At 38.6% G+C, this 68,481-nt stretch overlaps 2 protein-coding genes across 9 annotated transcripts; both read left to right on the forward strand.

Annotated features, from left to right (window-relative positions):
• Window positions 1–1,028: 1,028 nt before the first annotated feature.
• Window positions 1,029–36,016, forward strand: fam135a (family with sequence similarity 135 member A). Of its 7 annotated transcripts, none has more exons than XM_057848442.1 (21): window positions 1,029–1,328; window positions 4,885–5,014; window positions 10,443–10,522; window positions 21,774–21,913; window positions 22,724–22,794; window positions 22,904–23,077; window positions 23,245–23,371; window positions 23,521–23,674; window positions 24,069–24,146; window positions 24,499–24,548; window positions 24,885–25,043; window positions 25,381–25,454; window positions 25,539–25,693; window positions 25,805–27,677; window positions 27,763–27,923; window positions 29,662–29,753; window positions 29,860–29,957; window positions 30,514–30,665; window positions 30,742–30,852; window positions 30,953–31,066; window positions 34,449–36,015. In XM_057848442.1, exons 2-21 carry the CDS (start codon window positions 4,938–4,940, stop codon window positions 34,652–34,654), a joined length of 4,146 nt encoding a protein of 1,381 aa, XP_057704425.1. In that variant the 5' UTR covers window positions 1,029–1,328; window positions 4,885–4,937; the 3' UTR covers window positions 34,655–36,015. The 7 variants fall into 7 exon arrangements, with proteins under 7 accessions (XP_057704425.1, XP_057704426.1, XP_057704431.1 ...); XM_057848443.1 differs by having other exon boundaries at window positions 4,904–5,014; XM_057848445.1 differs by lacking the exon at window positions 1,029–1,328 and adding an exon at window positions 1,427–1,450.
• A 1,316-nt stretch (window positions 36,017–37,332) lies between these two features.
• On the forward strand, window positions 37,333–59,027 carry zgc:172136 (uncharacterized protein LOC566376 homolog). Of its 2 annotated transcripts, none has more exons than XM_057849022.1 (14): window positions 37,333–37,525; window positions 41,076–41,232; window positions 41,340–41,430; window positions 44,484–44,563; window positions 48,096–48,172; window positions 48,319–48,514; window positions 49,905–50,060; window positions 50,587–50,652; window positions 55,024–55,092; window positions 55,195–55,369; window positions 55,446–55,685; window positions 56,527–56,649; window positions 56,740–56,804; window positions 57,720–59,027. In XM_057849022.1, exons 2-14 carry the CDS (start codon window positions 41,155–41,157, stop codon window positions 57,930–57,932), a joined length of 1,629 nt encoding a protein of 542 aa, XP_057705005.1. In that variant the 5' UTR covers window positions 37,333–37,525; window positions 41,076–41,154; the 3' UTR covers window positions 57,933–59,027. The 2 variants fall into 2 exon arrangements, with proteins under 2 accessions (XP_057705005.1, XP_057705004.1); XM_057849021.1 differs by having other exon boundaries at window positions 37,335–37,525; window positions 57,642–59,021.
• Window positions 59,028–68,481: the final 9,454 nt, after the last annotated feature.

Consider the following 68,481-nt stretch of genomic DNA (forward strand, 5'->3'; position numbering starts at 1 on the left):
GCTGTTCCAGAAAACATGCACATTTGAACCAGTCAGAGCTAACCATCTCTGCTGATCACATGTCAGTATGTCAGCCAATTGAACGGATAAATGAGTCCAGGCATTTTGCTTTGCTGCGTGCATTCGCACATTGACGTGACTCATCATCATCAGACTGCAGCAGCTGGGGAAACCTCCATGCCATCCATTGAACAAAAGAAATAATAAATATTGGTGGAAACGGATTACGCTACACAAGCACTTTCTTCTTGGAGATTAAATGCATGTGTGGCAGGTTAGCATTTTTTTTTTGCATAGCGTTTTGACAGTTGCCGTCATATTTTCGGAATCAAAGCACCGTGTACCGGAACAGCATTCCCGCCCTGAATCTTATACCGGAACTGCGTTCTGGCCCTGAATATTATACCGGAACTGCGTTCCTGACCGTTCCGGTCCAATTTCACCCCTGTATAAAAGTATCTTTTTTTGTTCATTTCATTCATTTTTGTTGTTTGTTTTTTTGCTTTACAACTTTTATATACAATTTTTACTGGAAAACTCTTAATTTTAAAATCATATATAGGAAAGTCAATTACATACAATGACACTTTTCGGCCACCAGGGGGGCCTGGCCCCTTTGGCCCCCCTGCAAACCCGGTTTATGATCAAAACGGCTTACCTCTTGTCCTCTGAAGGACCATGCCAACCCATCAAAATGTTTACCACATATGAAATGAGAATGGCTTCACTTTGCTGGCGATAAACGTCTGCGCAAGTTGATCCATTCTTTACACTTTTTCCTCCGAATTTTTTATTTCGGGAAACGTATGAAGAAAACATCCTTCATATGTCGTAATGTCTAGAGTCGTTTCTTCAAGTTCCATATAAGCAGTGCTTGATCGGGATGTTCGTTCTTGAAAGATTGCCGGAGAAAACTAGCAGAAATATAATGGTTTGTAAGCGAGGGCATGTCTATAATGTTCCTCTTCCGCTTTACGATGCGACGTCACGGTCTAAAAATAGCATTCGTGCAGAATGCTACTGATGTTGTTTTTTCTAAACCGGAAGTTTGGAGCAGTCATTCTTCAAAATGGCGCCGCCCGTATTTCGCTCAGGAAACTTGTCAATAGGTTTTTAGCGGGGCTACTGACAGCCTCTCAGATTGAGCTCGAACTACCCACATTCTGAAGCGTAAATGGCCAGTTTATCATATCTTGAGCGGCCATCGTCTGGCATTTTTCAAAAGGTGGACGAGTCACTGAACAACTAGGGAGATTTACCGTCCGGACCTGGAGGAGGAAAGAAATCTCGTACGGCAGGATTGCGTCGGTTAGTTTGCCAGTCCAATGGTGAGTTGTTCGCATTTTAGAAGCTAAGATCAGCCTGTTAGCCGTATAGCTACTTTCGGCACCTGGAGGAGGAAAGACATCTCGTACGGCAGGATTGCGTCGGTTGGTTTGCCAGTCCAATGGTGAATTGTTGGCATTTTAGAAGCTAAGATCAGCCTGTTAGCCGTATAGCTACTTTCTGCTACTTGTCAGTGCAAGAGCAAGCAATCGTCTTCCATGCTACACTACCGAGTGATGTTTAACGTTCTTGTACACTGTTTTGTGAACGTTTGTTTAGCCCACTTGATATGTCGTAGGCCTATAAACGATTTTTTTAGCAAGAGTCACTCCCCTCTTGAAACAGTCAGGACACCATTGCTGAGATTATTACTCTACTACTTCGTAAACCGTGTCATGTTAACAGTGCCAAATGCACTCACAATTTGTCATGGTTTTACTCCAGTGCTAAGGTTTCTTTTAAGATTAAGAAATTGGCTTCATCTGCGTTGGCCATTCTACATGCGTGTAACCAATTGTCAAGTTTACTTAGAGACGAGGGCTATTTTTGCTAACTGTCCTACTTTCGTTCTGGGTTGCCAAGGGTTATGTTAATAGTGGGATGTAAATTCGAAATACACAGGATAAGCAAATAAAAGCATGCATTTGATTACTGGTAGGAAACGTTCTGGATAGAAGTAGTTAATTATCGGTAAAAGCTAGTCAATTAGGTATTATTTTCACCACGTAAAGTAAACCATAGTCCACGGGTGGAGAAACCTATGTCATTTCAGTTTACATATATTTGAAACATGTACAAATTTAAGAAATTAAAGGTTTTTAGAGTGACCCAGCCAGACCCAAATCCATGGTGAAATCTATGAGCTGTCCTCACAAATAACATACAGTATTTAGGACTAGTATTTATTAAATTAGCAGATTTCACTGGGTAACATTATGTTGTTTTAGGTGTGAAAGTGCCAAATCGAACAGATGTTGTTTTTAACTTATTTCAGACTACAGAATCCCAGACTGATCTCATTTATCTCTATTGAGTCAACTTTTTTTTTTCTTCTTCCCACACCAGAGTTTACCTACTTACTCTGTTGTTACTACTAAAGATGCACCGATACTGGTATCGGCTGGGGGTGCCGATCCAGCCCGAAATGGTGGTATCGGTATCGGCGAGTACCAACAAAGACGGCACCGATACCATTTACCGGTCCATTATTATAACATTTGACCGCAGCCTTTTTTTCCTCCTGGCGCTTACTACACTGTCTCTGTGTTGTGTGATGACACGTGACCACCAAGCAGCTATCGCTATTGGCCTGCTCCAGACCAATGAGAGCGGGCCAATAGCCACTCCTAACCAATGACAAGGCCGCTTTTTCATATGGAGGAAATGCAAACCAGGAGAAATGGCGGCGGTTGGGAAGTATTTCAAAATAGAAATCCCGTCGATTAAAATCAATAGCTGCATACAAGATTTGCGGCCTGAAAGTTTCGAGATGTGGAGTTAAATCGGCCAATTTCAATACCTCGAACCTGATAAAACATTTGAAGACGAAATATAAACGAACACAACGAGTTTGAGCCTGCAAGAGCAGGACTGGTATCCAGAGGAAGGGCGTTGGACCGGAGCAACAATCTCTGGTCAGTTCTCTATGTCTACTTTACTTTTATTGTGTTTTACTGAAAGAAATGCTGCAGTAATTTGGGAACTGTTTCCAAAGTAGGGTTGCCACCTTTCAGAAATAGAAATAAGGGACTCACTCCCCCCCCCCCCCCCCCCCCCCGAAAAAAAGGAGGCTAACAGAGAGACGGGATGCTGTGGTCAATTATTATTACTTATGATTGTTGGCGTCCGCAAATACGGAAACAAGGTTGGAACTCGAAGCAGACAACAAGCGGGGGGTACGTACAAGGGTTTAATGATTGCAAACAAAAAATAACACGCGATCGCGGGATAGAAGAAATAACAAAAGGAGTCCGTGACAGCAGGTCGACGGAGCTCAATACTACAAACTCGAAGGTTAACTAAGACGATAGGCAGCGATCCAAAAAGCCAAATCAAAAACACTCAAATAGCTGCACAGGGTAGAGCTTACAAACGCGAGCAGCACACTAACAGGAAAAAACCCAATGCAGGGGCGTAACAAGCAAATGTAGCGAGACTATAGTGCGAGATGTCAAATGGCGATCAGCAAGGCAAATATCTTTGAGATCACCCGTGCATAAATGCTGCGCTGATGAGCCTGCATTGGATTCAGGTGCGACATCAGGAAAACCCCCACGACCAGCCCAGCAACAAGACACAATCTAACCAGCAGCAGAATGGGACAATAATTTCATGAAAGTTGCACTGTTTGGCCTTTGAGAGGTTTAAAAAGGTTTATTCAGTTCATTCTGAGTTTATTATTATGAATTTATTTTTACTTTCTTACTGTTGGGCTAGCAATATACATGTTTTATTAATTTCACAAATGTAGCACTATTTTGGCCTTTGAGAGCCAAAGGTTTATTCAACTATTGTCTACTAGGGTATAGTAGACTATTCACTTTGTACTAGTCTTTTTCCTATTTTGCAAAGGTAAGCAACCGCCTGACAAAGCCTTGATAGCAATGATTTCACATCCAATTATGTAGCTCTTTTGGGGAAAAAAAAAATGTATGTATATATATATATATATATATATATATATATATATATATATATATATATATATATATATATATATATATATATATATATATAGGGGTGGTATCGGTATGGTATTGGTATCGGCCAATACTGCACAGCCAGGTATCGTTATCGGAGCCAAAAAATGGTATCGGTGCAACACTAGTTACTACATGTACAAAATTAGACATATTTATTCTTTCTATGCCAATATTTACAATAGCATTTGTCAGACCTAAATTTCTGTTGAATTTCTAGTTACATCGAAATTTTCCATTACGTTTTAACTTGATTTACTGGTATAATAATTTGAAATCTGGAAAATCCTACAGCTTTTTTTAAGCATGTTCACTTATTTTATCTAGTTCTTTTAAATATTTAATTATATTGAAACATTGCATGAGTATTGTAATTAATTATTTGTACATGTATTAATTCACATTCCCCCGATTTGTACAATAAACAGTTGCACTTAATTACATGCAATAGTAATGAGCAATATTCAATGCCTTCACTGTCAAACTGCTTGCTGCCTACTTCGATTATTTGCACTGCCTGAACATAGGACTATCTTATGCACATTTTATATTTGTTTATTTAAATTTTATATTTTTATACTTGCAAGTCACTTTGAGATTTTAACCTATCCTGCACTGGAGAGGGAGATGCTTCACAATTTCATTGTACAACTGTATAGTTATAATGAAGGGGTTATTCTATTCTATTCTATTCTATTCTATTCTATTCTATTCTATTCTATTCTATTCTATTCTATTCTATTCTATTTCCTCAATAGTTTTCACTGTTTGTCAAACGATTGTTGTGGTTGCACAAGAGGACTCTTATACTTCCTTTACTTTATAATAAGCCCCAGGGGTTCTCTGTTTTCCTTATCAGGCTTTTGCTTGTGTCCCAGATGATGTGAAGCATCAGATCCTTTAGAGATCACGATGACTGAAGTTCAGGCCACGGTGGAGTTCTCGGTGGAGCTCCATAAATTTTACAATGTTGACCTGTTCCAAAGAGGGTGAGTTTGTTATTGTAACAACAATTGTGTATTTGCATTTGTTTTAGACAGTAGAAATTCACTTCTGTTTTCGGATTTCAATTTTGTGCAATTAACCTGTAAAATTAGTGACATACTATCAAACAAATTAAAACATTAGAATTAAGGGTGTAACAGTACATGTATTTGTATTTAACCGTTTCGGTACGTGGTGCTCGGTTCGGAACGGAGGCGTACCGAACGAGTTTCTGACGTAATGTAACCCTTACTTTTCGAGGCTGTGAGTCGATCGGGTTACAGTTTCTTTGTGTAGATTATATTTACTCCGTCTTCTCTACTATAATCAGGACCAACACGGTAGGACAGTATAACCCAGAAATGTCAACAGCGCGACAACGTGGCCGCCGCGAGAACGCAGTGAAACGCGGGAGTTAAAGTCAATCAGCCAATGCACACCAGTTGCAGTGCGGCCGCGTGTTACACACATCCCAGAAGCAGCTCAACACGACGCATGCGAAAAGAAAGGCAGAGTTTATCATTTGACGCAATACCGGGCAGACCGGAAGTCACATGTGTAAAAATAAGGTGGATCCAGTCGATTTTCAAACTAAAATGCAATCATAACCCACTTTTTGAGTCCATCAGGTCTCTTGAGTGGTAGATCGGGGCACAGTTGACTTGTCTTTGTTGATTTTCTGCTGTCTTCTCTGCTATAATAATAGCAAGCAACACGGCCCCGTGTTCAATACAAACCCCAAAACAAAACAAGTAGGAACTAATATTCACATAGGAACTAAAGTTATACAACATAAAATATACAATACAAATGAATACTACATCACATTTGTAAAACATAAACACATAATAAAATAAATAATAGCCCATTTAAATAAAATAAATTGAAATGAGTTAAAACACCTGTAATTAAATAATAACAATAATACACAGATCGTGTTTACACAATTAACCTTTTAACACCTAAGCCTGGCCGAATTTGCATGCCTTTGATGTTGCCTTTATATTTCAAAGAAAAAACTGTTCACAATGGCCAAGTTGGGTCCCTTTTTTCAGGACACCTTTAACTTCATGTCCAAACTGTTGTTTTCTTCACTGACCAATTTTAATCCACATTTGGACCCAAAAAGACAAAAAAAATCCCAAAATCTTTTTTCAAAATTTGTAATGTTGATGTCCCAATGACAACCAACCATGCTCGATCAACTGTTTTGAAGAAATTTTTACTCACTCAGGTTGACACCTGAAAATCCCAATTAAATATTTGTTTGGATTTGGTTAGTGCCTCACACCAGAGACTCTTCGAGAGGAAACAGTCTTTTTTTGACCGCCATACAATTAATTTTGTGCAATGGCCAGTTCTGAGTTGGCATCGTCCCTTTTAAAAACTTTTTCCATCGCTGTTACCGTTATAGTTTCGCTAGCTAGCCACTAGCCCCAATGTACGGTGGCCGAGAGGTGTCATGCGAAATGCAAAGTCCAAACATTTTGCAAATAGAAAAAGCACGAACCCCAATTGCAAACGCTTTGCAAAAGATAAAAAGCACGAATGCAAACTGACACAACACGATCCCCAATTCCTAGAGCGCGATCGCATATTGGCAAAAGCACGAACCCCAATTTCCACAACACGGCAGCAAATGGGTCGCAGCACGAATTCAAATTGCCACAACACAATCCCCAATTCCTAAAGCGCGATTGCAAATTGGCAAAAGCACGAACGCCAATTGCCACAACACGACAGCAAATGGCTCGCAGCACGACCGCAAAAGGCTCGCAAGACAATTGCAAAGACGATGACCCAGAAGTTTAAAAAAAATAAAATAAAAAAGACACTTTGTATAGTGCTATATGTGTTTTGTGACCATCTCTACTGGCCTCCGTAAAGTTGCTTAAGCTTTTTTATCGATGCGACTGACAATGACATTCTCCTGTTTCAACAAGCTATCCTTTACCTTCAGCCCTGTCTTTCTTATATATCCTCTGGTTGTCCTACGTCTCTTACCGTTCTTGGGGGTAATTTACTTAGCTTTGTGTAGCGATCGCAAATGCTACTCAGTGACAGGCAACGAACACTTTTCATTTTTTCATTGATAACACATCTTAATTCTATGATTTATTTACACTTCCCCCTTACTAAAGTTGATTTTATATATATATACAGTGGTACCTCTACATACGAATTTAATTCGTTCCAGGACCTTGTTTGTAAGTCGAAATGGTCGTATGTCGAGCAGGATTTTCCCATAGGAATACATTATAATTCCATTAATTCGTTCCAAAGCCTAAAAACATACACTAAATTCTTAATAAATACTGCTGGCACTGTTACAAATGGCAATTAAACATAGAAAAACAAATAAGTTATAAATAAATAAGTCAGAATAATATAATAATAAGAAGAAGAATTAATAATTATTCCTGTAAATAATGTAACGAATTGGATTCTAATATGGCGGACACTTTTTACTGTCCCTGAACGCACCGCGAAGCTGACGTCACGGTGAGATAGGTCGGTGCGGTAGAGATAATACTTTCGTTTTCTTGAGAGCAGTCAACTGCTTAAGACAATGGGCGTTTTGTGTTGGATAAGTTCTTAAATAAATGATAAAAACGTGACGAAGCTGGCGATTTCCTTGGCAATGTTACCACAATAATAATTGTCACCTTAACTTATAAATAGTGGCGAACGGTGGTCGGAAGAGGACCATGGAGCTGTATTGTTGAGCCAGTTCAGGGACGCGCACACCAAGCTCATATTTTTCTATAACTTGCATCTTCATTTCAAAGGTAAGCATCACTTTTTTCCTTGTTTCTCCAACTGTATCAACTTTTTTTGAAAACTGTGTTGATTTCTCACACAAGAAAATCCACCGTGCGTTCGTTTGCAGTGCTGTCATGTCGTCGTATTTCGAGCAACTCGTCGGATGTAGAAACAAATGGCGGCTCAAATTTTACGTCGGATGTCGAAAAGATCGTGTGTCGAAGTGATCGTATGTAGAGGTACCACTGTATATATATATATATATATATATATATATATAATTAGGGCTGTCAAACGATTAAAATTTTTAATCGAGTTAATTACAGCTTAAAAATGAATTAATCGTAATTAATCGCAATTAATCGCAATTCAAACCATCTATAAAATATGCCATATTTTTCTGTAAATTATTGTTGGAATGGAAAGAGAAGACAAGATGGATATATACATTCAACATACGGTACATAAGGACTGTATTTGTTTATTATAACAATAAATCAACAAGATGGCATTAACATTATTAACATTCTGTTAAAGCGATCCATGGATAGAAAGACTTGTAGTTCTTAAAAGATGAATATTAGTACAAGTTATAGAAATGTTATATTAAAACGCCTCTTAATGTTTTCGTTTTAATAAAATTTGTAAAATTTTCAATCAAAAAATAAACTAGTAGCCCTATTCTGTCCTCAATGTGTGTGAGTACACAAATTGAAAGATAGCAAACATAAATTCAAAAAAGAAATCAGACGGTGTGGCAAAGTTGCATAGGCTTTACTGAAGTCATCTCTTTTTGACAGAAGCACGTTTCTTGTATTTTTGTAAAACTGAAAATAACAAGGCAATGTGTCAATAACTTGCATAAATCACAAAATAACATAAAATGTACACACACGTGTCCATATGAGCAGTAGCAGTAGCCAATTAGCTCACAAGCATCTAACAATGTAACTGCATTTCACCATATATGTGAACAAATTCAAATACACATCATCAATAACTATCTAATGCTCATGAATATAAACAAAGGAGGAATATAACTCACAAGCGATGCATGTATTAGACACAAACAGTGTGATGGGGCTATGAGAACTGCCACTGAATACTGGATGCGGACGTTAGCTGGTCTGAATAGCACTGTCTATTAGTGTGAGTTCGCGTCGACATATAATCACGTCAGAAAAGGGCGCCGAATCCCAAATAATCAGCTGCACTGAATCGCCAGCAGAGGGCGACATTACGCCACATAACATATGCAAGTCACACCCAAGCGCCAGCAGAGGGCGGAAAAACTCCATAAAACACAATTACCAAGTTGGCCTTTCACTGTACTGACATTTAAATCTGTCTGACCGGGCCTAGTGCGTTAATTGCGTCAAATATTTTAACGTGATTAATTTAAAAAATTAATTAACGCCCGTTAACGCGATAATTTTGACAGCCCTAATATATATGTATATATATATGTATATAGCAGAAACGGTAACAGTGGCAGTCAGATACCATTGTAATTCTTTTCAGGTCATTCATTTTAAGACAGAAGCAGTACGGCACAACGTTACGCAAAAAAAAAAAAAAGTTAAAAATATAAAAATGGCTTACCTCTTTGTCCTCTGAAAGACCATGCCAGCCCAACATAATGTTTAATGCATATGAAATGTGAATGGATTCACCGAGCTGGTGTTAAAGTCCGCGCAAGTTTATTCAGTCTTCACATTTTTTCCTCCCGAGTTTTTGGTTTCCAGAAAAGTATGAAGAAAACATCCTTCATGTGTCGTAATGTCTAGAGTCGTTTCTACAAGTTCCAAAAAAGCAATGCGTGATCGGCAAGTTCGTTTTTGAAAGATTACCGGAGAAAAGTAGCACAAATTACGTTGTGTCTACGCGAGGGCGGATCTATAATGTCCCACTTCAGCTTTACTTCCGCTTTATGATGCTACGTCACGGTCTAAAAATAGCCTGCGTGCAGTATGCCATCGGGGTTTGTGCTTTTTCTATTTGCAAAGTGTTTGGACTTTGCATTTCGCTTGACACCTCTCGGCCACCGTACCAATGCCACTCTTACCTCATACACATTACTAAACAAACTAATTAGCTACCCATTGACACCTACTGATATGGAAGGGTACTGCATGATTACACACTATTGGACAGCACAGAATCGGCAACGGCACATTTGCGAATTTGTTTTTAAAAAAAAAACATTTTTACATCAATTAGCTGAAAGTGGATGATGTTCCACAGCACACCAGAAAGTACGCCACGGCACAGAAGTTTGAAAACACTGTACTAGAAAATAGAATCTGTTTAACTCATTGGCTTCCATGTACGGTGATTGACGTCCAATTCATTTGATTAGTTTGTACTGGGCTGGCAGCAATTATTCTGCCAGCCCTCCTGATCAAAATGGATTGGCTTCGGTTGCAGTGTTTCGTTGTTGTGAAACAACGAAACATTACCTCAGCTCATTATTACTTCAAGAGCTCAGCTTTACTACCTGAGTGACTACGAAAAGAAAGTGCTCTTCATTTATTCAGGAAGGGTTTAGTGTCATTTTACAAATGAAGCCACAGGAAGCTGGAGGTAGTTTATTCTTGTACGAGTGATGCTAGATATCATACAAGCATCTCATATCCCTGTCTACTTTGTTTAAACTGTTTTATTTTTCAGGTTCTACCAGATTCGTGCCAGTATGAAGATTCCACCCCGGGTGCCACACAAAATTGAAGCCAGTCTTCTTCATCCAAGCGGTAAATCATTTGTTGAAAATGTTTGATTAAACATAGTTTTATATATTTATGTCATGGTTTACACTGCTGGCCAAAAGTGTTGGCACCCCTGCAATTCTGTCAGGTAATGCTCAATTTTTCCCAGAAAATATTTGCAATTACAAATACTTTGGTAGGAATATCTTCATTTATTTTGCTTGCAATGAAAAAACACAATAGAATTGAAAAAAAATTAAAACATTATCATTTTACACTAAACTCCAAAAATGGGCCGGACAAAAGTATTGCCACCCCCAGCCTAATACTTGGTAGCACAACCTTTAGACAAAATATAGCGAACAACCACTTTCGGTATCCATCGAGGAGTTTCTTACAATGCTCTGCTGGAATTTTAGATCATTCTTCTTTGGCCAACTGCTCCAGGTCTCTGAGATTTGAAGGGTGCCTTCTCCAAACTGCCATTTTCAGATCTCTCCACAGGTGTTCTATGAGATTCAGGTCTGGACTCATTGATGGCCACTTTAGAAGTCCCCAGTGCTTTCTCTTAAACCAATTTCTAGTGCTTTTTGAAGTGTGTTTTGGGTCATTGTCCTGCTCGAAGATCCATGACCTTTGAGGGAGACCCCACCTTTCTTACACTGGGCCCTGCGTTATGCTGCAAAATTTGTTGATAGTCTTCAGACTTCATAATGCCATGAACAAGGTCAAATTAAAAAGGGCGTATAGGCACGCTCTGGCTCTGCAATGACCATACAGCGCCTTCGTTTTTTTTATCCAAATTATTTATTTTATAACAAATATTCCTTAGTTTATCATTCATACATCGTTAATATATAGTTATTTTAAAAAGTTAGCGAGAAAGAACCCTGGCCCCGCCCGAGGGAATAATTGAAATTTTAATTTTGGTCATGTTTTCAGTTTAATTTAGCTGTTTCCAGCTTGCTATGTTTATAATTGCGATGTTTGTTTACCGCTTTTCGTCTTACTGCGAAGAGTGAGGAAGTTACATCGGCCGCCGCTATATTTAAGTCATCAGCCATCTACTGTGACCTGGGAATTTAACGCCTCCTTTCACGCACACTGCTTCCCATGTCAGTCGACACGGGAAATTGTTTTCGCACACAACTGCTGCACGGTTAAGTCCCGCGATATTCCCGTTGTTTTGGAGTATGTGATAGGGGCTCAAGTTACGTCCAGATACTTAAGGTTGCAGTTTATGGGTCATGCGAAGGTAGTGGACCTGCTTAAACATTTCGGTTTGCCTTTCGAATGAATGTAAATTTCGCCGTTTTAACTCAAGAGTTAGCCATGTTCCCTGGGGTCTTGGCAAGTGCACGAGCGGCTAGCCTGTTACAAAAGATGGCTGGTCTGAGTCCTGTCCTCCTCTTTTGGTCCATACTTATTGTGTGCGTGTGTGTGTTTAAAAAAATCTGACAGACTTTATGTTACTTTAAATGTGTTTAATCATCAATATATGTGCATTCTTTTGTCAAACACACTTAGTAATTGAGGTTAAATTTGATGTTCAGTGCTTTATTTATTTACTATGATTCAATATGATCTAAATACAGTGGGGAGAACAAGTATTTGATACACTGCTGATTTTGCTGGTTTTCCCACTTGCAAAGCATGTCGAGGTCTGTAATTTGTATCATAAGTTCTCTTCAACTGTGAGGGACGGAATCTAATACAAAAATCCAGAAAATCACGTTGTATGATTTTTAAATAATAAATTTGCATTTAATTGCACGAAATAAGTATTTGATACATCACAAAAATCGAACTTAATATTTGGTACAGAAACCTTTGTTTGCTATTACAGATACCAAACGTTTCCTGTAGTCCTTGATAGGCCTGAACGATATTGGAAAAAACTATTGTTGCGATTTTTTTGAGGTGTGCAATATATTGCGATATTATATTGCGATAGTAAAAAAAAATATATATATATATATATATATACAATTTTTTTTTTTTTTAAAGAAATTTTCACTAGATGACTTGAATAGCTGTTTGGAAATACTTTGCATGACACACCGTGACCACAGTGTATTCATATAATACCGTTTCATTTGTGAATGATTAAGATTGCTGTATTATTATGAAGGGATCCAGGAAGCAATGTCTGCAAAAAATAGATAATTTATTGAACACAATATTTGACACTTCAACAGCAGCAAATACATTAAATGACAAATAAAAGAGCAGGTGCATTCGTCCCCTAAGTTTTTGACAAAATATAACAATAAATAAAAACTTCTGTAAAATAACAACAACGTTGTAAACATAGTTGAACAAAAATATTAAATATGACAAATAAGAGTTGTTCACAAACTATAACAATAAATAAAAACCTCAGTAAAACAATAAAGTTGTCAACATATTTGAACTTAAATATTAAATCTGTCAAATAAAAGTGCAAGTGCATTAGTCCCCTGAGTTGTTTACACAAAATATAACAATATAAAACTGCAAAACTGCAACAAAGTTGTAAAAATATTTAAAAAATATTAAGTATCAAAACTTTATGTGCAGCTGTACTATAGTTATTTGAAAAATACGATTTACAATTAATTTAAATATAAAAGAAACAGAAACTCAATTGAACTTGTAAATAAGTGAACTGAATAACAGCAAATAACTGATGAATAACAGAACCATTTTAACTCCCAAATTTCCTGCCTTCCTGATAGCTGTCACATGAATAAAAAGAAAAGACATTCCTGCAGCTGTGTTATGTATTTGTCTGCATATCGTCCACCTTCCTTGCTCAGCAATTCTCAACTGGGTCTCATAGGTTTTTGGCCAAGACTACTAGTTTATCCACCATTGCAGGCTTGAGACAACAACGTTGGCACGTAACAATGTTCCCACCTGTACTAAAAAGCCTCTGATGGGAAGCTCGTAGCAGGAATGCATAGATACCTGCGTTTTAAATGGTCCCACATGTTCGACGGATTACTTCTTGTTGAGGCAACCATGGCGAGGCACTGTCAACAGGGCTGTTTTTTGTTCCTTATATTCTTGTCGATAGCCAAAATACTTCCAAAACTCCTTTTGGAGACAGTCTTCCCTATTCAACGTGTTGCTTGCTTTCACTTTGAAAACGGCCCCTCCTCCCTCCACTCCGCTGTAGCAGGGGAGGGGGAGGAGCCGATGACTGCGAGTTGGAGGGAATGAGATGAGAGGCTGTGCGCTCTCCTTCGCGCTCCTTCCTCAAAACAAACGTTTGTGGATTTAAAAAAATGAAATGAAAAAACTATCACACGTCCTTGCGATGGGACTATTGCGCATGCGCACATCGCGATGGCGATGTTTAAACGATATATCGTTCAGGCCTAGTCCTTGACAAGGTTTGCACACACTGCAGCAGGGATTTTGGCCCACTCCTCCATGCATATCTTCTCCAGAGCTTTCAGGTTTCGGGGCTGCTGCCGGGCAACACGGACTTCATAGATTTTCTATCGGGTTCAGATCTGGTGACTGGCTAGGCCACTCCAGGACCTTAAGATGCTTCTTACGGAGCCACTCTTTAGTTGCCTTGGCTGTGTGCTTTGGGTCGTTGTCATGCTGGAAGACCCAGCCACGACCCATCTTCAGGGCTCTCACTGAAGGAAGGAGGTTGTCAGCCAAGATCTGGCGATACATAGCCCCATCCATCCTCCCCTCAATACGGTGCAGTCGTCCTGTACCCTTGGCAGAGAAGCAGCCCCAAAAAAATGTTTCCTTCTCCATGTTTCACGGTTGGGATGGTGTTCTTGGGGTTGTACTCATCCTTCTTTTTCCTCGAAACACGACGAGCCGAGTTTAGACTCAAAAGTTCAATTTTGGTCTCATCCGACCACATTACCTTCTACCATTGCTCCTCTGGATCATCCAGATGGTCAGAGGCAAACTTCAGACGTGTCTGCATATACACTGGCTTCAGCAGCGGGATCTTGCGTGCGCTGTAGTACTTTAATCCATGTAATTTAATCCATAATGTGTTTCCGATGGTTTTCTTCGAGACTGTGGTTCCAGCTCTCTTCAGGTCATTGACCAGGTCCTGCCGTGTAGTTCTGGGCTGATCCCTCACCTTCCTCATGATCAGCGATGCCCCACGAGGTGAGATCTTGCATGGAGCCCCAGAACAAGGCAGATTGACCGTCAACTTGAACTTCTTCTATTTTCTAATAATCGCTCCAACAGTTGTTACCTTCTCACCAAGCTGCTTGCTTATTTTCCTGTAGCCCAGCCCAGCCTTGTGCAGGTCTATTATTTTATCCCTGATGTCCTTACACAGCTCTTTGGTCTTGGCCATTGTGGAGTTTGTTTGTTTGAGCATGTGAACAGGTGTCTTTTATACAGGTAAAAAGTTCAAACAGGTGCAGTTACTTCTGGTAATGAGTGGAGAACAGGAGGGGTTCTTAAAAAAGAACTAAGAGCCGAAATATTTACTAGTTGGTAATGTATTAAATAGGCATGTGCCGGTATGAGATTTTCACGGTACGATAACCGTGAGCAAAAATACCGCGGTTTCACGGTATCACGGTATTGCAATTATAGCTCCAAAATTTTGAGATGTATGGGTTAAATTTTTTTTTTTTTTTTAAATCCATTGAACAGGATTTTTTTCAAACATATTTGCAAATTGGAACATGAATATAATGTGAAAATAAATAAATTAACAAAAAATAACAAATATTATATAAAATTAAAATAAATAGAACCTAGACTATACCCACAGCCACAGCTCAAGTTGCTCAATTTTAGAGTAAGAACAAAATAATTGCTATAAAAAGTAAAAACACTTCTAAATAAAATTAAAAATATATACTGTATGACTTTTTTTGAGGGGGTAAGCTCAAGTGAAGTTTCACCATTTTCAGCCACTGTGTCAACTCTAGTCTACATGATGCCATGCCTTTGTGTTAAAAAGAACAAAGAATTCATAAGTTAATAAGTTAGTTAAAAATGTATAAGTTAGTTTTATAAATTAGTTAAAATGTAAATATTGTTGAGGAAAGGTTTCATCTAAAAAATTTTAAAAAAGTGAGGAGTGAGACCTCTTCTCTCAATTAGCGATCTTTGACACGTTTCTTTTTCTTCCCCCCTGCATTCAAGCTTTTCTCTCACTCAGCGGCTGTGAGACTTAAAAGAAGCTGCTTTCCCAGTTTAGCCTAGGCTAACATTCGTCTTTGTAAGTTTTAGTTAGTTTGTATATTGAATTTGAAAGGAAAATGTGTGTTTTGTTTTTGGGGAACTTTTTAATGGAGCTACTGCTATCCGGTTGAACCTAATCACACGTGGAAAAATACAATTGTACAACGTTTTAAATGTATTTATTTGTATATTTCACCACGATTTGAGAGCTCAATAAATTGAAGAAAAGTACGCCTTGTGTTTGGAGGATTTGTTTTTGGGTTTGCTGGCTGTTTAGTGACACTCACGGCAACAAGCGGGAAGGGGTGAGCGGTGCTGCACCAAGCCACTTCGGCTGCATTTTGGCACATGAAAAATAGCGAATACGTACTAAGGTATGACGGAAAATTTTAGTGGTTTTGAAACCGCGACGTTTTCACACCACGGTAAACCGTGAAACCGGTAACCGGCACATGTCTAGTATCAAATACTTATTTCATGCAGTTAAATACAAATTTGTTATTTAAAAATTATACAATGTGATTTTCTGGATTTTTGTATTAGATTTCGTCCCTCACAGTTGAAGAGAATTTATGATACAAATTACAGACCTCTACATGGCTTGCAAGTGGGAAAACCAGCAAAATCGGCAGTGTATCAAATACTTGTTCTCCCCACTGTAATGGGTGCGAGAAAAGTATTCATTTTCAGTTGAAATGGCATTAAAAAAGGTCTTAAAAGTCTTGAATTTAGATTTATCAATCCTGGGGGGGACCCTGTTAAACTTGTTTGGATGTTAGTCGAGGTTCTTTATCCACCATCCGCACAATCTTTCGTTGAAATCTCTCGTCAATTATTCTTTTCCGTCCACATCAAGGGAGGTTAGCCACATTGCCATGGGCTTTACACTTATTGATGACACTGCGCGCGGTAGACACAGGAACATTCAGGTCTTTGGAGATGGACTTGTTGCCTTGAGATTGCCCGTGCTTCCTCACAATTTTACTTCTCAAGTCCTCAGACAGTTCTTTGGTCTCCTTTCTTTTCTCCTCAATGTGGTACACACAAAGACACAGGACAGAGGTTGAGTCAACTTTAATCCATTTTAACTGGATGCAATTGTGATTTAGTTATTGCCACCACCTGTTATGTGCCACAGGTAAGTGAAATCTGCTGTTAATTACACACATTGGAGCAGCATCACTTGATTTTTCAAAGGGTGCCAATACTTTTGTCCAGCCCATGTTTGGAGTTTTGTGTAAAATGATAATGATTTTATTTTTTTTTTTTTCCATTCTCTTTTGTGTTTTTTCATTGCAAGCAAAATAAAAAAGATATTACTACCACAGGGTACCCGCGGGTTATTAAAAGTATTAAAAAGGCATTGAATTTAGTTTTCCATTATTAAAGGTATTAAAAGTATTAGCTGTCGTAAGTCTGGAATTTTTTCACCGTGGTTTTAATTTTCAAGAACATCTCAGTGCAACCTAAATTATATCCGTGACGAAGTTTTTTTTTTTTTTAATCCATAACGAAGATGACGCGTAGAATTTTTACGATGCACTGCATCTCGTGCATGCGCGCCGTTAACATCAACATCACAACAGCAGGCAATCGCACAGTACCAGGCCCGGAGTGGCCAATCGGGAGAACCGGGACAGTTCCCGGTGGGCCGGCCTGACGTTTGGGCCGGTCGTAATACACATTTTTAGCGAAGCTTTCAGTTAAACTATTTACTAAAGGCATCACGCAACCCCGCTTTGCGCGATAAATTGTGGCCCTTCTAGCATTCCGTAGTTTGAAATTCGATACCCCGCAACAGGGTCCCTCTCATTCTCCAATGCCGCCAGCTCTGCCTCTGGGAAAGAGTATCATGATATCATCCTGTTGACTTGATTCTGGAAAAACTTAATTTTGGGTTTTAATGGCCGAAATTGGGCACGTTGAGGCAGCGTGATGAGCGTGAACCCGTCTGGCTGTTGGCGCGACCCATTATCGTTGTTTTTGAGCATGTTTGGATAAAAGTACAGCGATAAACCGTAAATGAACATGCAGAATGAAATATTTTTCATGAGAGCACCACTAAAACGTCCACCATGGAGGCTCCAGTTACTATTTTTGGGCACAAAGACGGAGGATTGGGGTGAAATCCACGTTCTCAGGCAAAACATAAGTTGGGCATTTTAACCCAAAACATTGCACTCTGAGGTGGACTGATGAGCGTGAACTACCCTGAAATACACAGGTGTCTGAACTGTATAAGTGCATTGGGAGACAGCCGTTTTGGTGAGTTCAATTATTTTTTCAATCAATCATTCAATCTTTCACATTTAATTGCGGTAATTTTATGTCATGAATAATATGAAAACACTCATAAGTAATGATATATTGCATTATTTTTTTATTTAAACTATATACACTACGCCCCCAAAATTTTGAATATCAAGTAAAAGTTGTTATATTTTGGTAGATTAAACCAACAAAATTGAGTATGTCAATTTGCATGTACCACAAACCGAAAAAAAAATGAATATGATGAAAAGCTTCAGTTTTGTACACACTTGCCACATGTGTAATTCAAAACACCTGCAAAAGGTTCCTCATTCTTTAAAAAGTCAGTCTAATATAAGATAAAATTATAGCTAGTACCCCAAAAATAAAATGGTAACTTCACACAGAACCTGCGCTTGAGCCCTTGATCTCAGAACTGTCAGTAGACATGCTCTTCCTCTGTGCCTCCCTTTTTACAAGTTATTTGGGGAAAATTCATATTTACAAGTGTAAAGGAAAACTCTTTTCTTGTTTCTAATCGGGCTTAAATTTGATGAACTCCTGTGCTAATAGGTGTATTTAGAAATTGAAATATATAATTTATGCATTTTAAAAAATCGCAAGTTTACTATTGACGGCATGCGGTTAGTCGCGATTTTAAAAAATTAATCGCTTGACAGCACGATTATTATTACAGTACAGTGGTACCTCTACATACAAATTTAATTCGTTCCAGGACCTTGTTTGTAAGTCGAAATGGTCGTATGTCGAGCAGGATTTTCCCATAGGAATACATTATAATTCCATTAATTCGTTCCAAAGCCTAAAAACATACACTAAATTCTTAATAAATACTGCTGGCACTGTTACAAATGGCAATTAAACATAGAAAAACAAATAAGTTATAAATAAATAATTCAGAATAATATAATAATAAGAAGAATAATTAATAATTATTCCTGTAAATAATGTAACGAATCGGATTCTAATATGGCGGACACTTTTTACTGTCCCTGAACGCACCGCGAAGGTAACGTCTCAGTGAGATAGGTCGGTGCGGTAGAGATAATACTTTCGATTTCTTGAGAGCGGTCAACTGCTTAAGACAATGGGCGTTTTGTGTTGGATAAGTTCTTAAATAAATGATAAAAACGTGACGAAGCTGGCGATTTCCTTGGCAATGTTACCACAATAATAATTGTCACCTTAACTTATAAATAGTGGCGAACGGTGGTCGGAAGAGGACCATGGAGCTGTATTGTTGAGCCAGTTCAGGGACGCGCACCCCAAGCTCATATTTTTCTATAACTTGCATCTTCATTTCAAAGGTAAGCATCACTTTTTTCCTTGTTTCTCCAACTGTATCAACTTTTTTTGAAAACTGTGTTGATTTCTCACACAAGAAAATCCACCGTGCGTTCGTTTGCAGTGCTGTCATGTCGTCGTATTTCGAGCAACTCGTCGGATGTAGAAACAAATGGCGGCTCAAATTTTACGTCGGATGTCGAAAAGATCGTGTGTCGAAGTGATCGTATGTAGAGGTACCACTGTATTTTAATAAGGTAGGTCATGACATAAAGAGGGCCGGTCTGTGGCACAAAACTTTTTGTTTTAATTGTATCTTCAATAAATGTGCATTCTTTTGTCAAACACACTTAGTAATTGAGGTTAAATTTGATGTTCAGTGCTTTATTTTTTTAATATGATTAAATATTATCTAAATAATGGGTTCGAGAAAAGTATTAATTTTCAGTTGAAATGGCATTAAAAAAGGTCTTAAAAGTCTTGAATTTAGATTTATCAGTCCTGGGGGGACCCTGTACCAAAACATTTGTAATTGCAATCATTTTCTGAGAGAAATTGAGCATTATATGACAGAATTGCAGGGGTGCCAATACTTTTGGCCAGCAGTGTAAAAAGAAAAGAAAATAATCGTAATTAGACCTGGGAATCTTTGGGCACCTAACGATTCGATTACGATTCAGAGGCTCCGATTCGATTATAAAACGATTATTGATGCTCCCCCCTCCTTTTTTTTTTTTTTTTTTTTTTTTTTTTTAAATATAAATGTTTTGTACATTAGTTCCAAAATTGTTCAAAAATCCTCTCAGGCTAAACCAAACTACTATTTCAGTATCAAGTTACATATAACAGTAAACAAATATACAAAAATAACAGTAAATAAAAATCTCCAGTCCCCATTCTGTATCAACAGCTTTAAACAACGTTCAATTAATTTAATGTGTTGAATCAACTGTTACAGTTGTTAAAATTGCTCCCGTTATTCCATAATTTCCCTTCTGTCTACTTTTGTCAAAGTTTTAAAACTATTTCATCAGTTAAAGATAGATTCAAGACTCAAGATTCTGCCGATTTAGGAGTATTTTAGATAAAAAGTTAATTAGGTTCGCTACAACCGAGCCTTCTAGAGAGGTCTACTGCTTTAAGATGGCGGCTGTTTACTTACGCCCAAAAGTCTTTCATTTCGTATCTCTGTTCAATAATACATGTTCTAACACAGACGTCGTCTGTCATTTTGCGTCTAGTTCTACATATATATTAGAGGTGTGCAAAATTTCCGATTCTTAGATTATTCACGATTCGGCCGTGGAAGATTCGAGAACGATTCACAAACATCCAAATTCCGATTATTGAAATATGCCAAGTAAAGCGGAAATACAACACACTCAGCGCGCCGCGCGGTCAATGAGCAACGAAGCGAGAGTAGCTAAACATCATGCTTCTCATTACCCGGCCCCTCGGGTAATGCCAATGCTCAACTCACGGCTCTAGCTCAACTCATGCCACGAGATAAAAAAACACAACAACATACCTGAAGCTGCTACAAAAGTACGTCATCCACATAATGTTACGGTAGATATCATTTATATAAGACTAGATGCACTACGGTAGCGGTAGCGTTTGCAACACATCTACAAAAAGCTAGATGCAGACGTAGTAAACGGCCGCCATCTTAAAGCAGTACACTTCTCTGCAAGGCTGTTGTAGCGAACCTTCCAAGCAAACCTAATTAACTTTTTATCTAAAATACTCCTAAATCGGTAAAATATTGACTTGAATCTATCTTTAAACTAGTTTTAAAACTTTCACATGTGGAAAGTTGACAAAAGGGAAATTATGGATTAACGGGAGCAATTTTAACAACTTTAACGGTTGATTCACAACATTAAATTAATTGAATGTAGTTTAAAGCTGCTGATACAGAATGGGGACTGGAGTTTTTTATTTACTGTTATTTTTGTATATTTGTTTACTGCTATATGTTAACTTGATACTGAAATAGTAGTTTGGTTTAGCCTGAGAGTATTTTTGAACAATTTTGGAACAAATGTACAAAACATTTAAAAAAAAAAAAAAAAAAAAAAAAAAGGGGGGGGGGGGTGCATCAATAATCGTTTTAGAATCGAATCGGACCATCTGAATCGTAATCGTAATCGAATCGTTAGGTGCCCAAAGATTCCCAGCTCTAATATATATGATATCTACTGTAGCCGTATGTTTGTAGCAACTAGCAACTGGGCGTTGTTTGTAGCGGCTGTTGGCCGCAGTCAGGTATGATTGTTTTTTTTATCTAGCAGCATGAATTGAACATGATATTTACTCTCGGTTCGTTCCTCATTGCGTCCCAAAGACCGCGCTGACTGTGTTTTACTTCTGCTTTACCTGGTATAATTCAATAATCGGAATTTGGATACGAATTTGTGAATCGTTCTCAGAACTTCCACTGCCGAATTGCGAATAAGAATCGGAAATTTCGCACGCCTCTAATCGTAATAATGTGCATCAATGGGTTCACACAGCTGTGTTTGTTCTCAATAGATTTATAACCCTCATATAAAGCATTTTCTTCTTTGTCTAGGTTCTGACCTTGCATTTCCTGCTTTAGTCCAAGACGATGTCATCTCCAGCAAAACGTTTCAGATTCTGTACAAGAACGAAGAGGTTGTTGTCAATGATGTACTCCTCTTCAAAGTCATGATGCTTCTGGATGAAAAAAAGGTGTTTTTTTTCTTCTCTTAACTGTTGCTTTACAACACCAGCATTTGTCTTTGTAGGTATATTCAATTCCCTCCATGGTCATTCAAAAGTGCCATAAAGTGGATTTGTTTACTTTTTTTTGTTTTTGTTTGGTTTTTTTAATGTCATGATCTTTCTAATGCAGGAAAATACAGTGATCCCTCGCTATATCATGCTTCAAACTTCGTGCCCTCAGTTTATTGCGGATTTTTTTTTTCAATTGAAAATCAAAATACAGTAATTTATTTTAAATGTGAAGGTATATTCATGTATACATGTACAAATCCGTTTTCTTTTATATATACAGTATATCTCATTTATATCATAATTATTACATTTGCAGTGCTTAAAAATCATTTATTAGGTTTTTTTACATGTCTAATACAGGATGTATCTCTTTACAATGCTGTGAAATCTGAATAAATACTGTACATTGAACATCCCCCCAAAAATATACGTATATATTATTTTGTAATTTAATTATGCTCTACCTCTACTTCGCAGATTTTCGCAAGGGGGGCCCCCCATTAACCGTGAAAAACGAGAGATCACTGTAGTGTATTTTAAATAACACACAATCTGGGGAACAAATGTATTTGGCATGGACTTTGACCAAATGGCTGTTGGGGGCAGCAAATACTTCTTCCGAAATTAATATTGACTAAGGAACTGCAGCTTGGGCACTAAACTCATGAATTCAGCAATATTCTTGAAAAATTATTTTCTACCAAGCAATCAACATCCTACAACCTTGTTTTTATACTTTGAACCAACTTCAAATTGTTCTCACAGGTGGAAGAGTCTGTCTCTAATATGGATTTCCAGCTCATCTTGGATCTGTATTTCACTGATGGTGATTACACGTAAGTGTTGCTAGGTTTCTCACCTTGTCATGGTATTAGCAAATTATTCTTTTTTTGGGTGTGATTAAGCTAATGAATTCTGCACTTTCCCTTTCTTTCATATCCATAGACCAGATGACCCAAGCTCTTTACAGAATATCAGCAGCCGCACACTTCGTTTGCACTTAAGCCTTCAGCGAGGCATCCACCAGCACATCAATGTCATGTTTGACTACTTCCACCTTTCTGTAATTTCTGTAGCTATTCATGCCTCCCTTGTGGCACTACATCAACCACTCATCAGGTATAACCAATATGTACCTCAACAAAGTGTATCAACACACTGATGATTATTTTGTCAAAACCACATTAGTGCTTTGTTTACAACACAAAACCCTTTACTACTTCACACTGCACATGTTCACATTTTAATATAACCTGTTTATTTTTTATGTGTACTCTGCTGCTTAGTTTTCCTCGGCCAGTAAAGAACACATGGCTTAATCGCAATGCTCCCGTACAAACCAAGGACTCAGTCATCCCACCTTTAGAGAATGTGGTGTTTGGCAGCAATTATGTCAAACAAGTGTCACCAGATGTAAGTTATTCCACTATACTAAAGATATTTAATTCAGAAAGTTATCACAAACAGAAGATGTTGATAAATCTTTTTAGATAGCAATGGTAATGTAAATACACAATGTTTAAGCGATTTTCTCATTAATGTTTCCCCTACTCATCCCTCAGGGCAGGTCATTTCTGGTATCTGACCACTGTGTGCAGCATGCCCTCAGCCTCCACTATAACATGTGTTCCAGTCTCCTACTTGCCTACCAGGGCCTGTTTGATTACTTCACCAATCTCACTAAGGACCTGCCATCCTCCCATCGTATGGAACTAGGTATACAGCTTCTATTTTGATCCTTCATTAATTGCAAACTGTACATGCAATGCAATGCATGCAATGCTTGATGTGTTCTATACATTTTAGTAATGCGGTGCTTACATTTTGCCATTTCTGTTTAGTGTCTTAAGCTTTTTTTTTTTTTTATGCATTACAGTTATTCCATGTTCACGTTTTGGGGATTTTTCTCGTCCATATGGATTAATTATTACGCAATCAATACATTTGTATCCCAGTTCACCAAATCCAAAACATTAAAATACCCAGCAACAAATCAACCTTATATTAATGGCTTACTAAAACTAATATGCACTAGTGGACAAATACTAACCAATCCAAAAGAACAAATTAATAAAACGGTTAAATATGCCTATATGTGCAATCTTACTAGCCAAGCCCAGCATGCAGGTCCTATATGAGCGAGTACTAAGAAGACCCTATCCTCGAAGTCAAAGGCACGTCTACATAGGTATGTCCTGAACCTTACCATAACTTCGAATCAGCCTGCCTTTCTTTCCTTTTTCCTTTTCACTCCAGTTATCTTGTACAAAAATGGCACACTCCCAGTGCTACTATGTACTGAGAAGATGCACCGCTGCCATATTTTTCCTACTGCCTCTGTACACTTCTATAACCTTGGTTTTAGCCACTTACTTCTTCTCTAAGAATCCTTCATATCGTCGAATCGGAGAACAATTATTTCCGTTTTCACGCTAGTGCTCACTAACATTGCACTCATGTTCAGTCTTGCTCAGGCGTATTCATAGTTGTTAAGTAAACTGCAAAAGTAAATCACAAGTAGAACCTTGTTCCCATTTCAGAAAAACTTGACTTGGAGGCCCGCCTTGCTGAGTTATGCGAACAAGTAAAGGTAAGACCTGTTGAAAAATATAGCAATACAAACTCTATCGGAAAGAAAGTACTGTAATTGGGTTTATTTAAAATACATTTTTATTTTGAATGGCTTTATGTGCTCCTCATAAAGAAGAACAACAAAAAGAAAAAATAAGCGAGAACTTGAGACCTCCCTCTGGGTGGTCCAAAATTATACAAATAACTGTATTGCTGGATTACTTAAAGAGTAAATGATAGTTACATGTAACAATGGTTGTTTTCCAAATCCATGCATATTTTCTGGTAACTACCTTAGTGGAAAATGTTGTGTCCTGTTACTAGATTGTTAACCTTTTTGGTTTTAATTGTGTAGCAAAAAGCAGAGTCACCTGATGAGTTGGCAGAACTGGTTAACATGAATCTGGCCCAGCTCTGCTCTCTGCTCATGGCTCTCTGGGGACAGTTTCTTGAGATCGTTTCCCTGCAGGAGCAAGTTGCTGCACTTCTAGCTGCGGAACACCACACACTAAGAGTGAGTTAAGAGGCCTTGAGACTAAGGATGTCCTGATCTGATACTCTGTACCAGTATCTGCACCAGATACAGCTATATTTGGAGTATCGGACAGTATCAGATTTGGTGACTAGATCGTATCCAATCCAGAAAAATAAGAAAAATATATAAACGGGTGTCGGATCGGTTTTGGATTAGTGTTGGAAAAACACATCTTGAAAAAAATCTGATCGGATTATGTCAGGACATCCCTGTTTGAGACCACGCAATCCTGAAAAAAAAAAATCTTTCTCATAAAACTACACTTAGTGGTGGAAGAAGGATACTTAATCTTATTTTATGACTGCTGTTACTTCAGGTGAGGCGGTTTGCTGAGGCTTTCTTCTGTCTCCAACATCCAAGACAGTCTGCTTTGGCATATCAGGAATTATAGTATGTTGCTGTCGACAGTGAAAATATAAATGCAGTTATAATCATGTGTTAATTGAGATGTTTCTATAATCCTTCCTCAAACAGTGCTCACAGTCACCAGCAAATGACAAATGCCATCAAAAGTTCCAGCTACTTTCTATCTCTGCCTCCACTTCCAGTGGAATGTGCGGATTTGGATGGTGACATCAGCTCTCTTCCTATCATTTTTGAAGATCAATACTTAGATTCTGTGACCGAAGGTCAGTATCAATTCATTCTGGTTTAGATTAAGTTTTCAGATGGTCACATAATAGTTTTAAGACATATTTGGTTTCTGTCTTTATACATGATTACCATGGTTGGATTTGAAGATCGTGATGGACCCTGGCTGGGCATGCACAACACACGATCTGGTTCAGTGCCAAGTAAATCCGATAAATCTAGTTCCAAGGACTATGTTGCAGTTACCAGTCTACCACCACCTGATTCTCAATGTGCTTCCGGGAATAAAACCTGGACAGACAGCTTTGAGCCACCCCCAAGATCAAAAGGAAAATCGGTCAAACTGAAGAAAAATTCAAAGATTGAGAATTCCAAGAAGCTGATTAGGCAAGGTTCCAAGGACTCAGTGGTTCTGGTAGGTTATAAAAACCTTAAAGCTCCTTTTGCTGATCAGAGCACCAAGTACAAGGAAGGCGAGGCACCCCTGAACTCAGAGGATCAGGACGTATTGCAGGTGGACTCCATTAGTTGTTTAAGGACTAATGATATTTCTTTCTCCGACCCTGATGCCTCATCATCAAACTTTGCAAGGAGTGTGCTTGATTCTGTTTCTGATGATAATAGAACTTCTACTGCTGCTACTCTTCAGAGAGGCACCGAAACTCTCTCTTTGTGCCATCAACAATTGAACAATGATGACCAAGTTGACAATTGTCATCAAAAACTAATGCAGTGTTCTGCTGGACCTAAGCAAATTGAAGTTAAACCAAGTCTCAAGAACCAAGGTGGCATCGTCACAGTTATTAGGCCATGTCAGACTGATGCGACTATGGATAGCAATATTCCAGAAATTGCCCAGGCTGAATGTTACTCTAATCTGTCTGAGGTGGAAACAACACAACAGTGCCAGCATTCCTGTCCGGTTTCGGTACAGGTAAAGAGTGATTGTATCAGGCTGCCCGATGGAGCAGCCCCGAGTGCCTCTTCCCGCCTCTCAGACTCTGGCATTGAGAGTGAGCCCAGTTCCTTTGCAGCTCAACTTGTTTCAGGGCCACAGATTGTTCAAGAACTCGCAGTTGAGTCAACTATGGCTGGCCTGCAGCCAGAGAAAACTACAGTCAGTTGTGCACTCAGACCTGTCCAGCAAAGTATAGTGCAAGAGCACTGTAAGTTAGCTGAAGTTCTTCACCAAGAAGATAATCGTGTTGCCAAAAGAGTTCAGTCATCGCTCACTTCTATCAACTCCTTGCCCTCAGACGATGAGGGTGAAGGTTCCTCTAGGGGATCAAGTGGAGCTGATGTATTCGGCAAAAGGTCTAGTGTTGTGGTACAGGAGCAGAGTGTTGTGTTTTCTGGAGAGGACACAAATAAACTTGCTGTTGATGTGGCCTGTCCCCCTGACTCTGAAACGGTAGATTCCCAGGTGGTAAAATCTGTTTTCCAATTGGAAGTAGAATCCAGCATTGTTGATAATTCTGATGTGAGACTGGAGGAGGCATCTTGCCTTGAGACCTCGAAAGGATCTCGTAGTGAACCCCAAACAGCATGCCCTTCAAGTAACTCTGCCACTAGTAGCACTGACCTGGTAAAACGAGGCATGGTAGAGAATTATTTCGGCTCAACTTCCAGCACAGATGCATCAGAGATCAGCCCTGTAGAAACTTCTGCGATCACTCTGGGAATCCAAACAGGACCTCAGATTGAGGAGGATGAGGACGAGAGTGAGCATGAAATGATAGAGAATGGCTACTACGAGGAAGGAGACGGCTATGCTTTTCTCAATGGTGTAGCTGATGAAGAGCCAGCCAGTATTGATGACATGGCTGGTCAGGAGACACAACTTCTGTTTGAGCAGCTTGGCATCGACAACATCCACGAAAAGCAGGATTCATCCAAAGCTCCTGTCCGCTGCGATGTCGCCTCTGGTAGTATTGGGCAGAGCGCAAGAAGGCGCTATCCATCTACCTCAATGTCTTGTAATCTAAAGTGGTATGAATGTGTTCCTACACCACTGGAGAAAGAGTGAGTTGTGATTTTACATCCCACATTAGGGTTTTGATTGCATTATAAACAAGAATTCACCTGTGAAATTCATTCAATCATATAGGTTCATCAAGGCTAAGGAAGAAATGAAGCAATTGAAACTACCAGGCATCTTGTACAGTGAAGTGCCAGAGTTGGCATCCACAGTACCCTACTTCAGTTTGGAAGAAGATGAAAGCTGTGACGAGGGCATTCATCTTATCATTTGCGTGCATGGCCTGGATGGTAAGGCACTGAAGAATTTCACTGTAAACCTTGGTGCTTTTATTGAGACTGTTGAGAAAAAAATATTTCAATTTCAGTGATCAGATGTGACATTTGATCACTGATCCAAACTATAGGATAGTTTGGAAGATAGTAAATAGAATCCAGTGTTGATCATTTTCAAGCCCTTTATGACACTCCAGTTGAGGTTAGCTGTAGAACTAAACTCACATTTGGAATATTACACATACTGTACATTACAATAAAAAGCACACTTTGCATTATTTTGTGAAAAACAAAAGAAAAACAAAACTAATCAGAATTAGACGGGTTGAAAAAACTACTGTTTTTGGGGCGGCAGATATCCCGAGCCTACTTCAGACCATGTTTATATTAAGGGTGTGCCAAAAAATCGATGATTAGATGCATCGTGATTCGACACATGACGATTCGATTACGATTCATAAATGTTCAAAAACGATGATTTTCCCAATTAACTTCGTGACAGCCGTTAGTAGCGGAACTGAATTTAAGACACATCTGCCGCCCGGACACCTTTAATGGATGCACGCACAACGTTATGATAGATGCAGCTGGTTACTGAGCGAGAGATTTACTCCTTTTCAAAACACTTGAAAATAAATTTGTGTATGAGACAGGCATGAACCCGGCCGCCGCACTTCTCTGCGCGGGTTATTTTTTTAGAGCGAGAGGGGAAGAGAGATAGTTCGTTGCTCCTTGCCTTTCAGTTGTCCAGCAGTAGGTTCAAGTCGTGTTAATTGGAAAATGTCCTGAGTATGTTGCTCAGTCCCGTGTGCGTCTAGGTATAATACGTGAGTACACAAACCCTCTTGTACTGTTTAGCCTTTATTGTTGTTTTTGAGATGTTACTAGTTAGTGCCGAGCGCTATGCTAATTAGCGACTTCGCTATCATGTACTGTATTTCCATGTCAAGTTGTGCGTTGTTTGGTGGTGTACAAAAGTTCCAGATGCAGAACGTTTAAAACCAGGATTAAGTACAGGGGCAACACTACAAACATGAGAAATAGTACAGAAATCTGTGAAAACAAAGTATATTGGTTATGGTGTTATAGTCTCTTTGTTTGTTTCCAGAAAATGTTAATTCATTCCACCAGTGTAAATTTTATTGTATTGCTGTGAGAATAAGTACTGCCTTTGAAACAGCTAATGTTTTTGCACCTTCATGTTTAAAAGAGCATTTCAAGGTCAGCTGTGTGTTGTATAGGCATGTTGAGGAATAAGTACTGCCTTTTAAACAGTTAATGTTATTGCACTTTCTTGTATAAAAAAAAAAAAAAAAAAAAAAAGCTGTTTAAGGGCAGCTTTTTGTTGTATGGGCAATGGGCATGTTTCTATCGTTCCTATTGAATCATTAGGATATTTTAAATAAATAATGGACATAAATTTGTTTGGCTACTTTATTAATAAGTCCTGTATAATGCATCGATAATCGTGATCATCGTCAATGCTGTGATCATCGTTCAATAATCGAATCGTAGCGCCCTGAATCGTAATCGAATCAAATCATGGGGTGCCTAAGATGGCACACCGCTGGTTTATATATGATCTTTATTCCGGAATCTCACAATGGGTTCATAGCACACACACCAACAAAAGAAAGAAAAGAACACCATTACTTTTATTACTGTGAATATTGTTTATTTTTTATGTATTTCAAATTTTATATTATAGTATTGTGCGTCACTTGTGATGATGTTGTTCCCCACTTTGCTCCAGGCAACAGTGCAGACCTCAGATTAGTGAAGACTTACTTGGAACTTGGGCTCCCTGGTGCTCGCATTGACTTCCTTATGTCAGAGCGAAACCAGGTACTTGAATAACCATGCTCAGCAGTTTTTGTTTTTGTTTTACTGTGTGGACAACCAGAATACATACAAGAATCTAAACTTCTCACTGCACTGTTATTCTCCCTAGAATGATACCTTTGCTGACTTTGAGTCAATGACAGACAGGCTGTTGGATGAAATAGTCCAGTATATTCAAATTTACAACCTCACTCTTTCAAAAATAAGGTAGGTGTAATAGATGACATTTTCAGGGAATCTATCATTGGAAGAGCGATGAAATTGTTACCATAGTAACTAGGTCCAGCCACAGACTTGTGTTATTGAAACATTTATATGAACAACACCAATATCAGGTTTTTCCCATGTCATGTTACCATTTGTAGGTATTGAAAATGCTGGACTACATGCCCCCCGCCACCTTTAACCCCAATTTTTTTTTTTTTTTTTTTGTAATTTTTTTTAATTTCCCAGGAACATTACAAACTCATCTGTTCCTTCCTGTTCTCCAAAATTGTATTCACTATTCATCAATTTTTAATAAGCTTTTTGTATTTCTCCTTATTCTAAGTGTTCCTCACACATTGGCTTGGTTTTCAGTACTGCGCTACCCAACCACACAATGCCATCATCAAGCAAAACCTTTTTGTGCTGAATTTAGTTTGGCATAACGGACGTTTTTTTTTTTTTTTTTTTTGCTTCTATGTTACTTTTTGAGGTTTCCATTCCTTCAATTGAATGACTTCCATGACATGTTAACTTCAGCCTCTCCTTGTTCTGACAGTTTTGTGGGTCACTCACTGGGGAACCTGATAGTCCGCTCTGTACTGACTAGGCCCAGGTTTAAATGTTACCTGAGCAGGTTACACACCTTTCTTTCCCTATCTGGACCTCATTTGGGTACATTGTACAACAGCTCAGCACTTGTCAACACGGGTAGGTTTCAGGCCATTTCAAAGATTCTGTTGATAGTGATAGTAAATAGTAGGCTGTAAAGTAACTTTTTTCCTAGGCCTTTGGTTCATGCAAAAGTGGAAGAAGTCAGGATCACTGCTACAGCTGACTTGTCGTGACCACTCAGATCCTCGACAAACATTTCTCTATCAGCTCAGCAAGAAATCTGGTTTGTCGTGACTTTATTTTTTGCTTTAGCGTCTGCTTATTTTGCTGTTAAAGTTGTGCATACCGGTGTAATAATTTCTCCACTGATCTGTTGTCTGCAGGTCTGCAGTTTTTCAAAAATGTGGTTCTGGTTGGATCGCTACAGGATCGCTACGTCCCCTATCATTCAGCACGGATAGAGATGTGCAAAACTGCAGTAAAGGATAAACAAACTGGTAGGATATCTTTTGATTAAACTTTGTTGATTAAATTTATTTTGAACACGTTTTTATGTAATTATTAATTGCATGTCGTGTCTAGCCATATTGATGTTTCTTTCATAAATGGCATCCTTTTTTGTATACTGTATTATTCGGGCTTTAAGTCGCAGCTGAGTATATGTCGCACCAGCCATAAAATGCCCAACGAAGAGGAAAAAAAACATATATAAGTCGCACCGGAGTATAAGTCGCATTTTTGGGGGAAATTTACTTGATAAAATCCAACACATAGAACAGATATGTCATCTTGAAAGGCAATTTAAAATAAAAATACAATAGAGAAAAACCTGCTGAATAAGTGTACAGTATGATAATGTTACATGATGGATGAACAACGAAATGCGAAAGTGGCCAGTATGTTAACGTAACATAGCCATTAAGAGTTATTCAAATAGCTACAGCATAAAAGCATACTAACAAGTTTACCAAACCATTAGATTCACTCCAAAACACAAAAATAACATGTGCAATGATATACCAAATTGGCCCGAATATAAGACGGCCCTGATTATAAGACGACCCCCTCTTTTTCAAGACTCAAGTTTGAAAAAAGTCTTTTTGAACACCAAATTAATTTTTATACAGAAAATAATTACAGTACATCTGAAACAAATGATTATAATAATATATTTGAGAGAAAAAGCATGTTATTTTGCCTCATTCAAATCTTAATATCTGAACATTTAAATATGTAAACTAAAGTGCAATCACATTCGTAAATGAATGGCTTCCTGTTTTTAAAATGTAAATAAACCAATCTATTGTGATAAAACAACAAAATTGCAATAACTGCATTAACCATCAAAGTGAAGTCTAACTGTAACCGTAGTCTTGAAACAAATCTGAATAAGGAAAAACATTGCAATAAAATATTGCAAACTGGTTAAACTTGAGAGTAGCTGAGATCTATCATGACAGAACATCGTTTCAATAATATCTGGCGCCATCTTCTAGCGTTATGAATGGGTATAACGCAGTGCTTCCCAATTATTTTCTGTTAGCCCCCCACACGAAGATGTAAACGTTTCGTGCTCCCCCCCACCCCCACAACTCTCTGCTGCCACTGTAATTTGTATTATTTGCCTATAAATTATTAATATAAGTATACTTCTGCATAATATTGTGCCCTTTTTATTATTAAAGAAAAAATATATAGCTCAACTCACAATAAAGTATTTAAAAGACTTAAAGTGCATCACTTTGACTGAATTAAAAAAAAAAAAAAAAAAAAAAAGTCACATCCAATCTGTAAAAATACATTCACGGTACATTTTTTGACCATCTAGTAGTGAAAAATAAATTTTAATAAAATCAATCAATAAATACTAATAAATTCAAATAACCATTTAACCGTAAAAACAAAAAATAATCGAACAAAAACAACAGTGTCATTGGACAGTGGGACAATTTTTATTTTTGCTATTTTGTATTGAGCAACTTGGTATGCCACCTTATAGGATGCTAACAGTGCTCGGTGGTTTACTGATGTAACACTGTGAAACAAAGTGGGACGATTGTTGGCAATATTCGGCAAGTCTTGGCTGAAAAAAAAATAGCTTATCAATGTGAGTGGGGTCTAATGCTTATAAGTGACATCTTATTTGATGTGACTTCCTGTTGTCCATTGCAAACATTTTTAGACACAGACTGGTCTTTTCTCGTCTCCCACTGTATTAAAAGTCAAAGCCAAACGCTACATACGCTTAGTCATATTTCCTCGTCTTAGGTCGTCATATGTCCAGTGCTCTTTGCTGTGTGCTCGTGTTTTGTTAAAAAATACTGCGCACACTTTGAAAATGATACATTATTCTACTATGGTAAAAAAGTATGTTCCCCGAGGTCACATGCGCCACCCCTGGCATCACTCTGCGCCCCCCTAGGGGGGCCCGCCCCACTACTCTAGAAGTACTGGTATAACGTCTAGACCAGTGCTTCTCAATTATTTTCTGTTGCGCTCCCCCAAGGAAGATGTAAATGTTTCGCGCCCCCCCAAAACTCTCTGCCGCCACTGTAAATAGTATCATTTGTCTATAAAATTACTAATATAAATACGCATCTGCCTAACATTGTCCTTTTTTTCCTAATAAAGAAAAAAAGTAACATAGATCAACTTTTAATAAAGTATAACTTTATTAACATTGTTTTGTTTGTAACAGAGAAGACTTGACACGCATCAATTTGCCTGAATTAAAAAAAAAAAAAAAAAAGTCACATCCAAACTATAAAAATACACTCAAGGTACATTTTTGACCATTTGATACAGAAAAATAAAATGTAATAAAATCAGTCAATAATAACAAATTCAAATTGATTAGAAACATTCACTCATGAGGACAATATGCCAAAAATTTTGACCAAAAAAACCCCAAAACTGAATAGAAGAAAAAAAGTGTCTTTGGACAGAAGGAACGTTTTTATTTTCGCTGCTCACAGTGGTGATAATGTGGAGATTCACCACAGTGCTCACTGGTTTACTGATATAACACTGACAAAGCGGAACGATTGTGGCAATTGGCAATATTCGGCACGCTTTCGCTGAAAAACAATCAAGCGGCTTATCAATGAGATTGAGGTCTTTAAGTGGCGTCTTAATTGATTTGGCTTCAGACTCTCCGCTATAATAATTTTTAGACTCAGTAAACAGTGGTCGTTCCTCATTTCCCACTATATTAAAAGGCATACGGCCCGAAAAAAAGCGCATTCTCGGCGGCCGAGTAGGTGAGGGCGGTCGTCGTGACGATCCCAAGCCGAAAATGGCACTTCTCAGGCGGAGACGTGAGAACCGGAGAAGACAGTGGAAGCTGCGTGAGTGAGTCCGGTTGGAAAACGGCTTTCCTAAACGGCTGCGGCCCACTGCTCCTCATATTGGTTTTGTGCTGAGTGCTCTTCCTTAGTTCAAAAATACTGCGCGCACTCTGAAAATGAGAGCGTCACTGCCACCCACTGAGTGGATGTACAAGTACACTTTATTTCAGTACGGCAAAGAAAAAAAAAAAAAAAAAAAAAACATGTTCCCCGAGGTCACATGCGCCCCCCCTGGCATCGCTCTGCGCCCCCCCAGGGGGGCGCGCCCCACTATTTGAGAAATACTGGTCTAGACCGTGAATATAAAATGACCCCCACTTTTTCAGTCTTATTTCAATGCAAAAAACACTGTCTTATATTCAGGCCAATACGGTAATAATGTGTTAAAATTTCACACATAAGTCGCTCCAGAGTATAAGTCGCACCCCCAGCCAAACTATGAAAAAAAACTGCCGACTTATAGTCCGAAAAATACGGTATATAAATTTATTAAAAATAGTCTCCAAATATATTTCCTGCATGGCATCACTAGGTCCCGTATATGCTGAGATGATTGAAAATCTGCTGCTGCCAGTACTCCAGAGCAAAGACTGCAACCTCGTCCGATATGATGTCATCCATGCGCTTCCCAACACGGCCAATTCTCTCATCGGTCGGGCTGCCCACATCGCTGTCCTCGATTCCGAGATCTTTTTGGAGAAGTTCTTCCTTGTTGCCGCCCTCAAGTTCTTTCAGTAAATCTGAATGTGGGCAAGGGAATGTGGAGCTAATACCTCACTTCATCTGAATTTTTTTTTTACCCATGACCATCGTTGGACTACAGACTAATAGTATTTACTTTTTACTAAAATAAGACATGCATTATTATTTTCTTTCTCTTTCTCTTTGTTCAGATTTTATGGAGAATGTTTTTATTTTTCTACTGCCGGTGTTGTGTTAAAGTCTGGGGACGGGTAATGTTTTTCCCAAGTTTTTTTTTTTTCTTTTCATTGTTATTTATTTATGTTCCTCTATACATTATTCAATTTATATTACCTGTTGAAATGAAAATAGAGCTGCTATGATGTTAAAATGGCAAGGCTGCACATAATGTCAACATTTGGAAACCTTTCCCGCCAGTTTTTAAAGACTTTGCATCCATTTGCACCACAATTACATTTTGCTAGCTTTTGTACAGAAATGTCATTTGTACAGGTTGCTTTTGTATTGACTATTTTCCATCCTTTTTAAAAGAAAAGACTGGATTTTAAATAGTAATCTTGTGCTCAGAATTTGATGCTTGTGTTTGTTTTTAATCCTTTATGCAGCATTGTGCACACCAACACAGTGTTGGAGAAAATAAAGCTAGAGCATAACATGTTAAGTAATGTTCATTGAGCAAAAGCACATTTGGTTCGTATCACCTGTTTTATTGAAAGTATTTGGTGATATTGAGCGATTGAGTCAACTGGAAAGTATTGCTTGGATTTTAAAACATGTTTAATGGGTAAATGTTCAAATATTATTTTTACCATTAAAATTGATCATTTGAAACCTTACAGTATTTTGATTTAAGATTGTTTATTACGCACCGGATATAGACGGGAGAAAGTGGATTGGAAACCATTAGGCTGTCTGTCCAATAATACCTGTCTGCGGCCGATAGCCGTTACAAACAACGCCCACATAATGCTACGGTAGATATCACATGTATATAGAACCAGATGCGAAATGGCAGAGTCGGCGGCCTTAGAACATGTATGGAGAACTAGATGCAAAACGACAAGACTCGCCAGCGTTAGTAAACAGCCACCATCTTAAAGCAGTAGACTTCTCAGGAAGGCTCTGTTTTAGTGAACCTTCCTTGCGAACCTAAGAAACTTTATCTAAACTCCTAAATCGACAAAATCTTGACTTGAATCTAACTTTAAATGATGAAGCCGTTTTAAAACTTTCATATGTCTAAAGTAGACAGAAGGGAACTGATGCAATAACGGGAGCAATTGATTCACAACATTAAATGACTTCCAAACATTGCAAAGGTTAAAAAGTTGCAAAGGTTTCGGCTTGGACTCACTCGAGCAGAGTCCGATGGCTAACTGGGGCCCTGGTGGCCATTTTTCTACTTAAAAAAAAAAAAGTGCGTTCAAAACTTTTAGTACTTCAAATAAGAAATTGGTTCAAAACTTTTTGCTCTCCAAAAAAAGTGACACTTCAATAAAAAAAATATATATATATATATATATATATATTTTTTTTTTTTTTTTTTTTTTTAAATCAAAAAATATATCTTTTTAGGGAAGGGCAATTTTATTTTTGCAAATTATTTTTCTTTTTCTGGGATTGAATGATTCAGACACAAATGTCCTACCCATAATATGGCCCAAACACAAAAAGGATTGCTTCAATCAAAGAAAAGAGTTTCAATGAAAAATTAAGTGTTCAAATGCAAACTTCTGAGTCTCAATTTTTTTTTTTGCATTCAAAAACTTTTTTTCTATGATTGAAAATTTGTTATCTTTGAAATGATTTTTCTTTTGAAAATATTTTTGTTTTGTTTTGAAGCATCTTATTTTTGGATTAAATAATAAAGACACAAATGTCCTCGCCAAAATGTGGCCCAAATGCAACAACTACATTACTTCAATCAAAAAGGTTGTTTTGATTTAAAAAAAAAAGAAAAAAAAAAAAAAACGACTTCAATCGCCAAAAAAATCAAAGAAAAATAGTTTTCAAAAGCATTTTTTGGAGTTTGACATTTTTGCATTCAAACACTTTTTTTTTTAAGTGCCTTTTTTAATTGAAAATGTATGTTTTGATTGAAGCGAGTTTTTTTTTTTTTTTTTTTTTTTTTTACAAAAGCAACTTTTTCTTTGATTGAATAATAAACAAATCTACCGCCATAGGTTTGGAGGGGCGTAGTTTGAATGAGGCGTGGTTTGTATTGTGGCTGCGGCTCTGGCTATGGCTAATTCTCCAATGGATGGCAGTGTTTGTTAACCATGTGGGTAAAGGTTCTTTCAAAGCAATAAACTGATTTACGAAGGGAATACGCTGGCTCAAATTGACGAAAAGATGTAATTACACAGATGGTCACACTGCGGTTAGGGTGCTCTACGCCCCTTTTTTTTTTTTTTTTTTTTTTTTAATGAGCGCAGCGTCCGCTGTTAAAATGTATTTCGAAACTCTCGTAAAACATAAAAAAAGCAACATTTTTTTTAATGTAAAATACAATTTAAACGTACCCCATACCCAAATTTGGCTTTGCCATACATGCAATAAACGATTGGAGTGAAACAAAATATAATTTTGAATACACTATACTTTATCACATCTTTACTTCACTCAACGCTTGATGTCCACGTTCTTCAAATAACCTGTTCAGGGTATCAGTAAAGCGCCCCTTTACATTTTTTGCAATGGTACAGTCCAAATCTGCTCAATCGGCTGTCGTTTGGGTGGTTCGACAGAAGTGACACACGCTGAATTGGGAGGTACAGTTAGGAACCTACGAACATGTGTTTATATTTAAGTTCTGAAAAAAACCCTGACATATAGAAGAATGACTTTTATCCATCGTCGGACCAAGCTTTGATTGAAACTTGAAAACTCATCTGGAGGTGATGCACGGTGAGTTTCTGCTGGTTTAAGTCAAAAAGAGAGTTTATGGCACTTGTTGCGCTCAACTGGTAGCGTTTAATAGCTCGATGTAATGGTGAGTCGAACCTGCTTGATATATTTACGACTACATTACTTTTATTGATGATTTATAAGTTCTATATTCTATTTTGTAGTGAAATATAAAACAATTTCAATTTAATTCTCGATTCGACTCGTCAGTTTGTAATTGAAACTTTTAGACTTCCTGATTGATTACACTAATTTAGTATGTATTATCATGTACTCTTTTGAGCGGTGCACTGTTTTTTTCCTAAACTTTGTGTGTGTGATTTGGTTTTGAGCTTTCGTTGAAAACAAAACATTTTTTTCTAGCTTTAGAGATCATAACAGTCTTAAAAGGGTCTTGGATAAGTGTGCAGATGGCAACTGGTACATGTAAAGCCAGTTTTGATCCCGGTCCTCAACCAGCTGGAAGATGCCTCAGCCTACAATTCTGCACGAAGACTGTAACTTTAGAACTTCAGATGGCCACATGCGTCCAAACGTGATCTGGATGTAATTCATTGACTGCATCTATTTTATTAATTATTATCTATTTATTTTTTAAGTTGTTGACAGTTTATTATAACATTTAGTATTCGGTATTTTTTAAAGGGGGTCCACACCTTTTCTCGCCCCAGAAGAAACTAATTCTTCATCCTTTTCAGCAGAGGATGAAGTGGGTGGTTTCCCACTGGAGGAATGTTTCAAGCTGCCAAACAACTCTTTCAGCTCTTTTCTTCTTTTCTTATGCAGTAATGAAAGTTGATTTTTGTAACAGTATGCTTCTGGCCAAGCTCAAACTACAACAACAATAAAACGGTCAAATGGAAGGTGAAATTCTGCATCAATTCCGATTGGATCAAACGGTCCACCCATAAACATTTGGAGAGTGGGAAAGTTTTGACTCCAAAAAAACAAACACAGCATGGGTCTGAATTGATGTTTAAAATGGAGCCAAAATAATCTCGTTGGCCAGTTTGGAGCAATTGTAATGGAATTCCTGTGTTTTGGGGGGGGGAGGGGGGGGGGTTGTTTTATTTTTTGTCTTTGCTTTTTTTGTCCTCCGAACCCAATTTGAGCAATTTCCTGAGATGGGGGAAAAAGCCTTTAGTTTGAATGTGAGCGCTTAGTGAACTAATACTGCTTATTGATGAAATAACTCAGGTTTTCCTTTTTTTTTTTTTTTCTTTTCGGCATGGGTCTCATTGTTTTGAGAATTAATTAATTGCAAAAATACTCTCACAAACTTACTGACTCATTAGATGTGTGATGTGATAATAGTATATATCACACAGCGTTGAATGACGATGTGTCATGTGTGTCGCCTAATCATGACTTGATATTTCATTGTGTGACTTTTGATGTTACTGGAAGTTCAGGTTTATGGACGTCGGTTTGTCCTGACAGCTTGATGTGAGTGAGACCCTGTTTGAACATGTTCATAAGTCAAATTCAGTATGACTATTTCCGTATGGAACTATTGTGATAAGAGAACATTGTAAAACAAGGCTGGTTGCAACATCATTACATTTGATGTAGCTGCACAATGCTGGCCAAAAGTATTGGCACCCCTGCAATTCTGTCAGATAATGCTCAATTTCTCCCATAAAATGATTGCAATCTTGACGTATTTTACTTGCAATTAAAAAAAAAAAAAAAAAAAAAGAGAATGGAGGAAAAAAATTAAATCACTATCATTTTACACAAAACTCTAAAAATGGGCCGCACCAAAGTATTAACACCCTCAGCCTAATACTTGGTAGCACAACCTTTAGACAAAATAACTGCGAACATCAAAGAGTTTCTTACAATGCTCTGCTGGAATTTTAGATTCAGATTTAGAATATTTATTTTCATTGTGCAGTCCAGTGCCATAGGCAGCGAAGAAACCCCAAAACATCAGGGAACCACCGCCATGTTTGACTGTGGGGACAGTGTTTTTTTCTTTGAAGGCCTCATTTTTTTTCCCCCTGTAAACTCTATGTTGATGCCTTTCCCCAAAAACTAGAGAACATTCTTCCAAAATGTTTTTGGCTTTCTCAGGTAAGTTTTGGCAAACTCTTGGCTTTCTTATGTCTCTGGGTCAGAAGTGAGGTCCACAGTGCCATGGGCTTTACACTTATTGGTGACACTGTGCACGGTAGACACAGGAACATTCAGGTCTTTGAAGAAGGACTTGTAGCCTTGAGATTGCCCATGCTTCCTCACAATTTACTTCTCGAGTCCTCAGACAGTTTGGTCTTCTTTCTTTTGTCCATTCTCAATGTGGTACACAAAAGGACACAGGACAGACGATGAGTCAACTTGAATCGATTTTAACTAGCTGCAAGTGTGATTTAGTTATTGCCATCACCTGTTATGTGTCACATGTAAGTAACAGGTACTGTTAATTATAAAAATTAGAGAAGCATCACATGATTTTTCAAAGGGTGCCAATACTTTTGTCGGCCCATTTTGAGAGTTTTGTGTAAAATGATAATGATTTGATTTTTCCCCCCATTCTCTTTTCTGTTTTTTCATGCAAGCAAAATAAATGAAGATATTACTATCAAAGTAGTTGTAATTGCAATCCTTTTCTGGGAGCAACTGAGCATTATTTGACATCAAATGATCTGTTCCCGCTTGTTTTTTGTTTTTTGTTTTTTTTTCTTCTGGCTGGTTATTGTCCAGAGCAGGTTCTAAAGGGATCAGAGTCTGCACGGCAGTAATTAAACTGATTAATTCACCCTAAGTCTTTAATCAGATGAGCTTTGTACCAGTTGGGGCCTGAGTGTTAGCGTGACAGTGGGCCTAACTTCAGGTGAGACTACATGACAAACAGACTGCTTCCTTTATGCAGACCCTTTTCAAAAACTTCAAATTTAAAAAAACTTAAATATCATGAAAATGTTTTTTTTCGGGGGTGGAGCAGAAGATTCCTTAAGACAGTGAAACTTTCAAAGATGAATAGAATAGTTCTGACATGCACATACTGTATCTTTAACTCAATCACTGCCATTGACAGCTATTAAACGTTAAGTGTATTTAACTGGGATGGCTGGCATTAAATGATCATGTTTCAGTATCAAGAACGATGATCAATGTCCATTCCATTTGGGCTGGAGCCGCTTCAATGGCAGCCAATGAGTTAATTGTTTTATTTTGCCTTTGACTGTCTGTCGTGATGAACTCACTGATGAAACAATTTGCTATTTGTTTGGTTCACATTTTTTGCCCTTTTATGCATTTAATTGAATTAGTTTGCTTACAAGTGTGATCCATAAGCATTTGTACCAGAACCTTCAAATGGATATGATTGGATACGTAATGTTGAAGCCTTCTTTGAGGGCAAGATGGGTTGAGATAATCCTTGTGTTGGCATAACTACTGATGCATTTTTTCCTCTGACTTAACAGTAGATCAGTGAAATAACAGAGCAGAAGATGGTTACTTGGAAATTCTAGAAACATTATTAAAGGAGTGCTGCATGATCCGCTGTCCAGTTTTTTTCTCACTCTGTTGCTTTGCTGTTTTTAAGATTTGATATGGATGAAGTGTCGTGGATCAAAAAAGAACTTTTAACAAGGAAAGATTTGTGATCGACACAAAGTGCCACAATGACCTCTTTAGTGAAGCAGCAGAGAAACATTTGTGTTCTTCTTCCTAACAAACACCAGCTGGAGATCACGGTCGGGGTAAGATTGCCTCCAAGTTATAATTATCCCCCTGTTAAAACAGCATCTTTAGCCCTAAAATCTTGACGACATCATGTAAACTGTTCTCAATCGTTCTCTTGCTCCAGTTAAAGGCCACAGGGCTGGATGTTTTCAACCGGCTGGCAGAGCTTCTTGATATCAAAGAGATGCACTTGTTTGGCCTCACAGTAGTGCGAGGTAAGTCCACTCCTCACTGGTGGCTTCAAGTCATGCACTCATTTTATGAACTAGTGTACAGGTCATTCTCAAAAAAATTGCATATTGTGATAAAGTTAATCATTTTCTGTAATGTACTGCTAAACATTAGACTTTCAGATATTTTAGATTCATTACACACAACTGAAGTAGTTCAAGCCTTTTATTGTTTTAATATTGATGATTTGGGCAAAAAAGAAAACTCAAGAAAAGCCAACAATCCCTATCTCAAAAAATTTGCATATCATGAAATGGTACTCTAAAGAAGCTACTAACCTAATCATCTGAATCAACAAATTAACTCAAAACACCTGCGAAAGATTTCTGAGGCTTTTAAAAACTCCCAGCCTGGTTCATTACTCAAAACCGCAATCATGGGCAAGACTGCCGACCTGACTGCTGTCCAGAAGGCCATCATTGACAACCTCAAGCAAGAGGCGAAGACACAGAAAGAAATTTCTGAGCGAATAGGCTGTTCCCAGAGTGCTGTATCAAGGCACCTCAATAGGAAGTCTGTGGGAAGGAAAAAGTGTGGCAGGAAACTCTGCACAACCAGAAGAGGTGACCACACCCTGAGAAAGATTGTGGAGAAGGGACGATTCCAGACCTTGGGGGACCTGCAGAAACAGTGGACTGAGTCTGAAGTAGAAACATCCAGAGCCCCCGTGCACAGGCGTGTGCTGGAAATGGGCTACAGGTGCCGCATTTCCCAGGTCAAGCCACTTTTGAACCTGAAACAGCGGCAGAAGCGCCTGACCTGGGCTATAGAGAAGCAGCACTGGACTGTTGGTCAGTGATCCAAAGTACTTTTTTCAGATGGAAGCAAATTTTGCATGTCATTCGGAAATCAAGGTGGCAGAGTTTGGAGGAAGACTGGGGAGAAGGAAATGCCTGAAGTCCAGTGTCAAATACCCACAGTCAGTGATGGTCTGGGGTGCCATGTCAGCTGCTAGTGTTGGTCTACTGTGTTTTATCAAGGGCAGGGTCAATGCAGCTAGCTATCAGGAGATTTTGGAGCACTTAATGCTCCCATCTGCTGAAAAGCTTTTTGGAGATCAAGATTTCATTTTTTAGCACGACCTGGCACCTGCTCACAGTGCCAAAACCACTGATAAATTGTTTACTGACCATGGCATTACTGTGCTCACTTGGCCTGTCAACTCTCCTGACCTGAACCCCATAGAGAATCTGTGGGATATTATGAAGAGGAAGTTGAGAGACACCAGACCCAACACTGTGGATGAGCTGAAGGCCGCTATCAAAGCATCCTGGGCCTCCATAACACCTCAGCAGTGCTACAGGCTGATTGCCTCCATGCCACGCCGCATTGAAGCAGTCATTTCTGCAAAAGGATTCCCGACGTAGTATTGAATGCATAATTGATATAATTAATTGAAGGTTGACTTTTTTTGTATTTTGTATTGGTCGGATGAAATATGCTCATTTTTTGAGATGGGGATTTTTGTTTTTTCCTGACTTTTTTGCCAAAATCATCAATATTAAAACAATAAAAGGCTTGAACTACTTCCGTTGTGTGTAATGAATTTTTTTAAAAGGACCTGTATGCTGACTAATTTCTTTGGCTATTTTCTACTGAGCAGCGAAGACATGTACGGTACACCTTAATACAGGTCGACCGATTTGGGATTTTCAGATGGCTATACCAACACAGATATATATATATCTGCCGATATACAGTATTGTAGTATATTTTTTTCTAAGCACGTAGATAATGAAAGGCAATTTAAAAAAAAAAAAAATCCTTCAACAGCTTCAAATTTACAATGATGACTTGGGAATGTAAAGATTAATTTAGTCCAGTGCTACCAAACCAACGAACGCAGCACTTCTTTTTATGATTGAGCACACTCAGCAAGAGCAGGATTTTTAGCAGCCTTCCTTCAAGCTGCTGCTGTGCCCTTCTGGGGTCCTACCATCAGTCAGCAGCGGCCACAGTTGCCCACACAGATGCCTGATCAAAATCCTTTTTTATCGGCTTATCTTTTTTGAAAAAAGTCCATATATCGGCCCGATATATCGGTCGAGCTCAGTGCTGTAACACAACTGTACTACCATCATGTGATAATAAGTTCAATTTCGAGTTGTACACTATGATTGTCAGTAAACGTTTCTTTTTGCCATCATTGGTATCATCGTCTATCCCAGAAAAAAACAAGCAAAACAAATACCTGTTGTTCCTTGAGATACTTTCAAAATTCAAGTTCAATTTCTCACAGAAACCATGAACTTTTTTTTTTGTTTTTTTTTTGGCGTCTGCACAAGTAACTGTTGTAATCCTGTGTGGCCACTGGGCCATGCAATCTTGTATTCTTCCTTTCTTGCTGAAATACATCAAGATGCCTCAGAACGTCGTGTGGCTCACCTCCGTAACAAACAGTCTTTTGTTTTTGCGTTGTTGGTTCAGCGATCACTTGGCCCTGGATTCCAGCAATATTAACTTCATTAAGCCTGGAATGCACTCTTGCATTCTTTCCCTTCATGGAGGGGAGGGATGGATTGATGAGCAGGGTGGGAGTCTGAGGCAAAAGGGACAGAGTGGAGGAAGGGGGTGGTCTACTAATGACTCAACTCATAATCAAGAGCTTGCGCTGTGAATGAGTCAGAGTCGTCCGAAAACGTCTATGGATTGATGGATGTTGACAAGAACAAGTTGTGAAACAGCATAGAGAACATTGTTGAGCCTCGCAACAAAAGAGATAAGGTTGACTAATGCATAAGAAAATCCCGAAGTCTTGACTCATTGGACCAAGCTGAGACTGATGACATCACCACCTTCTCAGCACATAGTTTTCTCCCAAAAAAGAATTCAAACATCTTTCTCATGCTAAAATTGTACAAATGATCATAAGCCGGCTAGCTGCCTCCCTCGCTTACTCAGGAATAAAGGGCTTTGTTTTGTCTTTCACCCCAATTAAGCCCATTGTTGGTCACATTTTCTGCCTGGTTGCATTATTGTTTTGTTTGCCTGCTAACTGTCAGCTTGTTTCCTGCTCGTCTTTTTTTTTTCTTTCCAGACAATGAGCACATATTTTTAGACATGGAGGAGAAGTTGACCAAGTACTTACCCAAAGAATGGAAGCAAGACTCTGGGAAGGTGAGGAAGCTCACAAAGGTTTATAAACCATTTAACATATAAACAAAGCACCACTGTTCTTTTTTGGTACTATTTATCATATCACAAATAAATGGCTGGGAATGTAGAAGAATACAAAATCAATTTATTTATAGAATTTTACATTACATTTTGCTGAATTTGTCTTTTATTACATCCTTTACTTTTATAGAACTGCATCTCCAATACGTATAATACAAAGTCTCATAAATAATTGGTTACTGCCTGTTGTTATATGCACTTATAGTGGTACGAAAAGTATCTGAATCTTTTGCAATTTCTCGCATTTCTGCATATAATTGCCATCAAATGTGATCTGATCTTTGTCAAAATCACACAGATGAAAATACAGTGTCTGCTTTAACTAAAACCACCCAAACATTTACAGGTTTTCATATTTTAATGAGGAAAGCATGCAAACTATGACAGAAGGGGGAAAATAAGTAAGTGAACCCTCTGCCTAAGGAGACTTAAAGAGCAATTGAAACCATTTTTTACCAAACATTTTATGTCAGGTACAGTGGGGCGAACAAGTATTTGATACACTGCCAATTTTGCTGGTTTTCCCACTTGCAAGCCATGTAGAGGTCTAATTTGTATCATAAGTTCTCTTCAACTGTGAGGGACGGAATCTAATTAAAAAATCCAGAAAATCACATTGTTTAATTTTTAAATAATACATTTGTATTTAACTGCATGAAATAAGTATTTGATACATTACCAACTAGTAAATATTTTGGCTCTTAGTTCTTTTTTAAGAACCCCTCCTGTTCTCCACTCATTACCGGAAGTAGCTGCACCTGTTTGAACTTGTTACATGTATAAAGGACACCTGTTCACATGCTCAAACAAACAAACTCCAACCTCTCCACAATGGCCAAGACCAAAGAGCTGTGTAAGGACATCAGGGATAAAATAATAGACCTCCACAAGGCTGGGATGGGCTACAGGAAAATAAGCAATCAGCTTGGTGAGAAGGTAACAACTGTTTGAGCGATTATTAGAAAATGGAAGACGTTCAAGTTGACGGTCAATCTGCCTCGTTCTGGGGCTCCATGCAAGATCTCACCTCGTGGGGCATCACTGATCATGAGGAAGGTGAGGGATCAGCCCAGAACTACACGGCAGGACCTGGTCAATGACCTGAAGAGAGCTGGAACCACAGTCTCGAAGAAAACCATCGGAAACACATTACGCCGTCATGGATTAAAATCCTACAGCGCACGCAAGTTCCCGCTGCTGAAGCCAGTGCATGTCCAGACATGTCTGAAGTTTGCCACTGACCATCTGGATGATCCAGAGGAGCAATGGGAGAAGGTCATGTGGTCGGATGAGACCAAACTTTTTGGTCTAAGCTCGTCGTGTTTGGAGGAAAAAGAAGGATGAGTACAACCCCAAGAACACCATCCCAACCGTGAAACATGGAGGAGGAAACATCATTTTTTGGGGTTGCTTCCCTGCCAAGGGTACAGGACGACTGCACCGTATTGAGGGGAGGATGAATGCGGCTATGTATTGCCAGATCTTGGATGACAACCTCCTTCCTTCAGTGAGAGCCCTGAAGATGGGTCGTGGCTAGGTCTTCCAGCATGACAACGACCCAAAGCACACAGCCAAGGCAACTAAAGAGTGGCTCCGTAAGAAGCATCTTAAGGTCCTGGAGTGGCCTAGCCAGTCACCAGATCTGAACCCGATAGAAAATCTATGGAGGGAGCTGAAAGTCCATGTTGCCCGGCAGCAGCCCCGAAACCTGAAGGCTCTGGAGAAGATCTGCATGGAGGAGTGGGCCAAAATCCCTGCTGCAGTGTGTGCAAACCTTGTCAAGGATTACAGGAAACGTTTGGTATCTGTAATAGCAAACAAAGGTTTCTGTACCAAATATTAAGTTCGATTTTTGTGATGATATCAAATACTTATTTCATGCAATTAAATGCAAGTTTATTATTTAAAAATCATACAACGTAATTTTCTGTTTTTTTTGTATTAAATTCCGTCCCTCACCGTTGAAGAGAACTTATGATACAAATTACAGACCTCTACATGCTTTGCAAGTGGGAAAACCAGCAAAATCGGCAGGGTATCAAATACTTGTTCTCCCCACTGTATGTACCCAATCACTGATGAGTGGTTTAAAGCTGCCCTGCCCACTATAAAACGCACACCGGGTAAAATTTGATCTTGATGAGAAGCATTGTCTGATGTGCATCATGACTCGGTCAAAAGAGCTGACTGAAGACCTGCGATCAAGGATTGTTGATTTGTATAAAGCTGGGAAAGGATACAAAACCATCTCCAAAAGTCTAGATGTTCATCAATCGACAGCCAGAGAAGTTGTCTACAAATGGAGAGTGTTTGGCACTATTGCTTGTCTCCCAATGAGTGGCCGTCCACCAAAGATGACAGCAAGAGTTCAGCGCAGAATACTCAGAGAGGTGAAAAAGAACACTAGAGTGTCTGCTAAAGACTTACAGAAATCACTGGCACAGTCCAATAGCTCTGTTCACAGATCAACTATATGTAAAAAATGACCAAGAAGGGTGTTCATGGGAGGACTCCACGGAGAAGGCCACTGCTGTGTAAAAAAACGTTGTTGCTCGTTTAATGTTCGGAAAAAGGCACTTGGACACTGTATAGAAGTTTTGGCAAAATATATTGTGGACTGTTGAAACCAAAGTTGAATTGTTTGGGAGTTACACACAATGGCATGTGTGGGGGGAAAATGGAACAGCTCGCCCACATTAAGCATGGTGGAGGGGGCATCATGTTTTGGGGCTGTTTAGCAGCCTTGGGTCCTGGACAACTTGCAATCATTAATGGAAGAATGAATTCAAAAGTTTATCAGGATGTTTTGCAGGAAAACCTGAGGCTGTCTGTCAGACAGTTGAAGCTAAAAAGAGGATGGATGCTGCAACAAGACAATGATCTAAAACACAGAAGTAAATCAACTTCAGAATGTTTTCAGAAGAACAAAATACATGTTCTGGAGTGGCCAAGTCAAAGTACAGACTTGAACCCATTTATGCCAGTCATCACAGGAATCTGGCTGAACTACAGCAGTTTTGTCGAGAAGAATGGGCCAAGATCAGTCCTGATCGATGTGCCAGACTGATCTGCAGCTATAGGAAGCATCTGGTTGAAGTTATTGCTGCCAAAGGGGGGAGGGCACAAAATATTAAATGTGACGGTTCACTTATTTTCCCCCCTTCAGTCATTGTTTGCATACTGTCCTCAATAAAATATGAAAACCTATAAATGTTTAGGTGGTTTTAGTTAAAGCACTGTTTTTTATTTTATCTGTGTGATTTTGACAAAGATCAGATCACATTTGATGGTGATTTTATGCAGAAATGTGAAAATTCCAAAAGGTTCAGACACTTTTTCAAAGCACTGTAGGTAGTCCACAATCTATATTCCTACTTTTTTAATTGCCTCATCATGTTTTAGTTGTATATGTCTAAATTTTTCCAAAATGTGTTGATCGCAAAATGAATTTCATATGTATTTGTTCCCATAGGGTTTGGATAGGAGAGCCTTTCCTCTAGTTCTTTGCTTAAAAGTGCAGTACTATGTTGAGAATGGCAGACTCATAAGGTATGTACCCTCACTAATGTGTCTCTTTTTGACAGCCGTTCTTTCATGTGTTATGACCACTGTACACACTATCCATCTTTGTCCTCCTTACTGACACCTTGTGCAACCCTCCAGTCATGATTTCATGTCTCTGTGTTCGGTACCAGTGAACGCAAGGCACGGCATCTGTACTACTCTGACCTCCGTGAGCGCGTGTTGCGCTCCGAATGCCGTCAACGGGAGGAGGTGTACTTTCAGTTAGCAGGTTACGCCATGCAAGCGGACCTCGGTGACCACCAGCTGCCAAAAAAGGGGGAAGAGGTTGCCCCTTACTTCGAACCTAAGGAGTACTTTCCTCCATGGGTATTTACCAAGCATTTGTCCCAAATTTAATGTTACATTTAATTTTTTTTTTTACTTTTTAATAGCCAAATTTCTAGCAGACAAAGATGACTAACTAAAATTTGAACTGACAGTAATTGTGTGAAGTGCTCAACCCGAGCTAATTTTGGCTGCCATCACACCGAGAAAGTTTCCATAATCCATCCATGGTCATTTTATATTATGTTTCCTCTCCAGGGCCATGACAAAGGCTAATTTAGGGGATTAATCCTATCCCATATGTACAAAACTCATTTATGTGATTCACAGCATTTCTTTTAGGGCATGGTGCACAAAACAACCCAAACACAAATATACATTTTTAATGAGATTGAACGTATTCGAATAACGCAGACTAATTTTAACCACATCATTCAAAGAAAGATCCAAGTAGAGTGGCACCTTAACATACGAACTTAATTCGTTCTAGGACCTGGTTTGTAAGTCAAAATGGTCGTATGTCAATCGGGATTTTCGCATAAGAATTTACATTATAATTATTTCCACTGCCCAAAAACATATGCTAATCCTTAATAAATAATGCTGGTACAATTATAAATAACAATTACACATAGCAAAACAAATAAATTATAAATACAAATTGGAATAATAATAATGATAATGTAATAATTATTATGTAACGAATCGGGTTCTAATTTGGCAGCTGTGCTTTGCATGCTGTTCCTGAACGTACCGTTTGACTGACGACAGACTGCGGTGCGGAAGACTTTTTACTTTCTCTTCTCATGCTGCTGTTGGCGTCGGCTACAGCAGACAGTAGCCGTGTTGTGATGCAGAAGTACTGAAATAAATGATTAAAAACCTGATGAATCTGGCAACTTCCTTGCCGATGTTACAACAATAATAATTGTCACCGTAACTCATAAAGACTGGCGAACGGAGATCAGAGGAGAAGCGTTGAGATCATAAACATATTCCGGCCGTATTGTCAAGCCAGTTCACGGACGCGCACACCACGCTCATATTTTCTATCATTTCCATCTTAATTTCAATGCTAAGCATCACCTTTTTTCACCAATTGTATCAACCTTCTTGAGACCCACGTTGATTTCTCTGACAAGAACATCCGCTGTGCGTCCGCCTTGCAGGAGAACAATGAAATTGCAATGCTGTCATAAATTGTCGTATTTCAAGCATGTCGTCATATGTCGAGACAAAGGACGAGTCAAATTTTACGTCGGATGTTGAAAGGATCGTATGTTAATGCAATCGGACGAGGTACAACTGTGTCTTTAAAACACCGGTGTTCTAACTTCACTTCAAAAGCCAGTTTAGCCAGGTTGTCTTACAAAAGGTATTATGGGTACAATTATTGTAGAGTGATCTATGGATCTTTCTTCTATTTGTCTAGATAATAGCCAAGCGGGGATTGAACTATCTCCTCTGCCATGGTCCCAAAGTGCACCAGGAACTGTTGGGCATGTCAGCACGTGATGCCATCCTCCTCTTCATAAGAGAGTCATGTCGTCTGGAGGATGTACCAGTCACTTTTTACCGACTACAAAAGGTCATGAGTCAAGGACAAGCCTTTATAGAGGGTCTCTGCAGGGTTATACAAGCAAAATTTAAGACTCTAAAGACCATAACGGATACATTTTAAGACCCATTTCACATCTATTCCGGCAAAAAACGTACAAAAGATGTGAAGGAAAATTGGACGCCCGGAATTATTTGCGAAGTATATGAATTTATTCCCAGCTCTTTCACACTGTGATACAAACACTGTGTGCTTAACCTAACCTAACCTAACCTAACCAAAAACACTAGAGAAATCATTTTCTTTTGTGAACCACAAACTGCCTTTTATGAAGTTTTTTTGAGAATTTTTTTTAGTCATTTTAAGGCCTTAAATTCAAATTGCTGGATTTGACATTTTTATTTTTACCTCAAGACCCCGCGGATACCCTGTTATAACTGTTTCGAGCTGCCAGCCATCGTTTTGAAGCCAGCTAAAACGGAGGCTTAGCCAGACTCTCAGTCTTATCTGTTCTACTCAGATGCTTCACCTGACATATCATCATTCATGTGCTCAGGACAAGAAGGAAGAGAGAGGAATGGCGGTACTCGGCCTGACCCTGAGAGGAATGCAGGTTTATCAGGTGTGTGCACGTACCAATGGTTTGGTAATCCACAGCTTGTACATGACATGTGCAAAACAGAAAATCTTAGTTTACTCAAAGTTAGAGATCACCCCTTTGGATTGTGTTCTATTAAAGCCTTAGCAGAAGTGTAAGGAATGTGTGCGGTTGCCACCAGCAACCGTGCATCAGCAGATAGGAGGCGTCTGCCATATGCGTCACTTGTTTGATGTGTCCATCACGGACCATCTGGGGGGATTAGGGCGCTCGGGTCTAGCTGATTAAAGGTCCAACGGACCATGAGAGCACAAGACCCCCTCTGCCTTTACAGTTGTTTAAGAGGCCAAAACAAAATACTTGAGTAAGCTCTCATTTTAAAGAATAATTGCACGTAATAAAAACAATAAAATAATGTGATCGCGAAGATAGTTTTCCAAGGCTATTTGTTTGTTTGCATAAATTAATAGGTAACGGATACATACAGAATACATTTTGACTAACATTCTTAACATCACAAAGGGTTTATGCGGATCATTAAAAAGCATTAAATGTCATTAAGTGGATTTTGTTAAAATTCTGGCATTAAAAACATTAAAAAGCATAAACCAATGTTCTAAGTATTTTAAAATATATAAGCTTGATGGTTTAAAAAAAAACAAAAAAAAAAAAACATTTTTTTTACATAATTTGTTAGAGTTGTCCGATATTAGCGGGTAACAGATAACATCGGCCGATAAAGCATTTTACTGGTGCACTGGGTACCTTTGGTCGTTTTTCTCTGATTAGTCGATAGAAGGCTTCTGCCGTTGTACTCGAGTGGTCACAACTTAGCACAGCAGTTACTCTATTCTTCTTGAACATTAGATATCTCCAAACTAAAATGCTTGGGATTTGTTATGTGCAGTGTTGTTAATCTTACTGAAAAAAAGTAATTAATTATAGTTACAAATTACTTCTCCCAAAAAGTAATTGCGTTAGTAACTCAATTACCTGAATGTAAGAGTAATTAGTTACTTGGCAAAGTAATTGGTGATAATTACTTTTTTTTTTCCCCTCAAAAAAAAAAAAAAAAAAACATTGGCCACACTATGTGAAGTTTTTTGTGAAGGTTTTTGGTACAATTGGCCCGAGCCCAATTCTTTACCCTAATTTACCCTTTACCCTGAATCAGCTGTTAAAAGTTGTTAAAATTGCTCCCATTATTGCATTAGTTCCCTTCTCTCTACTTTCGACATATGAAAGTTTTAAAACTGTTTCATCATTTAAAAATAGATTCAATTCAAGATTTTGCCGATTTAGAAGTATTTTAGATAAAAAGTTACTTAGGTTCGCTAGGAAGGTTCTCTACAACAGAGCCGTCCTAAAAAGTCTACTGCTTTAAGATGGCGGCTGTTAACTAACGCATCTAGTGCCGTGTCTGTCATTTTGCATCTAGTTATATCTATATACAGTATATGTGATATCTACCATGTCTACCATATCTACCATAACATGCGGGCGTAGTTTGTAGGCTATCGGCTACAACATGTATTATTGGAGCTACCTAGCATCGCGTTTGCTCGGCGCCACAACTTTCTTGCCTCCTCCCCACTCCTGCTCTGCTCTGTCGTCTCGGTGAGTCCGTCTCCCTCAGACTTTTCGACCAATATAATAACGCATAGTAAAGCATGCCTTTCCGTCCTCAGTAACGGTGACGGCGTTGCCAAGATGAGAAAAGTAATTAATTAGATTACCCACTACTGAAAAAAATAACGCCGTTAGTAACGCCGTTATAATGTAACGCCGTTATTAACAACACTGGTTATGTGAGCAGACCAAGTGCATTCATATTGCAAAAATTAAATCAACAATGTACAGTGGGGCAAATAAGTATTTCGTCAACCACCAATTGTGCAAGTTACCTACTTGAAAAGATTAGAGAGGCCTGTAATTGTCAACATGGGTAAACCTCAACCATGAGAGACAGAATGTGGGGGGAAAAAAACTAAAAAAATCACATTGTTTGATTTTTTTTTAAGTATTTCCAAATTAGAGTGGAAAATAAGTATTTTGTCACCTACAAACAAGCAAGATTTCTGGCTGTCAGAGGTCTAACTTCTTCTAACGAGGTCTAATGAGGCTCCACTTGTTACCTGTATTAATGGAACCTGTTTCAACTCATTATCGGTATAAAAGACTGTCCGCAAACTCAGTCAGTCACACTCCAAACTCCACTATGGCCAAGACCAAAGAGCTGTCAAAGGACACCAGAGACAAAATTGTAGACCTGCACCAGGCTGGAAAGACTGAATCTGCAGTAGGTAAAACGTTTGGTGTTAAGAAATCATTTGTGGGAGCAATTATTAGAAAATGGAAGACATACAAGACCACTGATAATCTCCCTCGATCTGGGGCTCCATGCAAGATCTCACCCCGTGGTGTCAAAACGATAATAAGAACGGTGAGCAAAAATCCCAGAACCAAACAGGGGGACCTAGTGAACAACCTACAGAGAGCTGGGACCACAGTAACACAATGCGCCGCCATGGACTCAAATCCTGCTCTGCCAGACGTGTCCCCCTGCTGAAGAAAGTACACGTCCAGGCCCGTCTGCAGTTTGCGTGAGAGCATTTGGATGATCCAGAAGAGGATTGGGAGAATGTGTTATGGTTAGATGAAACCAAAATAGAACTTTTTGGTAGAAGCACAGGTTCTCGTATTTGGAGGAGAAAGAATACTGAATTGCATCCGAAGAACACCATACCCACTGTGAAGCATGGGGGTGGAAACGTTATGCTTTAGGGCTGTTTTTCTGCAAAGGGACCAGGACGACTGATCTGTGTAAAGGAAAGAATGAATGGGGCCATGTATCGAGAGATACTGAGTGAAAATCTCTTTCCATCAGCAAGGGCATTGAAGATGAGACGTGGCTGGGTCTTTGAGCACGACAATGATCCCAAACACACAGCCAGGGCAACAAAGGAGTGAATTCGTAAAAAGCATTTCATGGTCCTGGAGTGGCTTAGCCAGTCTCCAGATCTCAACCCCATACAAAATCTGTGGAGGGAGTTGAAAATCCGTGTTGCCCAACGACAGCCCCAAAACATCACTGCTCTAGAGGAGATCTGCATGGAGGAATGGGCCAAAATACCAGCAACAGTGTGTGAAAAGCTTGTGAAGAGTTACAGAAAACGTTTGGCCTCCGTTATTACCATCAAAGGGTACATAACAAAGTATTGAGATGAACGTTTGGTATTGACCAAATACTTATTTTCCACCATGATTAGCAAATAAATTATTTAAAAATCAAACAATGTGATTTTTTTTTTTCACATTCTGTCTCTCATGGTTGAGGTTTACCCATTTTGACAATTACAGGCCTCTCTAATATTTTCAAGTGCACTTGCACAATTCAACTTGCACAATTAGTGGTTGACTAAATACTTATTTGCCCCACTGTATGATTAATAAATAATTAAATTTAAGCTCATTACATACCTCATTTTTTGTACTGAAGCTGTGTGGCTTTGATGTTATTTTAAGCCAGAAGCACTGTGTGAGCCATATGTGATATGGCAGTTCCTTTTTGGTACTTTGCTCTTGATCCTAAAAACTGATGTTTGCACTATTTTGATTTCAACCATCTAGTTGTGGAATATAGACACATTTTCCATAACTTCAGTTAAAGTTGTTCTTATTTTTCACAGAATGTTTATTGGAATTCCTTGAAATTGTTACATTTATCATTATTAATGTATCCAGTGGGGCATCACAATACAATTGGCCATAATATGTTAAGTCCACGACCGCATATATCGGTATCTATTTGATAGCAGTATCTGATTTTTGGAGTTGGACAACATCGGGATATCGGTTAAAAAGTAATTATCAGACAACTCCACTTGCAATTTGTATGCAAAATCTGCAGTTGGGCATTGGCATTAAAAAGCATTTAATGAGATTTGCTGATGCCCATAGAAACCCTGTTACAGAGAGAGAGGTTTTGTCTGGTTTTCTCAGTGATAAAACCTACCCCACACCAAGTCAGGATAGTTTGAAGCACGCCACAGGCATAAACAGAGCCGAGAGACCTTACTTGGTGCGAAACATATGACAAAAAGCGAGACAGTTAAACATTCACAAAGGTTTATGTCAGATTATCTGTACACGTCCTCCGTAGTATACCTCAAGATCATTGGATGTTTCGTCCATGACCACTAAACACCCAGAATTAAGGAAGGCCCACTCGGATTGATACCACATTAATCTGACAAAAAGAAGGCGTATGCTGAGTATTTGTTATTTAGATGGGTGTTTATTAAAGGTTTTGTCCCGTAGCCACTGTTTCTTGTTTCATAAATTGTGCCAGAATATTCGATACTCTTTAGTATGTTGGATTGGTTGTGTCTCTAGGAGGTGAACAACATCAGACAGCTGCTATATGACTTCCCCTGGTCCATTGTGGGACGACTTACATTCCTGGTAATTCTTTTTGTGCTCTGTTTAAACATGGGATTATTAAATCGGCTTGACTGTTTATACTGTGTGTTTATTGTTTGTTTGGCTGTTTTTTTTTTTGCTTAGGGAAAAAAGTTTGAGATCCAACCGGATGGCTTGCCGTCAGCTAGGAAGCTTGTTTACTACACAGGGTCATCATTCCGTTCTCGACACCTGCTCTTGCACCTGAGCCGCAGCCATCGCATCTACCTCAGCCTCCAGCCTGCCCTTAAACACCTCCGCCAGCTGGAGGAGAGTGAAGGTGCAGGAGCCACAATTTGGATTAACACCCCCTAGTATTGGATTGCTTATAACCATAAAGTTTTTCTTTGTTTTAGAAAAAAAAAGTTACAGAGAGTCGTACATTAGTGATGATCTCGACTTGGACCCACCAGGCAGTGAGAGCAGCCCGGGGTTGTCCCGAGTCTCCACTAGTAGCTCGGGCATAGAAGCCGACAACCGCCAACACAGCATCTCCACAGAGATTATCTCCATGGAGGAGGAATCTAGTTCCTGTACGTCTGGCATCGGCAGCGGGAGGAAAGCTCACACAAAGGATGAGGAGTGGCAAGAGGAAGGTGTGAAATTGTATACGCACTCTCTAGATGCTACAACTTCATGAGATGCTGCTATTGCAATTGGTGATAGGGCCTATTGGATCTAGCATCGGGTCTCAATAGAAGTTTAATTCACGGATTTGGCCAACCTGTAAAAATGTGCGTGCTCCTCAGGGGCAGTTTTTATTTTTGCTGCAGGCAGTATCAGCTCCCTTGCTGTGGTGTTGAGTTATTTTGCACTGAGCAACTTGGTATGCCACCTTATATGATCCTAACAGTGCCCGCTGGTTTACTGATGTAACACTGACAAAGCAGTACGATTGTTGGCAATATTTGGCACGTTTTCGATTTTAAAAAAATCAAGCGGCTTATTAATGTGATTGGAGTCTATTGTCTTTAAGTGACGTCTTACTTGATTTGGCTTCCTTCTGTCCGCTGCAAACTTTTTTTAGACACGGTAAACAGACTGGTCTTTCCTCATCTCCCACTGTATGATAAGTCAAAGCCAAACGCTTTATACACTTCGTCATATTTCCTCATCTTAGCTCTTCATATATGCAGTGCCCTTTGCTGTGTGCTCTTGTTTGGTTCAAAAATACTCTGCACACTCTGAAAATGAGAGCGCCACTGCCACCCACTGAGTGGATGTGCAATTACACTTTATTCTAGTATGGCAAAAAATATGTTCCCCGAGGTCACATGCGCTACCCCCGTATTGCTTCCGCCCAGCCCCCCCTAGCCCCACTATTTGAGAAGTATTGTGCTAATGTTACACATGAAATAAGATATTTAAAAAGACATTTATTTAGGAGGGTCTTTCAAAACTCTATAATATTCCAATGTTTGTTTCTTTTTTTTCCAGAATTGAAGGCTGATTTTAGACAGAAAGATCTCTTGGAATATCCAGAGGAGATGTTCCAGCTGGCTGATCTTCTTGATGGTATGTCGGTGGATTGCACACTGTCCTCTGAGACAGAATCGCAAGGTAAGAATATTTCTAATGTGAGTGCATTCAGGAATGCATGTTCTATTCAATTGCCTGCATATCAGTAATGTGCCTTTTATTGCATTTTAGTAAACAAAGTGTGCATCCCAGAAAATGAGGAACTGCTCCAGAATGAAGATAACTCAAGTATACAAGTATGTCACTTTTTTTGGGACAAATTATCTTTTTTTTTCTTTCGTTTTTCATAGACTTGATAATATATTGACGGGGCGCGGGGCCGATTAATAGCGGGCGTATCTCCATCAAAGCTGACCGAGTGGAAACACAAAGAACTTCATACGTTGAAAATTCTTGTGAATAAATGCTTAAATCCCTGAATTCTTTATAGATATGGACAAAAACAGTCTCGATTCTTGGGTAAAAGCAAAAAAAAAAAAAAAAGAAAAAAAAGGGTAGTTAGCATTTATTTCACCTAAATATGTGAAATGTGCTGCTATTCTTCAAGCCACTGTGGTGCTGCCTTATCACCACAAAGACTTTTTTACGTTGAACATTTTTGTGAACAAATGCTTAAATCCCTGAATTTTTATGGAAATGGGCGTAAAGCAGTCTTGATTCTTAGTTAAAGGCAAAAAAACAGGCAGTTAGCATTTATTTTACGTAAATATTGCGAATTATGACGCCAATGCTGTAGCGGTTAATTTCTCCCATTGATTTTTTTCACAATGTTTCAAAATGCATGGATGGTACGAAAAATATATTAATTACCTCAAACAAATCACTCCTGAGATAATCCTTCCTGTTTGTATGCGGTACAGCTTTCATACTTTTTCCAACCTAAATCCGGCATTGGATCACTGAATGTGTTTGAGAATAACTGCGACCGACTGAAACGTAGTGTGGGACGGCCCCCTACTTGAAGGCGTGGTGCAGTGTCTGGGGAATGTGTCCCGTCAATATCATTATGAAGTCTATGATTTTTTACAGGCACATTGATCAGGTTTGCATTTAACATTGTGGGCTTTTTTTAGGTGTTGGAAACTAGGTCGCACGCTTGTGTGGACCGGCATAGCCACAGTCTTGACGATATTAGTTTGTTCCCACCTCAGACACCTCTGGGCACTGCACTGCCAGCAGATTCTTCACACAGCTACACCTTCGGCCTTTCAAACACCTCAGCGGACATGAAGATGCCCACGGATCACAACTATTTTCCTTTTTTGCACTACCAAGCCAAACCTTCCTTCTACGGTCGCAGGTCTACCAACTGTTTGTCACTAGACCTGCTAGCAGACGAACAATTCCTCGAGTTCATTCTGTGAACATACAGAAGTACATACGTTTGTTTCATTTGTGTGATGGTCGTCTAAGCTGAGTTCTTTTTGTAAGCGTCCTAGTGTGACAACAGTGGAAACCTCTTTTTTTGTCCATGTTTATTTTACTACAAAATTCTGTGAATGAGGTCACAGTTCTTTACCAGGAACATTTCTTTGTCTATGACATATTTATTGATATTCTGCTCTGTACATATCACTTGCACTTGCATTTTATGAAATTTCAAGTTTTTCATACAAAACCATGTCTATCAAGCTTAGATTGGGTGCCTGCAATAGGTTAATATTGAGCACAAAATTATATTTAAAAAAAAAAAAAAAAGTTATACTTTTTTATGTTCATGTGTAATCGCCGTAAATCTCATTAACTCGAGCTTTGTCAGAACATATAAAATGAGCTGTCACATGTTTAAAATATTCAGAAGCCACAGTGCCAATGATAATGCTCCTCAGTACCTTAATTTTCATTTTAAAACATTTTGATCTCCATTTTTGTGCAGTGCACCCGATCATTTCTATTATACTGCTTCAGCAAATGTATCTACAATTGTGTGGAAATGAAACTTCTATACAGCTTGAAAACCACTCATCCAAAGTCCCCACTTGCCTAAACTCTTCTACTGCCTCTATAATTACAACATTACCGTTTACAAATGCTATTTCTGTAACTGTTACATTTATAATGATTCTGCAGTATTTTTTTATGTAACCACCAAACAAAGAGCCTTTCTATCAAGTTATTTTTTCCCTCTGAGATAATTTCACCGTTTTTGTAAATGCTGATTAGTATGCAAAAGAACTTTAGCCAGCATGACCTCACTAGGAAGGAATGTCAGTAATTAAACACTCTGTATTCCTCTTTTGTATGACAAAGCTGTGAGTTGCTTCCAATGCTAAAGCATTTTTTTCTAAAGCACTGTTTTTATGAGCGCAAAAATAAATTTTACTCTGTCAAATTGTCTGTTTGAAATGTGAATTCTTTAATCTGATCAACATGGAGGTCGAGTAAAGAAGCATTTACATTCCTTTTACCAACCAGTAACCTTGTTCATGTTCGTAGTAAGTATATATTTTAACAGGAATTTTCTGAATTGGTCCCTGAGACCTGTTGACCCGACTGTGATACCATCCTTAAGTTATACATACACCATCCGGGACTGCTTTGGACATGTGACTGCTGTAATAATGGGAGAGGTTCGCCTAAAAGCTTTTCTTCCAGACGGTCTTCCTGGCAGAAAACCCCTAGCAGAGCTTTCCAGACAAGCATTAGTTGATCATTTACACAGTTAATTAGTTTTTTTTTTTTTTTTTTTTTTTTTTTTTTAGTACTGCAGCTGAATTACTTAGCCCCATATATACAGTACCTTAAACACCAGAAAATAACATTACACAAGATTACACAACATAATAACAACTTAATTTGACCTCTAAACTTTTGAATACAGATTTTAATTGTTGAATATTTTGTACTGCTTAAATAACTTAATCTACAGAAATATTCAAATAGTCCTCTTCATCATAATACTGGTACTTTTGAAATACTTTGTGTTGAAATGTGCCTTGCCAAAGAAAATTTAGAAAATTATCTTTCAAATTGATACCCCGACCCCCACCATCCTTTATTGGATGGGAATGGATTGGACGTTTAACGCTGTCAATGGCAGCCATTGAGTTACAGTAAATGAGTGCACTGTGTTCCTATAAAGAGTTAAGCGGGTACTACCAGAGGTGGGTAGAGTAGCCAAAAATTTTACTCAAGTAAGAGTAACGTTCCTTCAAAATAATATGACTCAAAAAAGTAAAAGTAGTCATGCAAAAAAAAAAAAATACTCATTACTCAAGTACAAGTAGAAAAGTATTTTGTCAGGATACTCAAGTAATGAGTAACACTGTGAGTACCTGCTTACACTGATTTTTTTTTTTTTTTCAATGGTATTTTTTTTTTCTCAGCACAAACTTGTCTACAGGGTGTTCCAAAATGGTCGACCCCATTCTAAATGACCATATCTCGAAAACTACTTGATGGATCTTAATGAAACTAAATACACTTTATGTTGAAGGGCATAATTTTTATTGGTTAAATTTACAAAGAAAAGTACAAACATTTGTTGGTATATTTTCATAAACGTTCAATGTGAGCGCTGCCTGTGACTCGGCACACGTCGAGTCAGTATTCAAGCTCGTGCCAAACTCGCTGCAGCATGTCTTCCGTAACAGTTTTCAGCGCAGTTGTAATTCTCTTGTTTTGTTGTTTAGTGGATGCTTTCTTTGCAAAATTTATGAAGAAGGCACGCTGCACTTTCTGCGGTGACTGAGTCCGAGCATACTCCAAAACGCAATTTAAATGCCTTTTCTTTTGAAGTGAACGACATTTCTTAACCTGAAAAGATAGAAATGCCAAAGATAGAAATGCCAAATGTTACACACAAAAACTTGAAACGTTTCTGCACAAACTGTGAAAATTTGAGGTCATTCCAACGAAAATTGTCCAAATATTGGTCTACGAAATGGGTTCAAACATTTTGGAACACCCTATATATCAAGCGTTCGTATTATAATGTACTATAACCTATTAAATGACCACGTTAAGCCAAAGACATATAAAAAAAAAAAAAAATCATTGAATTCTGGCGAGGAAAAAAAAATCTACAGAAATGAAGCATTATCCGTCCGTAAAGCATGAGGACCCTTTAGTGGAGAAAATATATTTCCTCTCCTGTTCTAAAACTAAAAGGATCATATCTCCGGTTTTCCGTGGTCAGTCGGTGCCAATTAAAAACTGGGAGAGAGATTAAAATCCGCACTTTTGAGTCATGTTGACGACGGCGCGCTGTGTCAGATACTTTACTTTTTACGCTGCTTTAAAGTCTCCATATGATTGAACAGGCCAGCGTGATCATAGAACAGTAAGTTTGAGTCTGTTTGGCACAATGAAGTTATGTGATTATTGTTGAGCCGTCTCATTAGTGAAACTGATAGAGCCACTGTTGGCGTATCCGGCAAGAAAAATAAAGCAAAAATCTAATATGTAGATTAAAGAGGAAAAATGTAACGACTAGTGAGGAGTAAGAGTAGCGGTTCTTCACAAATCTACTCAAGTAAAAGTAAAAAGTATAGCTTTGTAAAACTACTCTTAGAAGTACATTTTTCTCAAAAAAGTAAATGTAAATGTAACGGAGTAAATGTAACGCGTTACTACTAACCTCTGGGTGGTACTATGCAATTAGTGTTCACCTAACATAGGATGAAACAGCGATTTCAAACATATTTTGACGATAAAACATTCTACGAATAATAAGGCAATCAAAACTGTTTATGTTTGTACTATTTGGTATATTTCTGTGATTTTGTTTTTTTAACCCCTAGAGTTATGTTTGTTCATTTTGTATGTACGTATGTGTGAGTCTATGTATGCACTATATATATATGGCGGAAAACACTCAGGTGACTTGAAGTTCCGCTCTGAGACCTCCAATTTAGCCAACTTTCAAAATTGTCTGATATGCACGTGTGATACATCATTGGAAAGCTTAAAATCTCAATTTTCTGGGGGAAGAAAATTTTTGAAAAAAAAAAAATTCAAATAGCAAGACCCTATCTGGAGGTGAGAGCACGTGAGAGCAGAATTACAGACGCCATGACTTTAACGAGATATTATCGCGTACTTACCTTGTTTTGATCCAAAAGCTCCATGTAGCATGTATCACTGATTGTCAAGACACAGCTGTGAATGGCCACAGCTGGATTTTTTTTTTTAGATTTTATGGGTGAAACATGGTAATATAACAAGGATCGCGACGCAGGAATTGCAGACAACAAGGAGTGGTTGAGATTTTCTTTTTCATATAGTTACCCTTTTAAATGTTATTTTTTTCAATTTTTTTTGTTTGTCTAAAATTTAGACATCAATTAATGATTCTAAGGTAAAAATTATAGACATTTTGAATAATCAATATAATTACTTACCTTCTTTTTATGGCTAGGTCGAAACAAAAGCAGTTGCTTGGCGTCTGTAAACGGGGCTTTCAGGGTAAAACGGACAAATTAAAAATAGTTCGGAGCCTTAGTGCGCCATGAATCTGCTATGGCAGCATATAGACATATTGTTCTATCAAACACAACAGTTCTTTTGCCTTAAAATACAGCAGTTTATTTCAAAGAGGAGTCTGTGTTTTCCGCCATACTGTATGTATGTTGTGGTTTAGAGCCTGATTCTCCACTTTGGGTCATTATGAAAACTATTCCAGCGAGCCAATCTCTCTTGGTTCCCTATTATGTAGCTCTTTGCCACTAAGTAAAAATGATTGGACAAACAACAAAGTTGTACGTGGCTCCTTAAAAATCTGGTTTCAGTTTAGAAGATATTTCCGATTCAGGTGTGTCTTCTTTCAAAACACATTAATTCCAATGTCCACTTCGCACCATCACTTATTGATCCATCTTTTCAGCGATGGCAAAGGGGAGGTCTATCGCACATAGAAGATCTCTTTAGAAATGACAAACTTGTTGCTTTTAACCAGCCAGGAGAAGATTTCAGCCTGTCACAATCGGATTTCTTCAGATGTGTTCAAGTTCGCAGTTATGTGAAGAAAACATTCTCACTTACTTTGCCACTCAAAACATGGCTTGACGACTGTTTAGAATTGGACCCCTCCATCAAAGGTGTCGTTTCAGCTCTTTACGACAGGATTCAAAGTGCGGCATCGCCATCATTAAATCATTTGAAACACAAATGGGAGGAAGAGCTGGGCGAGCAGTTTACTGATGACACCTGGCAAGCTGCTATTAGGTCAATTCATTCATCTCCTATATGTATAAGACATTGAGTAACACAGTTCAAGATTCTTCATAAGTTACACTGGCCACCAAGTAAAACTCAAAACTGTATACAGGGGCTGATCCAGCATGTCCAAGATGTGGCCTCGCCCCAGCTAATTTGAGCCATATGTTTTGGTTGTGTCCCAAGCTTTATGCATTCTGGAGAGAGATCTTCAATGCACTGTCCTCCTTATGTTTACAAGGATATTGCACCAAACTGTACAACAGCGTTGTTTGGGATTGTCCCATCAAATATATTAGTTTCATCTCATCAGGGCAGTGAAATAGCTTTTATTACCTTACTTACTAGGCGCATGATTCTATTTAACTGGAAAAAAAACTGAGCCTCCATATTTTAAGAGCTTGATTGAAGACGTTATGTCCAATCTAAAATTAGAACACTTAAGACATGTTGCTAATGGCTCTCTCCAGACCAACCTTTTTGCAGACTGAATTTAAAACATAGCTCTAACGACCATCCCAGCTGTTACATCCTCGCTTCTACTTTATTTATTCTATGAGCCTCCTGCCCCTTTATCTTTAATTCCATTTTAATCAGATTCCTGTTTATTGTAGAGTGACCATACTTTGATTTCCAAAAAAGAGGACACTCAGCCCGGCCTCAAGATACTTGAATTTTACTCGAAGTTCACTCGAAGATGCCTATATCACTTTAATATATTTAAAGTGTGCCCCCTCACTCTGGATGGAAAAATGCAGTTTGAAAATAAATAAATAAATAATGACTGTAAAAAAAAAAAATAAAAAAAATAAATAAATAAATATATATATATATATATATATATATATATATATATATATATATATATATATATATATATATATATATATATATATATATATATTGAATTTGAATTTATTGTCATTGTCATTTGTCATCATCATCATCACATCAACATCATCATCATCAGCATTAAATCATGTAATAAGGGAAGAAAAGAAAGGAAGAAAAAGAAAGATAAAAAATATTTGTTTTCTCCAAGAAGATGAAAAGAGACATGACAAAGGGAACGGAAAAAAAGCCAAAGCTTATCGGGACCCGTCCCCCTTCCACCAAGGTCGCACAAGCAACAGCTCATGATCAGTCCAATGACAGTCTAGCGCCTATTGTTCAAAACGTCATTAATTAGCATGGCGATTTCACAATTTAATTTTTGTAACTTCAATCAGTCCATGTCCTTGATTGGTGAGTGGTGACAGCTAGGGGTGTTGTGGAGGCCCGCCTGAGTTGCGTCCACGTTGATTTGTTGTCAGCATCCCCTTAGGAGTTTAGTCATCGTCATCTCTGGCCCGGTTGGCACGAGCGAATCTCTCTTGATCACGCAGCTCCACGTCAATCTTTGCGGCCAGTCGTGTGGCAGCGTCGCTTAGCATCGCCTGTTCCTTCATTAACAGGGCCAACTGGTCGCCGTTGCGTCGAACAATCTCAGCTGCGTCGTGGAGTTGGTTTTTCATCCTGATCGAGAAGCGACGAACCCAGAGAGCAGCCAGTAGCATCAGGAAGGCAAGCGCCAGCAGTGTGCCAAAGATGTACACATCTTCAGCGTCTTCTATCAGGAGGGACGTTAGGCATAGCGGTCTCCATTTACCCCAAGCGTCCTCCACATATCCAGACGTGAAGGTGGTGACCGGGCAAGGTCTTTGTCCAGAGGAGGGTCGCATAGTAGAGAATATTCCATCCATTGAACTCAGGGCCCAGTTAACCAGTTCCATAATTTCCTCCGGAGGAAGCTCAACTTGTACGTTGCAGAAGCAGAGTCCGTAATGTGATTTAGATGCGGGGCGCGTACCAGATTGTTATATCATCACTAGTTGTCCCTGGCCTTAAGCCTGGTTTGGTGTGAGGACATTCTTATCTGTATAGTGTGTGCTGTTATTGTTATGTCTGGGCAATGTACTGGCTTATTTTGCTTTTCTTATACATTATTTTGAAGAAGTGTAATGAGTTTATATTCGTTAGTGCTGCATCACATGTATTCCATAGTCGAGCCCCAGTGTTTACAACGGAAAAAAGTTTTCATTTTAGTCCTAATGGACTGGTAGGAAAAAGTTCGGGATACTCTCAGATTGTAGGAGGATTCATTAATGCAGAATAAAGCTTGCAAATTTGCTGGAAGACTGTATGTGTTGGCTTTATACATCATTTGAGCGATTTTGTAGTCGACCAAGTCATGAAATTTCAGCGTTTTGGACTTGATAAAAAGCTCGTTGGTGTGTGCTCTGTAGGAAGCTCCATGAATAATTCTAATGGCTTTCTTTTGGAGAACACAGAGTGGGTTGAGGTGCGTTTCATAAGTTCGTCCCCAGATCTCCAAGCAGTAACTGAAATGTGGAAGGACGAGTGCGCAGTATAGGGTTTGGAGAGCCCTCGTGTCTAGCATGTTTTGTGCTCTATAGAGAATTGAGATGCTCCGAGCAATTTTGTTTCTCAGTCTATCTATATGAGGCTTCCAGTTTAGGCGTTGATCAATAATTATGCCTAGCACTTTGTGCTGTTGTACCCTTTGTATCTCTACATTATTTATTAGTATCTTTAGGTTCGGATCCAAATTTTTTCTTCCAAATACTATGTATTTAGTTTTCTCGAGGTTAAGAGTTAATTTGTTTGCATCGAACCATTTTTGCAATCTAGCTAATTCCACATTTATTTGTTTAAATAGACTCTGGGGGTCTTTTCCGGAACAGAAGATGTTTGTGTCATCCGCAAAAAGCACCATTTTTAGATTAGAAGCTAGATGCAGGTCATTTATGTATAGGATGAAAAGTTTCGGCCCCAGGACGGAGCCCTGGGGCACTCCACATGTAATTGGACGAGTTGTTGATCTGCACCCTTCATATGATACATATTGCCAGCGCCTCTCCAGATAGCTTCTTATCCAATTTAGAGCGTTGCCTCTCAAACCGAGTCTCTGTAGTTTGTCCAGCAGGATGTCGTGGTTGACTGTATCGAAAGCTTTTTTCAAGTCTAGGAAGATTCCCACAGAGTATTTTTTTTGGTCGAGAGCACCCGTGATCAGTTCCATTGACTCAGCTAGGGCCTGCACAGTGGAATGGTTTTTTCTAAATCCATATTGACTGTCGTATAATAAATGATGCTTTGTTATGAATTTGTCAAGTCGGTTGTTAAAAAGTTTTTCAAGTATTTTAGAAAGTTGGGGGAGGATGGAAATAGGTCTGTAGTTGTTGAGCTCATGTGGGTTCCCGCCTTTGAATATTGGTATAACTTTAGCAATTTTCATTTCATCAGGGAAAATTCCTGATTCAAAAGATAGGTTGAAGATATGGGTTATTGGTAGCAGAATTTCATTATGGATGCTTTTGATGATTTTCATATCAATTTCTTGAAAGTCAGTAGAGTTTTTGTTTTCGCATTGCATAATCAAACTCTTTACCTCAGTTGGGAGAATAGGTTCAAGAAACATTGAATTTAAAATGGGGTCAGGGTTCATATGTGTATCAACCGGGGGGATTTTTTTTGCCAGGTTGGAGCCCACGGTTGCAAAGAATTCGTTGAATTTGTTTGCAATCTCAGTTTTGTTTCTCATTTGACTGTTTTCCCCATAGAAGAACTCAGGATAAGAGCTACCTGACTCCCTGTTTCTTCTTATCATATCATTTAGAATTTTCCATAGTTTGGAGGTGTAGTTTTTATTGTCTTCCAGTAAGTTGCAATAGTATTGTTTTTTACAGGAACGCAAAATGGAGTTGAGTTTGTTTCGGTACTTTTTGAATTTGTTTTCATTTTCTGTTGTCCTGTTTGAGATGAACTCCCTGTACAGCCTGGTCCTTTTGAGGCAGGAATTGATAAGAGACTTCGTTAACCAAGGCTTGTTTATAGCATTTCTCACAGGAAACTGCTTGACCGGGCAGCACTTATCATAGAGGTGTTGGATTGTATTCAGAAGGTACTGATAAGCAGTATTCACATCTGTTGCATTGTACACATCATCCCATTTGTGGTTCAAAAGTTCTTTTTTCATGTTTTCAATATTTGATTCACTTCTCAGTCTTCTGTATACAATCTTGGTTTTATTTGCGCAGGAATAGCTTAAAGGGAATTCAGTAAAGATAGGCAAATGGTCTGTAATATCACAGATTAGCAGGCCACTTTGAGTCTGCTCTAAAATGTTTGTGAAAATATTATCAATGAGAGTCGCGCAGTGTGCCGTTATACGGGTTGGTTGCGTAATCAGGGGCCGTAGGCCTTGAGAATACATGGATGCAACAAAGTTATCTATGTGAGGATTTTTTTTCGGATTCAGGATGTCCAGATTCATGTCCCCACAGCAAATCACATGCTTATTGTTCATTTTAGACAGTATGCCTTCCATGTGCTGAGTAAAAAGTTGTACATTTGAGTCAGGTGCACGATAGACACAACAGATGGTAATGCTTTTACAGTTAGGTATACTTAGCTCAATTGATACACATTCCATCAAATCTTCGATAGCGATTGACCTGTCTTGCAGGACATCAAAGTTGAACACATTTCTGATAAAAATTGCAACACCCCCACCTCCCTTAGCTGTCCGATTTACTTGTGCTACGTTGTATCCATGCAAGTTGAGGTCAAGTCCTTTGTTATCATTAAGCCATGTTTCGGAGACGGCGATAACATCAAACTTATTCTTGAAGCTTTGTAGATACTCATCGATGCTTTCCATATTTTTGTAAAGACTCCTGGCGTTGAAATGGATTAGTTTTAGCTTGCCGTCATTATCCATAGAGTTGTTGTATTGGTCTGTGGTGTAGTACTTACAACTGTTCGGCATGTTATTGTAGAAGTTGAGGTCCGGATCTAGACTGTCACTAGGGTCATCATAAGTTTCATCCATATATATATATATATATATAATGCAGACCCATAGAAATGTAGTCCAGTCAATACACATACACACAGTAGGCTATGTGCCAACTAAAATTTTTTACACATTACTATCACGACAATTGTCCTTGACAAATTGTTATTCCCATTCAATTGATATTCTCATTCAATGTTCTGGATTGCACACAAACAAAAACCGAAATAAACTGACAAACTATTCAACCAGCATGTTTCCAAACGTAGCAGTTAAAACTACGTTTCTCATAATGCCTAGCGCGGTTTAGCTCACTGATAGCTAGCTGAGGCAAAAATCAAACTTTGCTATAAAGGTTTACAGTCATCGGCAGCGCAACGATGCGACACCAAATAGGATTTTACAGTCAAAGCTCCGACAGAAGTCAACAGTTGCCATTATATACGTATTTATCGTAAAAAACTTCAGGCGTTGTGGCCATATCGTCAACCCAGTAGATGGCGGTAATGCCTCATGATAGGGGTATACTGCCAACAAAAACAAGAAGAACTACTCCTTCCCTCCCTACTACTAGGAGCCATGTCATCGCAGGCAGGCGCTGCCACCCAGCGGCCGGAGGGATTCTCTTCAAATTGGTCCCGTGAAAAATCATAAAAACCGGACATTTTTATGAATTTATAAAACCCGCCCGGACCACGAGGATACTACGTGAAAGTAGGACTTGTCCGGGCAAAAGAGGACGTTTGGTCACCCTAGTTTATTGTTTTGAAAATAGTACTGAATGTATTTACCCCCCATGAAATGATCTAAGGGGATGTCCAGTTTTGCCTACCTACCTACCTATAGAGCCTGTATTCCCCTTTGGAGTGGAAACTCCAAACTAAGAAGCTGTATTTTGT

This window comes from Corythoichthys intestinalis, chromosome 10 (assembly GCF_030265065.1).
Source record: "Corythoichthys intestinalis isolate RoL2023-P3 chromosome 10, ASM3026506v1, whole genome shotgun sequence".
Classification (NCBI taxonomy): Eukaryota; Metazoa; Chordata; class Actinopteri; order Syngnathiformes; family Syngnathidae; genus Corythoichthys; species Corythoichthys intestinalis.

Bases quoted from the DNA above. Each gene is read 5' to 3' on its own strand.
- zgc:172136 (XM_057849021.1), top strand. From the start codon at position 41,155: ATGACCTCTTTAGTGAAGCAGCAGAGAAACATTTGTGTTCTTCTTCCT. The intron at 41,233-41,339 runs GTAAGATTGCCT...CTCTTGCTCCAG, and splicing joins AGCTGGAGATCACGGTCGGG to TTAAAGGCCACAGGGCTGGA. The intron at 48,515-49,904 runs GTATTTACCAAG...CTATTTGTCTAG, and splicing joins AGGAGTACTTTCCTCCATGG to ATAATAGCCAAGCGGGGATT.
- fam135a (XM_057848442.1), top strand. From the start codon at position 4,938: ATGACTGAAGTTCAGGCCACGGTGGAGTTCTCGGTGGAGCTCCATAAA. The intron at 25,044-25,380 runs GTGAGTTAAGAG...CTGTTACTTCAG, and splicing joins CGGAACACCACACACTAAGA to GTGAGGCGGTTTGCTGAGGC. The intron at 29,958-30,513 runs GTAGGTGTAATA...TTGTTCTGACAG, and splicing joins CTCACTCTTTCAAAAATAAG to TTTTGTGGGTCACTCACTGG.